Source organism: Lissotriton vulgaris, chromosome 4_1, assembly GCF_964263255.1.
Source record: "Lissotriton vulgaris chromosome 4_1, aLisVul1.2, whole genome shotgun sequence".
NCBI lineage: Eukaryota > Metazoa > Chordata > Amphibia > Caudata > Salamandridae > Lissotriton > Lissotriton vulgaris.
Window position 1 is genome coordinate 1,158,002,681 of NC_141691.1, and position 72,089 is coordinate 1,158,074,769.

Sequence of the window (72,089 nt, forward strand, 5' to 3'; positions counted from 1 at the left end):
TTTAAATAAGTGGGCATTTCCTGTACCATGGGTCTCAGGAAATGGTCCACGAAAGTGGAGAGGGGTTCAAGGGCTGACCCTATCCCGGAAATGATCGGACGCCCCGGGGGAGGTCTTTGCTCCTTGTGAACCTTGGGCAAGGTGTAAAAGTAAGGCATTCTGGGGTGCTCGCTGCAAAGATATTTGGCCTCGGCTGGAGTAATCCAACCTTCAGTGGAGGCTTCTTCCACCATAGTTTTAATGTTCATAGTCAGCTCCTCTGTTGGATCATGATTAACTAGGGCGTATGCTTGTCTCATGTTCAATTGTCTAAGGCACTCAGTTCTGTATACTTGAGTGTCCATTAACACAATCGAACCGCCCTTGTCTGCTGGCTTAATTGTTAGGTCCTTGTTGTCAGTCAGGGATTTCAGTGCTGTATGTAGAGTTTTAGGTAAGTTGTTGTATGCTCTGTGGTTACTCCTAAAAAGTTCATCCATCTCTTTCTCCAGAGCCTGCTCATATGCCAGGACCTGGGGAGGCATCAGATGGCTAGGGGGGGTGAAAGTAGACTTACACTTTAAACCAGTGTTAGTATCTTCTTCCATTTGTGTACTCTTTTCCTTGTCTGCGAAGAAGAAGTGTAGTCTAATCTTTCTGAGGAACTTAGCTAGTTCTAGCCTCGTTTCAAATTCGTCATTGTGGTGGGTAGGTACAAAGCCTAAGCCTTTATTTAAGGCCTCTTCCTCCTGTTGGGTCAGCACATGACTGCTCAGATTGATAACTATACTGGGGCTGCACTGCTCTGCCCTGTCTCCTTGTTCTTGGAGGAGTTGCTCCTCAAAGTCCTCCCTTCTGATGATGTCGATGGGGGGCTGAAATGTACTTGGGGCTGTGGGTTCCCTCTCTTTCTGCCCCGGGACCTCCCCCGGCCAAACCCTAAAAAAGGCTGCCCATTAAAGTTGTTACCTTGAAAGTTGGTTGGGAAACTAGGCATATTGGGACCCATAGGTTGTGGGAACGATCCTGGTTGTTGTGGTGGGAAGAAAGGGTGCATCCCTCCAAACTGCCAGGGATGGGGTGGCCACCACTGTTGTTGTTGGTTGCCCCTCCAATTGTTTCTGAAGTTCCTTTTACCCTGGCCCCTGCCTCGTGGGTAAGAATTATCACTCCCAGTGTCACTACCTGATGAGTTGTCGCCAGAGCTGGATGTACTGTAGGAAGAGCCTTTTCTGCGATTGTTATTTCCAAAGTCTGGGGGAGTGTAGGTGTCACTAGAGTAGGGGTAAATCCTTTCAAACTGGAATTTATCAAGATCCTTCTTGAATTTATCCATCTTAACAGAAAGGGTATGCTCCCTAAAATCTCTGTTATTTTTGTTGGTATCATCTAGGTTCTTAGTAAAGACCTTAGGGGCAATTGTGGTCTTTATCTTAGACTCTAGGACTTGGATTTCTACAAGCATGGTGTCAGCTATGCGCTTGGATGTTTGAATGATCAGAATCAACCAGTCTCTGGTGCACCTCCAAGCAATCAAGGCCCAGTTCTTCAGGAATTCTCTATCATTCAAAAATAGTCTAGGGGTGTTAGTGACTATAAGGCCTGTTGGTGCACAATCATTCCTTAGGTACTGAGCCATAATAATGCCATGAGTGGCTGTCCTTGTCTGGGATTTTTTAAGAATTAACAGTTTGCCCCAGTCATCCTCGCTCACAACAGCTGTAGGCCCTGAAGAATCTGTTAGGTCAGGATGTTCAGCCAATGCTGCTTGAAGATCGGCATCGGAGAAAGCTAGACCATGATTCTCCGCCATATTGGGGGGGGGGCGATGTCTAATAGAACGTGCAAAAGATGATCTAGAGTGGTAAAACGGGCTCGAATCACAACTCTGTGATGACCCAACTCTACGAAAAATCGTAGGGAAAACAAGGTCCGCAGTTGAAAAACTGCACTGAACAACAAACACAAAACGGTAGAGGAGGACCTAGGGGAAGTTTACCGACCTAGCTCTGGGTACAATCCCCAACAGAACCAATATATACCAAAGGTCCCAGAGGGTCTAAGTTAAGTGTGCCCATATACAAGAAACCAAACCAGACTCACCCCTACAACCAAGTAGTGACACAGAGAGCTCCCCATGGGTGAGGACAAGTACCCATCAGTCACCATTCGGATCCGCCCTTCATCATTTGGGAATTTTATCCGTACCACCCGTCGGAGATTTATCGGTACTCTCTTAGGAGGTCAACCCGGTGGTAGGGGGTAGCCTCAGTACAGTGAGAGAACGACAGTGTGGAGTTACCACTTGATGTTAGTAAGTGGTAAACAAGATGGGACTGGGGTGTGTAGTGCAAAAGAGAATGTGAAGGAACAAAAAAACAAAAGGAGTGAATTTAAAATTGGTTAGGGCTAAGCATCCTACAGAGAATTTATTCCAATTGTGCTTACCGTACCAATGTTAAAAGCAATACGCCTGCTCACTGACCATTAATGTGGACAGCCTCAGGGCAGTGTGGTCGACTAGTTTCAGCAATTTAGCGACTCATTTAGTCAATTGCTTTCTTCAGGACCGAAAAAATCAAAAAGCTACTACACCAAGTGAAGGAAAGTAAGTAAATAAAGGAAAGTAACACCCTGATGAACACACAGCAAGTGCAATCAGTCACCTGGATGTTCTGGGTGTCCTTACAGTCTGTATATACTATAGGAAGTGGATAAGAGAAAAAGGTTTACAAGTAGTGAAGGGCCAAATAGTCTAACCATACATATATGCTTTAGACTAAAACATAACAGCATTGTCAACAAGCACTACCTTAGCGCAAACTTAGTAAAAAAACACTAGGAAAGAAGTTTTAAATGCCAAAGGTTAATAAACTCTTACCTAGACATGTAAGGTAAGATGGCCTCACCCCACCTGGCTGTGGCTCAGGGAAAGAATGAAGCACCGCTCTAGGAAACACGTGAAACACACATTAATACATCACTTTGCACGAAATAAAAGACGTCCCTCTGCTTTAAAAAGAACACGGTCAACTAGACCAGTTACAGTGGTTAGATGGTAAGAGAGTACTGCAGGGCACTGTTAATCACCCACTAGCAATCACGCAGACATCCTCCTTACCTCTCCGTCGGTACTCCTGGCCGGCGTCCTGGCCATCTGGGGAGGTACCGACCTTTTGCGAGGAGATGTAATTATACTCGATCGTGATTGTGAGAAATGGTCACGTGGGGTAGCGCACTGGCGAATGAATAACAGCGTTGTAGTGGCGCCAACCGGCATATACATCGCCGATTAAACTATGTAAACAACGGCGCCAAGGGGAGCTCACACTCGTCATCGCGCTGCCATTGGATGCGCGGAGATGTCAAGCGTGAGCCTCGCGTTTCTCTCGCGTATGTGGATTGGGCAGCAGCTCGGCCCGTCACGTGGGTCACGGGCCTATCAGGAAGCCTGTGGGGCGCTCGCGCCTATCAGGAAACTAAGTCAGACGCTCGTTACGGGCCTGCAAGCTGTTGCCACGGGAACGGGGGAGAGAGGGGTAAACAAACAACTGTTAAGGGACACGGAATCAGCGCGTGTTGAGCATGCACGCGATGTACTAATATTACACATTTGCAATGCTGGAAAAAAACAAAAGAGTAAACAGGCTGCTGCAACACAAAGGCAAATGAAAAAAATCATAAACTATAGGCACTGATGTAATCATAGCACACTATGTCATAAACCTCTGAACAAATGCCTATCTCGTCTAGGCTCAACAGTGATAAGATGGCTTGTCTCACTAATGCCTAATCAAATTCAAGTGGACATTGGCGGCCTCAAGAATACAACAGATCACAGAGAGGACCATGGGATGTCATCGTTAAGTCCCTCTTTGTGTGTCTTCAGTTTCAGGACCCATCTCTGTTCTTTTTTCAGCAGATAGTTAGCCACATCTGTGGTATGTGCTGGAATGTATGGCTGTTCTAGGACAGTCCAGAAAAATTCTGTGGCTTGATGTTTAGCTTCCAGGAAATGGGCCGTTAGCTTGGTGGCCTGTCTGGCGCAACGGATCGTGCTCTTATGCTCTGATATCCGTGTGCGGATCTTTCTGGTTGTCATGCCCACGTATCTATAATCGCAAGGGCAGGTGATGAGATAGATCACGTGGTCGCTGTTACAGTTGGTAAACTTAACTTGCTTCCACGGTCTGTTGGTACCTATATCTACTTCCAGTGATTTTTTAGTTTGTGGACAGACCTGGCAATTCCCACAGGGGTGATGCCCCTGAACTGGGGGAAGATTCCACAAAGTGCCCACTGCTCTGGGCATCTCCTCGCGTGGCCTTGTATGAACCAATCTGTCCCTCAAGTTTGGACCCCTCTTGAATGAGACAAGTGGGCGTGGAAGGGTAAGAGGCCCAGAGTTTAGGATCGGCCAGTGCTTTTTGACCGCCTTCTGGATGCCATTAGAAAGGCTACCAAAGGTATGAACAAAGGTGAGACGTTCTAGATCCGGTTTGGGTGGTCTGGGTTCCAGAAGTGCTTCCCGGTTGTTATTCTTAGCCCTTTTCATAGACCTCTTGACAAGTTGAGGAGGGTATTTGCGTGCCACGAGTTGCCTACTGAGGTCTTCAGAATGTTTTTCAAATGCTGTCCTGGTTGAACAGTTCCTTTGTAACCGTAAAAATTGACTAAACGGGAGACTCTCTCTGAGTGCTCGCGGATGGTTACTATCGAACAACAACAGGGAGTTTCTCGCAGTCGGCTTCCTGTATAGCTCTGATTGTAGACCGTGCGGTCCTGCTGTAATAAGGAGATCCAGAAAGGCTAGTTGTGTCCCTCCGATCTCGATGGTAAATTTAAGATGGTTATTCCGGTTGTTGAGCCACCCCAAGAATTCAAGGCAGCTCTCACTCGAGCCTCTCCACACAACAAAAACGTCGTCAATATATCTCTTCCAAGTTCGTAAATGCTGGATATAAGGATTGGTCTGGTTCAGTACATGACTCTGTTCAAAGGAAGGGACGTACAGATTAGCCAGACTGGGAGCGTAAACGCTCCCCATGCTGGTCCCTGAGATTTGAAGGTAAACCTGTTCCTCAAATTTAAAAAAGTTTTGCTTCATGGCCATTGTGGCACAGGCCATAATGAATGAGACAGGAGTAATGCTGTTAAGCTCCCTGGACTCTAGAAGATGGTGTATCACGTCCAGTGTCTCATCCTGTGGGATGGAGGTATAGAGTGCCTCAACATCGAATGAAACTAAGAGGTCAGTCTCTCTGTCAAACTCCAGGTTAGGTAGTAATCTGAGAAGGTCAGTGGTGTCCTTTAAATAAGTGGGCATTTCCTGTACCATGGGTCTCAGGAAATGGTCCACGAAAGTGGAGAGGGGTTCAAGGGCTGACCCTATCCCGGAAATGATCGGACGCCCCGGGGGAGGTCTTTGCTCCTTGTGAACCTTGGGCAAGGTGTAAAAGTAAGGCATTCTGGGGTGCTCGCTGCAAAGATATTTGGCCTCGGCTGGAGTAATCCAACCTTCAGTGGAGGCTTCTTCCACCATAGTTTTAATGTTCATAGTCAGCTCCTCTGTTGGATCATGATTAACTAGGGCGTATGCTTGTCTCATGTTCAATTGTCTAAGGCACTCAGTTCTGTATACTTGAGTGTCCATTAACACAATCGAACCGCCCTTGTCTGCTGGCTTAATTGTTAGGTCCTTGTTGTCAGTCAGGGATTTCAGTGCTGTATGTAGAGTTTTAGGTAAGTTGTTGTATGCTCTGTGGTTACTCCTAAAAAGTTCATCCATCTCTTTCTCCAGAGCCTGCTCATATGCCAGGACCTGGGGAGGCATCAGATGGCTAGGGGGGGTGAAAGTAGACTTACACTTTAAACCAGTGTTAGTATCTTCTTCCATTTGTGTACTCTTTTCCTTGTCTGCGAAGAAGAAGTGTAGTCTAATCTTTCTGAGGAACTTAGCTAGTTCTAGCCTCGTTTCAAATTTGTCATTGTGGTGGGTAGGTACAAAGCCTAAGCCTTTATTTAAGGCCTCTTCCTCCTGTTGGGTCAGCACATGACTGCTCAGATTGATAACTATACTGGGGCTGCACTGCTCTGCCCTGTCTCCTTGTTCTTGGAGGAGTTGCTCCTCAAAGTCCTCCCTTCTGATGATGTCGATGGGGGGCTGAAATGTACTTGGGGCTGTGGGTTCCCTCTCTTTCTGCCCCGGGACCTCCCCCGGCCAAACCCTAAAAAAGGCTGCCCATTAAAGTTGTTACCTTGAAAGTTGGTTGGGAAACTAGGCATATTGGGACCCATAGGTTGTGGGAACGATCCTGGTTGTTGTGGTGGGAAGAAAGGGTGCATCCCTCCAAACTGCCAGGGATGGGGTGGCCACCACTGTTGTTGTTGGTTGCCCCTCCAATTGTTTCTGAAGTTCCTTTTACCCTGGCCCCTGCCTCGTGGGTAAGAATTATCACTCCCAGTGTCACTACCTGATGAGTTGTCGCCAGAGCTGGATGTACTGTAGGAAGAGCCTTTTCTGCGATTGTTATTTCCAAAGTCTGGGGGAGTGTAGGTGTCACTAGAGTAGGGGTAAATCCTTTCAAACTGGAATTTATCAAGATCCTTCTTGAATTTATCCATCTTAACAGAAAGGGTATGCTCCCTAAAATCTCTGTTATTTTTGTTGGTATCATCTAGGTTCTTAGTAAAGACCTTAGGGGCAATTGTGGTCTTTATCTTAGACTCTAGGACTTGGATTTCTACAAGCATGGTGTCAGCTATGCGCTTGGATGTTTGAATGATCAGAATCAACCAGTCTCTGGTGCACCTCCAAGCAATCAAGGCCCAGTTCTTCAGGAATTCTCTATCATTCAAAAATAGTCTAGGGGTGTTAGTGACTATAAGGCCTGTTGGTGCACAATCATTCCTTAGGTACTGAGCCATAATAATGCCATGAGTGGCTGTCCTTGTCTGGGATTTTTTAAGAATTAACAGTTTGCCCCAGTCATCCTCGCTCACAACAGCTGTAGGCCCTGAAGAATCTGTTAGGTCAGGATGTTCAGCCAATGCTGCTTGAAGATCGGCATCGGAGAAAGCTAGACCATGATTCTCCGCCATATTGGGGGGGGGGCGATGTCTAATAGAACGTGCAAAAGATGATCTAGAGTGGTAAAACGGGCTCGAATCACAACTCTGTGATGACCCAACTCTACGAAAAATCGTAGGGAAAACAAGGTCCGCAGTTGAAAAACTGCACTGAACAACAAACACAAAACGGTAGAGGAGGACCTAGGGGAAGTTTACCGACCTAGCTCTGGGTACAATCCCCAACAGAACCAATATATACCAAAGGTCCCAGAGGGTCTAAGTTAAGTGTGCCCATATACAAGAAACCAAACCAGACTCACCCCTACAACCAAGTAGTGACACAGAGAGCTCCCCATGGGTGAGGACAAGTACCCATCAGTCACCATTCGGATCCGCCCTTCATCATTTGGGAATTTTATCCGTACCACCCGTCGGAGATTTATCGGTACTCTCTTAGGAGGTCAACCCGGTGGTAGGGGGTAGCCTCAGTACAGTGAGAGAACGACAGTGTGGAGTTACCACTTGATGTTAGTAAGTGGTAAACAAGATGGGACTGGGGTGTGTAGTGCAAAAGAGAATGTGAAGGAACAAAAAAACAAAAGGAGTGAATTTAAAATTGGTTAGGGCTAAGCATCCTACAGAGAATTTATTCCAATTGTGCTTACCGTACCAATGTTAAAAGCAATACGCCTGCTCACTGACCATTAATGTGGACAGCCTCAGGGCAGTGTGGTCGACTAGTTTCAGCAATTTAGCGACTCATTTAGTCAATTGCTTTCTTCAGGACCGAAAAATATGGGCACACTTAACTTAGACCCTCTGGGACCTTTGGTATATATTGGTTCTGTTGGGGATTGTACCCAGAGCTAGGTCGGTAAACTTCCCCTAGGTCCTCCTCTACCGTTTTGTGTTTGTTGTTCAGTGCAGTTTTTCAACTGCGGACCTTGTTTTCCCTACGATTTTTCGTAGAGTTGGGTCATCACAGAGTTGTGATTCGAGCCCGTTTTACCACTCTAGATCATCTTTTGCACGTTCTATTAGACATCGCCCCCCCCCCAATATGGCGGAGAATCATGGTCTAGCTTTCTCCGATGCCGATCTTCAAGCAGCATTGGCTGAACATCCTGACCTAACAGATTCTTCAGGGCCTACAGCTGTTGTGAGCGAGGATGACTGGGGCAAACTGTTAATTCTTAAAAAATCCCAGACAAGGACAGCCACTCATGGCATTATTATGGCTCAGTACCTAAGGAATGATTGTGCACCAACAGGCCTTATAGTCACTAACACCCCTAGACTATTTTTGAATGATAGAGAATTCCTGAAGAACTGGGCCTTGATTGCTTGGAGGTGCACCAGAGACTGGTTGATTCTGATCATTCAAACATCCAAGCGCATAGCTGACACCATGCTTGTAGAAATCCAAGTCCTAGAGTCTAAGATAAAGACCACAATTGCCCCTAAGGTCTTTACTAAGAACCTAGATGATACCAACAAAAATAACAGAGATTTTAGGGAGCATACCCTTTCTGTTAAGATGGATAAATTCAAGAAGGATCTTGATAAATTCCAGTTTGAAAGGATTTACCCCTACTCTAGTGACACCTACACTCCCCCAGACTTTGGAAATAACAATCGCAGAAAAGGCTCTTCCTACAGTACATCCAGCTCTGGCGACAACTCATCAGGTAGTGACACTGGGAGTGATAATTCTTACCCACGAGGCAGGGGCCAGGGTAAAAGGAACTTCAGAAACAATTGGAGGGGCAACCAACAACAACAGTGGTGGCCACCCCATCCCTGGCAGTTTGGAGGGATGCACCCTTTCTTCCCACCACAACAACCAGGATCGTTCCCACAACCTATGGGTCCCAATATGCCTAGTTTCCCAACCAACTTTCAAGGTAACAACTTTAATGGGCAGCCTTTTTTAGGGTTTGGCCGGGGGAGGTCCCGGGGCAGAAAGAGAGGGAACCCACAGCCCCAAGTACATTTCAGCCCCCCATCGACATCATCAGAAGGGAGGACTTTGAGGAGCAACTCCTCCAAGAACAAGGAGACAGGGCAGAGCAGTGCAGCCCCAGTATAGTTATCAATCTGAGCAGTCATGTGCTGACCCAACAGGAGGAAGAGGCCTTAAATAAAGGCTTAGGCTTTGTACCTACCCACCACAATGACAAATTTGAAACGAGGCTAGAACTAGCTAAGTTCCTCAGAAAGATTAGACTACACTTCTTCTTCGCAGACAAGGAAAAGAGTACACAAATGGAAGAAGATACTAACACTGGTTTAAAGTGTAAGTCTACTTTCACCCCCCCTAGCCATCTGATGCCTCCCCAGGTCCTGGCATATGAGCAGGCTCTGGAGAAAGAGATGGATGAACTTTTTAGGAGTAACCACAGAGCATACAACAACTTACCTAAAACTCTACATACAGCACTGAAATCCCTGACTGACAACAAGGACCTAACAATTAAGCCAGCAGACAAGGGCGGTTCGATTGTGTTAATGGACACTCAAGTATACAGAACTGAGTGCCTTAGACAATTGAACATGAGACAAGCATACGCCCTAGTTAATCATGATCCAACAGAGGAGCTGACTATGAACATTAAAACTATGGTGGAAGAAGCCTCCACTGAAGGTTGGATTACTCCAGCCGAGGCCAAATATCTTTGCAGCGAGCACCCCAGAATGCCTTACTTTTACACCTTGCCCAAGGTTCACAAGGAGCAAAGACCTCCCCCGGGGCGTCCGATCATTTCCGGGATAGGGTCAGCCCTTGAACCCCTCTCCACTTTCGTGGACCATTTCCTGAGACCCATGGTACAGGAAATGCCCACTTATTTAAAGGACACCACTGACCTTCTCAGATTACTACCTAACCTGGAGTTTGACAGAGAGACTGACCTCTTAGTTTCATTCGATGTTGAGGCACTCTATACCTCCATCCCACAGGATGAGACACTGGACGTGATACACCATCTTCTAGAGTCCAGGGAGCTTAACAGCATTACTCCTGTCTCATTCATTATGGCCTGTGCCACAATGGCCATGAAGCAAAACTTTTTTTAATTTGAGGAACAGGTTTACCTTCAAATCTCAGGGACCAGCATGGGGAGCGTTTACGCTCCCAGTCTGGCTAATCTGTACGTCCATTCCTTTGAACAGAGTCATGTACTGAACCAGACCAATCCTTATATCCAGCATTTACGAACTTGGAAGAGATATATTGACGACGTTTTCATTGTGTGGAGAGGCTCGAGTGAGAGCTGCCTTGAATTCTTGGGGTGGCTCAACAACCGGAATAACCATCTTAAATTTACCATCGAGATCGGAGGGACACAACTAGCCTTTCTGGATCTCCTTATTACAGCAGGACCGCACGGTCTACAATCAGAGCTATACAGGAAGCCGACTGCGAGAAACTCCCTGTTGTTGTTCGATAGTAACCATCCGCGAGCACTCAGAGAGAGTCTCCCGTTTAGTCAATTTTTACGGTTACAAAGGAACTGTTCAACCAGGACAGCATTTGAAAAACATTCTGAAGACCTCAGTAGGCAACTCGTGGCACGCAAATACCCTCCTCAACTTGTCAAGAGGTCTATGAAAAGGGCTAAGAATAACAACCGGGAAGCACTTCTGGAACCCAGACCACCCAAACCGGATCTAGAACGTCTCACCTTTGTTCATACCTTTGGTAGCCTTTCTAATGGCATCCAGAAGGCGGTCAAAAAGCACTGGCCGATCCTAAACTCTGGGCCTCTTACCCTTCCACGCCCACTTGTCTCATTCAAGAGGGGTCCAAACTTGAGGGACAGATTGGTTCATACAAGGCCACGCGAGGAGATGCCCAGAGCAGTGGGCACTTTGTGGAATCTTCCCCCAGTTCAGGGGCATCACCCCTGTGGGAATTGCCAGGTCTGTCCACAAACTAAAAAATCACTGGAAGTAGATATAGGTACCAACAGACCGTGGAAGCAAGTTAAGTTTACCAACTGTAACAGCGACCACGTGATCTATCTCATCACCTGCCCTTGCGATTATAGATACGTGGGCATGACAACCAGAAAGATCCGCACACGGATATCAGAGCATAAGAGCACGATCCGTTGCGCCAGACAGGCCACCAAGCTAACGGCCCATTTCCTGGAAGCTAAACATCAAGCCACAGAATTTTTCTGGACTGTCCTAGAACAGCCATTCATTCCAGCACATACCACAGATGTGGCTAACTATCTGCTGAAAAAAGAACAGAGATGGGTCCTGAAACTGAAGACACACAAAGAGGGACTTAACGATGACATCCCATGGTCCTCTCTGTGATCTGTTGTATTCTTGAGGCCGCCAATGTCCACTTGAATTTGATTAGGCATTAGTGAGACAAGCCATCTTATCACTGTTGAGCCTAGACGAGATAGGCATTTGTTCAGAGGTTTATGACATAGTGTGCTATGATTACATCAGTGCCTATAGTTTATGATTTTTTTCATTTGCCTTTGTGTTGCAGCAGCCTGTTTACTCTTTTGTTTTTTTCCAGCATTGCAAATGTGTAATATTAGTACATCGCGTGCATGCTCAACACGCGCTGATTCCGTGTCCCTTAACAGTTGTTTGTTTACCCCTCTCTCCCCCGTTCCCGTGGCAACAGCTTGCAGGCCCGTAACGAGCGTCTGACTTAGTTTCCTGATAGGCGCGAGCGCCCCACAGGCTTCCTGATAGGCCCGTGACCCACGTGACGGGCCGAGCTGCTGCCCAATCCACATACGCGAGAGAAACGCGAGGCTCACGCTTGACATCTCCGCGCATCCAATGGCAGCGCGATGACGAGTGTGAGCTCCCCTTGGCGCCGTTGTTTACATAGTTTAATCGGCGATGTATATGCCGGTTGGCGCCACTACAACGCTGTTATTCATTCGCCAGTGCGCTACCCCACGTGACCATTTCTCACAATCACGATCGAGTATAATTACATCTCCTCGCAAAAGGTCGGTACCTCCCCAGATGGCCAGGACGCCGGCCAGGAGTACCGACGGAGAGGTAAGGAGGATGTCTGCGTGATTGCTAGTGGGTGATTAACAGTGCCCTGCAGTACTCTCTTACCATCTAACCACTGTAACTGGTCTAGTTGACCGTGTTCTTTTTAAAGCAGAGGGACGTCTTTTATTTCGTGCAAAGTGATGTATTAATGTGTGTTTCACGTGTTTCCTAGAGCGGTGCTTCATTCTTTCCCTGAGCCACAGCCAGGTGGGGTGAGGCCATCTTACCTTACATGTCTAGGTAAGAGTTTATTAACCTTTGGCATTTAAAACTTCTTTCCTAGTGTTTTTTTACTAAGTTTGCGCTAAGGTAGTGCTTGTTGACAATGCTGTTATGTTTTAGTCTAAAGCATATATGTATGGTTAGACTATTTGGCCCTTCACTACTTGTAAACCTTTTTCTCTTATCCACTTCCTATAGTATATACAGACTGTAAGGACACCCAGAACATCCAGGTGACTGATTGCACTTGCTGTGTGTTCATCAGGGTGTTACTTTCCTTTATTTACTTACTTTCCTTCACTTGGTGTAGTAGCTTTTTGATTTTTTCGGTCCTGAAGAAAGCAATTGACTAAATGAGTCGCTAAATTGCTGAAACTAGTCGACCACACTGCCCTGAGGCTGTCCACATTAATGGTCAGTGAGCAGGCGTATTGCTTTTAACATTGGTACGGTAAGCACAATTGGAATAAATTCTCTGTAGGATGCTTAGCCCTAACCAATTTTAAATTCACTCCTTTTGTTTTTTTGTTCCTTCACATTCTCTTTTGCACTACACACCCCAGTCCCATCTTGTTTACCACTTACTAACATCAAGTGGTAACTCCACACTGTCGTTCTCTCACTGTACTGAGGCTACCCCCTACCACCGGGTTGACCTCCTAAGAGAGTACCGATAAATCTCCGACGGGTGGTACGGATAAAATTCCCAAATGATGAAGGGCGGATCCGAATGGTGACTGATGGGTACTTGTCCTCACCCATGGGGAGCTCTCTGTGTCACTACTTGGTTGTAGGGGTGAGTCTGGTTTGGTTTCTTGTATATGGGCACACTTAACTTAGACCCTCTGGGACCTTTGGTATATATTGGTTCTGTTGGGGATTGTACCCAGAGCTAGGTCGGTAAACTTCCCCTAGGTCCTCCTCTACCGTTTTGTGTTTGTTGACCTCTGCTCTAACCATTGAGCCACACTTCTCCACCACTTGTGCTAACCCTTATGTAATGCCAATAGCACTGGTGAACATAAAGTGTCAGCACTATCTGCAGGTGACGTTCCCACATTTGCATTGGGGATTGCCCCATGCAAATGGGGAAATTCCTTTGCCTCTGTGCCTGCCCCACATTACAGACACGGGTTCAGAGGCAAAAAAGCCTCCAGTGGGCGCACTGAGTGAGCCTCCTGATGGCAGCCCAGACATCCCCTTGCAAGACAGTGCAGTCACTGGCTGCACCCACGAGCAAAGGGATCTCTAACACCCTTCAGAAGTGCAGGAGGGTGCCGCCTGCAGAGAGAAAACACGGAGCGTCTGTAAAGCATCTGTTCTGGTTTTCACCAGAATGCGCTGCCCCCAGGGCAGCACGAGTTTGCTGCTGCCCTGAGCGCTGCGCGTTCATGGTAATTAAGCACGTTTTCACTGATTGTGCCCTGCGCAAATAATGTAAATGTGCTTTTACAATGATACCGCCCCAAATGTGCAAATTCTCTGTATTGCCTAGAATATTCTTCCACAAGGAAAAGGTATTTGTAAAGATGTACAAACATTTTATTTTACATAGAAAACATGTATCTATATAAAACAATCCTTGTCTTGAAGCCTTCGAAAAAGCAATGTTGAGTGCATTTTGCACAACAATTGAAACTATTATTTCCGATTTATTTAATTATTTAAAATGCTGATAAATAAAGAAATGCTGACCGTAATGTAAAGATGGAAACTGCTTGACAATTGTAACAACAAAGGTATGGTTTTGTGATCCACTCTTCATGTTCATACCACTCTATTAAAACTGATTTTGGAAAACTCTCTACATTTCCTGTAAGGTATGATTTACAGATGTCTAAAACTTGCACATGCTTCTACACTTTTAGGTAATGCATAGGCACGCAAAACTGTAACAAACCTTCACTGGTGAATTATTGTAGAACTTCGTGCTGAAGTTTACTCTTGAATTATATATGCACAGAACATGTTTATTGATTCTGCCTCACACCCAGTGTGAGCAAAACTATTTGTCTTAGGTTTAAACACCCAACTAAGCACCTCTCACCACAAATACTCCATTCTCAAAAACCACCAATGTTGCTATATGTGAACAGGGCTGAACCAAATATATATATTCTTTGGGCTCAGACATCCAGAATTCGCTGACAATAGCCAATTAGTTTGCCAGTAAAATATAGCTATATAATCCTTCCCGGAACAGGATTGCTGCCATTGGCTGAGTCCCTATTTGCCCTGTTATTTTTCCCTCTATGTAAAAAAAATAATGTAAAAACATAAATTGACACCGAGCAGCATCATGAGTCGAAAATGTGCTTTTCAATTCTTTTGTTCAAAACATTTGTATTGAATATTATCAATATAAAGAACACATGCATACATTAAATAGTACTAAATGAATGAGAGTAACACATATCAATTAATCAATTATTCTAAACAGTCCAAAATTGATATAACAAACAATGACTGTACTGTTCAAACTAAACAAAATAAAACAAGTATAAACGGCTTCTAGATAACTTTGTATTGAAAAGATACAATTGTAATCTTAGTTTATAGCGTGTAAACTATTAAAGGGTTTAGTAAGTAGAATCAGCAACATACTTATCAAGAGTTCTACACAGTGTTTATAACGAAAATGTAGAAAATGTAGAAAATTATGATTCTGTTTCTGGTACTTGGCACTTTAATGGATTTGATTATCTAAATAACGTATTTCAAAGTCAGAGATCATTTTTAGATGTGTAATATGAATACTATTGACCGCCTCCAAATAAAATGACCCAAGTGCACCATGTATGAATGGATAAGAAATGCATGTTGTTCCAGTTGAAAGTAATTGACTTGATAGCTGAGAAGATAAAAGCATCAAATAATGTCATATCAGGCAAAATAAGTGGTTGTATAAGAGCATTTGATTTACAAATAATAACCTTGATAGACATTTGTTTAAGTATGTAAAAATCTTGTTAAGAATAATTCCCAAATCCGACCAACTGTTAAAATGCTGGGGGAATCATAAGCAGAGTTCACAGATAATTGTATTCAATTTAAAAATTATTTTGAGTAAGAGAGGCTGGTAATCATTCAGGAGTGTTACATGAGTAAATATTTTTTCCATTGTTCTGTTGCTAATTGAATGTTTAGTTCTTTATTCTATGTTTGTATAAACCTAGTTAGAATATATCGATATTGTAAATGGTAATTTTTTAATACTCTTCAGAGCTACATGCCCATAGTAATAATAGATATCATTGCACATTTCCACAACCAAACGTTTGGTGGATGGAAGACAGTTATTATAGGCATTAAGGATAGACGCATGCTGCAACTCTAAAAAATATTATAAACATATCACCTTTAAAAATATCATGAATGAATATTCAACCACTGACGAAATCTTGATGGATGTATTCTTTATTTCCTTCTACCAATAATAATGGAATTGCTCTTGCAGCTTTTTTAGGAAAAATGGGGATGTCCCAGGACTTGTAAGTTAATCTTACTAGGTTTAGTTTGGTGAGGTTGCAATGATATTTATCATAATCTAATTTTTAAGGAAATGTTATATTGAAACGATTTAGCAATACATTCTCGAAATATATTCTGAAGTTTTGACTTTGAACATTTTCCGGTACATTAAATATGGGTAGATTATATTGTCAGTTTATGATGTTGCAATCTAAAAGTGATTTGTTTCATAGGATACATCTCACAGATAATGGGGCGAGACTTTCAACTACTGCTTTAGTATCTCCTATTTTAATCTCGTATTTACAGAGTAGATATATTGCTTTGAATATGTTTAATGTCTGAGCATCTTATGTCAGTATTTTATTGTATAGCTTGAATGTCTTCATGGGTCTTGCTCAATCATGTATTTTGTGCATCTCCAGCTTTGGACTTCAATGTGGTGCAGAAAGTGCTTGTTTTCTTTTGTTTGGGTATGACTCAGTAGGCTTTGTCTCCTTGTTTGACTATGTACCTGCACTGCAACAATAATTACTGAACTGACAGTCCCAATTATAGTAGTAAATTCTAACTTGTAGAGAAATATTCTTTTCAGTGTCAACACTGTGGAAAATAGGGAGCAGATTTACAAGACATTTGCCTCATTTTTGCGTCACTTTTCCCATGTTAAAAGTGATGCAAAAGTGGGGCATGGGGCTTGTAAATCTGCCCCTAGGTCTACAGTCCATGAAGATGTTTTTCTAATGTGAAGCAGTTATTTGGGCTGGAAGTATCGTGGTTACATTTAGTAAGCGATTAAATTACCTCAGAACTGGCTTTATTAGCCCATTAACCCAGTATATACAGTGCAGTGAATTCAACAGCAAAGGTATTCCACACTAAAAACACTTTCAAGAAAAAGAGGCAAAGACTTTGATTGAAAGAACTACCCCTAAAGCAATTTTGAGTCACCTATAACTGCAGGGCAAATTATAAGCTGAGTGTGTATGAATGAGCACCGAGACAGCAGCTGTTAATGATGAAGTTATTGGCCACTGACCTATGATGATTATGAGCATTAGTCAGACTAACATACAACATAGTAAATGTTGCACAGTGCACTATACAGGATTGCAGAGCATTTCCATGGCCCTCACAACACTAGAATAGAGCCCGGAGCTACTGGGAAGCTGGTGAGTGAAAGACAAGGTGTAGGAAATGTGCCTTTTATGCATGATCATCCCAGATTTTTTTTACCCATTTGCTGGATCCTGTTTTGCTAGTTTTAGATCTCTGTATACTTTACCCCCACTAACCAGTTGTATTTTTTTTTATGTTCTTATTGTATTGGTAATGGTCATATAAAATGTGATACCTTTCATATTAATATTATGTCTAATTTGAAACACATAGCAGGGGAAAATATTGCCCGAAAAGCAGCGGAACAGCAGATTCACAAAAGTAGGGAGCAGTACAACAAGAATAATCTGAATACAATACCCTAGATCAACATTCAATAAAAGCTGCCCAGATATATTGAAAGTGCTATACCACGTAATCCCCTTAAGCTTGGACATAGCTGCCTCAAGCTCATTCACTTGGCAAAAAATGGCCCAATATTTAGCAATGCTAGGTGGTGTGGTACTAATCCATGCCTTCACTGCATATAGACAAGCAACAATAACGGCAATAGCAGTGATGAACTTTATTCGGTAACCAAGTACCATCAAAGTGCACATGTGCAAAAGCATTACAAGTGATATAGCATAACACCATTTTAAAACATTTCACAGCACAATTCATTAGAACAAAAACAGCACTATTCAAATTTTCCTTTTTTTTAGCTATCACTTGTGTGCAAAATGGAGGCAGAGATTAAGCAGAAATGTGTGCAAATTGAGCAATAAATACATAAAGAACACTTAAGAATCATCTACCAGTTATAAATATTGGTAAAATAAAGCAGACATTTAAAAGGTTTAGCCTAGTCACTTGGGGAGACAGTCAGTAATCTACCAAGTGTGTGCCATACTGCCCCTAAAAATGTGCTCATAGCAATGGGTATTACTGAAGTTGTGTCACCCGGTACTCTAAGGGCCACTATATAATTTGACAATTTCAGATTTTTGTTTACGGGAATAATCCATTTCCGGCACGGACCATGGTAATTCGGACAAAAGAATAATGTATCTGCCTTATTTTCATCTGCTAAGCCACGTGCCAGACAGATACTAGTGCTGGAGGACTTGCACCAATGACTCGTCACTGATCTCAGTGGCAGAGTGCCAAGTGGAAAACGGATATAAAGACTCTTGGCTAGAGGGGAGAAGATGAAATCTAAAAAATGACTTGTTCTGAGAAAACGGCTTAAATTTCTAAAATTCTGTTTGTTAGTTTGCCAATTGAATTGTTATTTAAATGAATATCTCTGATATGGGTCCAATAATTAGATTTTAAGAAGTTAAAGTCGGTCTCACACATTTTTTCCGAATTAATCCATAGCCTTGTCAATCCCAATTTATTAAACCAATCTGAGACAAACTTGACCCAATGTATTGATTTGGCACCCCTTATACACAACAATTCAGCAAGGGAATCTCTGAATTTCTTAAGCTCAGGAGTGACCCATAATCGAATCCAGTAGACAAGTGCTCTAAGGGCAGCCAAATCTGCAATTCTTTTAAGCCCAAAATCGTGGAACCAGGGAATTATTGGTGTGTTACTTAGGACAGAGACCAGCCTTCTGGCAAATCTATTTTGTGCAGCAGTAAGTTAAGAAACATCAGTGCATCCCCAGGTCCAGGCTCCATATAGGGCTGCCCTTATGATTTGCCGCGATAAACTTCCAGGTCGGGCGATACTGCACGGGAACGTGTTTGCCTACGAAGCTTACTGATAGCATTTGCTCTGTGCTCTAGTTGTAATGAACTTTTCTTTAGATGGTCATTTCACTTCATACTCCCCATTACCTTAACTCCTAAGTAATCAAAGCTCCTGATCCTCTCAAGTACTTCTCCCCCAGCCTGTATGATTGAATTTTGTGCCGCTCCCCTGCCGAATACCATATACTTGGTTTTGTTAGCATTGAGCTCGACAAGAGCTGGAGACCCATTGGGGTTGTAGAAATGAGAAGGGAGTTGTCTGCAATAAAATAATCAGTACCTTATTACCATTTTGTAAAGGGTAGTCATTTATACAGTTTTTCAAGACAGCAACCACATCATTTATGTAGAGGGTAAAGAGCGTTGGAGCAAGGACACACCCCAGGCATACACCCCGTTGTATGGGGATATGCTTAGTTAAGGTAACTGGACATAATATCGACTACATAATATCGAATGGACAAAATATTGAGGTAAAAATATTGACATTAACAAAATATCGACTTTAGGAATATCGTTGGACAAAATATCGACTCAAAAAAAGACAAAAAAATATCGTTTACAAAAATATTGACTCAAAAATATCGACCAAACAAAATATCGAGAAATAGTCTAAGTAAAAAATATCGAGAATAAGTTGAAAAAAAGTAAAAAAAAATAATATACATTTATTATTAAAAATATAATTTGTAGTTAATGTTTAGGAGCGGGTTGTGGGTTTATAGGGGAATAGGGTGGGAAGTAATTTAATAATAATTAATTAATTAATATATGTTTGTTAATTTTTTTTAACTATATTTTAACTGGTAATTAATTAATATTAATTAGTTAATTATTTTATTACTTTTTTGCATATTTGTTTAATTAATTAATTGGTAATTAATTAATATTAATTAGTTAATTATTTTAAATTTTTTTGCATATTTGTTTAATTAATCAATTGGTAATTAATTAATATTATTAGTTATTTATTTTATTATTTTTTTGCATATTTGATTAATTAATTAATTGGCAAGTAATTAATATTAATTAGTTAATTATTTTAATATTTTTTTGCATATTTGTTTAATTAATTAATTGGTAATTAATTAATTTAATTAAGTTAATTATATTAATTGCAGTAATTTTATTATAATGTATAATTTTTTGACAATGTTAATTAATTAATTTGAAATAAACAATATTAATTAATAAATTCTTTTAATTACTGCTAATGTGCTAATAAGTTTTCTTTTTGCTTATTGTTAATTATTATTTAATTGTTAATTAAATAGTAATCTTTAATGTTGTGTAAAAGAGTATTTTTAGGGTTCAGGCTCATTTTTAACATCTTTGTTAAAGGGATATTTTTTTGGGTTCAGGGTCAGTTTTCAGTTTGTGGGTTAAGGGGTATTTTAAAGAGTTCAGGGTCAGTTTTCTGTTCTTGGTTAAAGGTGTATTTTTAGGGATCAGGGTCAGTTTTCTGTTTGTGGGTAAAGGGGTTTTTAAAGGGTTCAGGGTCAGTTTTCAGTTTGTGGGTAAAGGGGTATTTAGAGGGTCCAGGGTCAGTTTTCAGTTCTTGGGTGAAGGGGTATTTTTTGGGTTGAGGGTCAGTTTTCAGTTTGTGGGTTAAGGTTTTTTTTAAGTGTTCAGGGTCAGATTGCAGTTCTTGGGTAAAGGTGTATTTTTTGGGATCAGGGTCAGTTTTCAGTTTGTGGGTAAATGGGTATTTATAGGGTTCAGGGTCAGTTTTCAGTTTGTGGGTTAAGGGTTTTTTTAAGGGTTCTGGGTCAGTTTTCAGTTCTTGGGTAAAGGTGTATTTTTTGGGATCAGGGTCAGTTTTCAGTTTGTGGGTAAACGGGTATTTATAGGGTTCAGGGTCAGTTTTCAGTTTGTGGGTTAAGGGGTTTTTTAAGGGTTCAGGGTCAGTTTTCAGTTCTTGGGTAAAGGTGTATTTTTTGGGATCAGGGTCAGTTTTCAGTTTGTGAGTAAAGGGGGTTTTAAAGGGTTCAGGGTCAGTTTTCAGTTTGTGGGTAAAGGGGTATTTAGAGGGTTCAGGGTCAGTTTTCAGTTCTTGTGTGAAGGGGTATTTTTTGGGTTGAAGGTCAGTTTTCAGTTTGTGGGTTAAGGGTTTTTTTAAGTGTTCAGGGTCAGATTGCAGTTCTTGGGTAAAGGTGTATTTTTTGGGATCAGGGTCAGTTGTCAGTTTGTGGGTAAATGGGTATTTATAGGGTTCAGGGTCAGTTTTCAGTTTGTGGGTTAAGAGGTTTTTTAAGGGTTCTGGGTCAGTTTTCAGTTCTTGGGTAAAGGTGTATTTTTTGGGATCAGGGTCAGTTTTCAGTTTGTGGGTAAAGGGGTATTTAGAGGGTTCAGGGTCAGTTTTCAGTTTGTGGGTTAAGGGTTTTTTTAAGGGTTCAGGGTCAGTTGTCAGTTTGTGGGTAAATGGGTATTTATAGGGTTCAGGGTCAGTTTTCAGTTTGTGGGTTAAGAGGTTTTTTAAGGGTTCTGGGTCAGTTTTCAGTTCTTGGGTAAAGGTGTATTTTTTGGGATCAGGGTCAGTTTTCAGTTTGTGGGTAAAGGGGTATTTAGAGGGTTCAGGGTCAGTTTTCAGTTTGTGGGTTAAGGGTTTTTTTAAGGGTTCAGGGTCAGTTTTCAGTTCTTGGGTAAAGGTGTATTTTTTGGGATCAGGGTTAGTTTTCAGTTTGTGGGTAAAGGGGTATTTATAGGGTTCAGGGTCAGTTTTCAGTTTGTGGGTAAAGGGGTTTTTTAAGGGTTCAGGGTCAGTTTTCAGTTCTTGGGTAAAGGTGTATTTTTTGGGATCAGGGTCAGTTTTCAGTTTGTGGGTAAAGGGGTATTTATAGGGTTCAGGGTCAGTTTTCAGTTTGTGGGTAAAGGGGTATTTATAGGGTTCAGGGTCAGTTTTCAGTTTGTGGGTAAAGGGGTATTTGTAGGGTTCAGGGTCAGTTTTCAGTTTGTGGATAAAGGGGTATTTGTAGGGTTCTGGGTAAGATTTCTGTTCTTGGGTAAAGGGGTATGCTTTGTGGTTTAGGGTCAGTTTTTACTTTTTGGGTTAAGTGGTATTTTTATGGTTCGTGGTCAGTTTTCAGTTTTTGGGTAAAGGGGTATTTTTTGGGTTCAGGGTCAGTTTTGGGTTTTTGGGTGAAGGGGTATTTTTAGTGTTCAGGGACAGTTTTGGGTTTTTGGGGTACAGGTGTACAGGGTAAAAAAAATTATATACTTTAAAGCTATTACAGGCAAATACAAATAAATATAACATTACATTATTAAGTTTTAAATTTATCTAAAAAATATATGTATTAGCACCTTCCCAGAAAATAGCTAGACTGGAGTTGGAATAGTAATTATTAATTGGTTAGTGTCCAGCACAATCACTGATATTAGTTACACTGGAGTTGGATTAGTAATTAATCATTGGTCAGTGTCCACCACATTTACTGATATTAGCTTGACTGGAGTAGGAATAGTAAATAATTATTGGTCAGTGTCCTGCACCTTCAATGATATTAGCTTCACTGGAGTAGCAATAGGACATATTAAATTGGTCAATGTCCAGCACATTTGCATACATTTTTACATTACTGTCTTATAATATTACTAAATAAAGCAACATGGATGTTTGAAAAAACTTTATTAACCATTTTTGAAATTTTAATTGTGTACTACAATACAATCACAAAAAAAATAACATAACTGTATTTTGACTTTTATTATTCGCAGAATAATACATTAACTTTTATATACATGTTGTCAATTATAAACAAAAATTCGATCACATTATTTCTGTTAATATACAATATTCCTTTCATTAACTTTGAGTTACAAGTATTTATATTTAAATAAATAAAACAAACATTTGTTAAATTTTCTAATATTAATATTTAATATTCTTAATATTAAATATTAATATTAGTAAATATATATATACAACATTTATAATTTTATCAAGTAACATGACTATTATTACATTTGTTCAAGAAATTGAAATACAAAATAATATATTTGTTGATACATATTTCAGACAATGTTGTTTTTAAATGAAACATATAAATATATTATGTTGTAAACTTTATCACAGTATAGGGGAACAATATGTTTAATAATAATATCTGGTATTGCCAAAATATTATTTTAGCAATTATATACTTTTGTTATAGTTAGAAATTATTATAAAACATTTTGGAATAATTAATAAAAATAATAACACATTTATTTATTATTATTATTATTATTAATTAATAAACATAATAATTCTTTTATTATTTTCAGAAAAACATACATTCTGAGATAAAAAATAAACATTATTTCTGGGCATTGTTTATATATTAAATGGTTATAATTTTGATATTAATAACAATAAATAAGTTATATTATTTATTATTATTAATCATTACCATAAACAATTATAATGTTTACTTAAAAAGAAACACAAACTTATTCATATAAATGTACACAATAAAAAAATCTTTACATCTTTTATTCAAAGTATTACATAATTTTTTAATATTATTAATATATAATAATTATTATATATTAATTTATATTAAATATATTTCTATTTCTTAAATACGTTCAATTATAATGAGAATAGTGTACTAATTTTAAAAATTATAAATGTGTATGTATTATATCTTTTTTACTATAACATTGTATTGCCTATGATACTTTTACACAAATGGTTTAAGGGGACTACTTTTTTACCGCGTAAGCTTATTGCGCTCCATTCTGGACTGGAGAAGCTCGCGGTTGGGAGTTGCTTCGCGTGGAGAGAGGTAAGGTTATTTTTACATACAAATTATAAGTAAGTGGTCATGTTTGAGGGTATAATCGAACTTTCTAGTGTTTTTTGGTGTATGTATGAATTGTTTAAGTAGCGTTTTGGTGAAATGTCTTCGTTACAGATGCGTAGTGAATGTTTTAGTTCTACTGTTATTTTAAGTGTTCGGAAATGTCTTCTTACATGGTAAATGTTAATTGTGAGTGTATTTACAAAATTTTGGGCCTATTTGTGGGTGGGTTTCGTTATGTCTGTTATTTTACAGGTTCCGGTTCCTCGCATGGAAACTACATGGAAGGAAGGGTGTTTTTTTCCGGTGAAACTAATGTTTGACTTATTATGGATATATTTTCACATTTATCTCCTATTTTTCGTGTTTGCCAGGAGCGGTTTTTACACATTTCCGACATTTTTCGGGTTTTTGGAGGGTTTCGAATTGGATTGATACGTTGATATGCTTGACCGTTTTTTAAAAGTTGTGTGTATATCACTTTAAATACTAAAGTGTGTACACTACTGTTTTCGGGATTTCCTGGAGCGTTTTTTAAATGTTTTTACTTTATTTTCGGGTTTTTGAGGGTGTCCCATATTGGAATTGTCCTATATTGGATTGGATTGTATGGATTGCATTTTGCTTGATTGCGTCTTTCTCATCTACAAAAATTGTAAGTATTTAAATTACAATTTTTATTGGGTGGGAAATGTCGATTTTTATGTAATGTGTATGTGTGCTGTAATTATAAACAATGCATATTTGTTAAGAAATAATTTTCGTAATTTTAATAAGTTTGTTTAACAAATATGTATTATTTATAATTGATTACAAATGTTTATGAAATGTAATTTTAGCATTATTGTAAGAAGACATTAGTATATTTTGTGGACATTTTTATAGTAGACTTTTAGCTATTATTGACAGGTATTCTAATCCTCTAGTTGTAGGGTATAGTGTGACTCGACTTTGCAGTAGTCGGAACATTTGTTGAGTTTGTTTAGTGAGTTTTGGACCTATTTGGGATACAGATTGTTCCATTCTTAGTTCCTGATAGCTTTGTTCTTTTTTCAAAGCTTCTAGAAGGTGATGGAATGTGGGTTTGCCTCTGCTTGTGGTTGCTTGGAAAGCATTATGCCACCCTTCTACACTGTTGTTTGTTTTAGCCTCTTGGTTTAAAGTACTAAGATAGACATTCCACCAAGGGATTTGGAATTTGGGTTGGCGTCGATGTCCAGATCTGTGCAACCTTCCCACCCAAGTATCTTCGAAATAGTCCAGTAATGGTGTTAGTTTATCTTCATTCCTCTTGTATTATGTGCTGTCTATTAATAAATTGTAGTGTTCGGCTACATCTGTAACAGGGACGTAGGCCAGGGCTATCAATTTTTTCACTTGATAGGCAAAGGTGCTATCTGTTGAGTATAGTATACTTAAAGTTGATTTTTGGAGATGCCTCCATATGCTCTGATTAGAATGATAATAGCAACCCTGGATTGCTGTGTGGGGAAATGTTCTCAAAATGCTATTAATCATAGCTTATTCGAAATCAATAATTATTTTTTCGGGAAAATAATTATTGATTTCAGTTTTGAGAACATTTAATATTTCTGTATAAGTGTTTTGCTGTTTGTTGGGTAGCAAACAGTAAATGAAAGGTATGTTAGAGTTATGGTATAAACCGTGGATGGAATACAGTTGATAAAAAGGTTTTGGGCATGGTTTAAATGTTCCATCGATCATCCATTGGGGACACTGTTGAATTTTTCTTAAATTACTTGCAGTTGCAAACATAATGATTCTGTTTGTACTGCTTTCATTGTCAAAAAGGAGAAATTTGTCTTTATTGTGTGTGATGGCCATTTCTGGTGAAATAATAATTTCCTCAAAAGTAGTTGGGTTGGGTTGGGTTGTGCTAGTGAGTCTTTTAGTGCGTGCTATTGTGCGTTTCAGGGAGTCAATAGGGGGTAGTTGACCTGAGCATGGGCTGGGACTTTTACCAGTTCTTCTTTAAGGATTTGTGTTGTTGGTTTATCCCTTTGTGTGCTAGCAGTTTTAATACTTTCTAAAGCATCTCTTATTTCAATTTCTGTGACATTTGGGGGATGATTGTGTTCCCTGGTAAATAACACATTAGTTTCCTCAGTAGTAGCCCTCCCATAACATTTGTTGGAGTAATATTTGGTACACTTCCAAAAAACTTTTCTACCACTTTGTCTTTCCTGATTATACACATAACCCATGTAACATAATAGTAATTTATTTTTCTGTGACATAACAAATTCTGCACCTTAAGTCATTTTGATTTACTTGTTCTAGGAAAGAGTAGAAAGAAACAAAATCAAAACACATATATTTCACTTTGTGGTGCTAACATCATTGATGATGTATTTATACTTACTGTTACTCAAAGTAGTAATCACAAATGCAGAACTGTATTTTGAAGGATTTTCTTGTATGTATTTCTTTATTTACTGTTGGTAGGAACATATAGAAATGGCAAGTTAATGTTTACACATAACAAACGTTTATCCTACAAAAAAGCAGTTGTCAATTTTGCTTACTTGTAAATTTGATATAAACATTACATATACTTACTTGTTTAAATAGTAGACTTGTAGTAATTGGTGGAGTACATCAAGGTAGTAAAGTTCAGATCTGTAGAGAAGATAGAAGAAATTAATGAAAATTATTATAATTCATTTTTTTAAACCTTGGGAAATGGGAAATATTTAAAAGTATACTAACTTCTAAATAAGTCCTTTTCTTTGCTGTAGGCAGAATAGCTGTATGATGTATTCAGAATATCTGTAGAGGAAATACAAAATATATAACATGTTGTTAAGAACATAGTTTGCGTTATTTTCGGCAGTTTTAGTCAAATTGCAAGTATACTTACATTTTTTACAAGGTTAGTCTTGTCTTTTGGTATAGTTTGTGTTGGATGTTTTTATAGGATCTGTGGAATAGATGCATGATGTATTCAGAATATCTGTAGAGGAAATTCAAAATATATAACATGGTGTTAAGAATATAGTTAGCGTTTTTTTCAGCAGTTTTAGACAAGTTACAAGTATACTTACATTTTGTACAAGGGTAGTCTTGTTTTTTGTATAGTTGATGTAGGATGTTTTATATGATCTGTAGGGAAGATGTAATATGCAAGATATGTTGCTTAGAAATTTGCAATTATAAAATTGGGTGTTTAATAACAAAAACATCTATACTTACATGTTTAATTAGTGTAGTTTTATCCTTTTTTGTGTAGAAATAGGAACATCTTAGTATATCTGTAAATATAATGTTTAAAACAAAGAAATACTGTTGTGAAATAGTGTTTAAAACAGCAGTTGTTGTATAACAGAGCATTAATATATACTTACAATCTGATTTTCCATGTGAAGAAATATGACCATGTAATAGGAATTGTTTTAGAGTAGTTTCTATCAGAAATGTAGGAAGAGATTAAAATAAAATAAGTGCAAGAGTTAGGAGAATTAAGTAAAATAGTACATTTCTAATTTAGATTTCTAAATAATGCAGTGTTACTTACTTGAATAATTAGCTAATGAGCTGGATCTTTAAAGATGTTTCTTCAGGAACAAAATCTTCAGAGTGTTGGAATCTACTTTCCATAGAGTTAGCAGCAACAAATGGTAGAATGCATGTATCCCTTTTATAGTATGTGTATTTTGTGTGCTTTGATTTGATTGGTTGTAGGATGTAATGAAGCATTGTATAGGCTAGTTTGAATTTTTTTTGTTAATTGGTGTGTTTGCTGATGTGAGAATGGTGGTATGTGGTGATTGCCGCATTAAAGCAGGTTAGTTGTTAAATGAAATAGATTTTTTAAATTAAAATAAGTAATGAAAAAGTTTGTTAAAAGCAAAGAATATTCAGAAAATGATATAATGCATGTAATAGAATGTATAGCAAATGTTGATAAATAGGAATTTTATAAAAGTAACAGGTATTATATGTAAAATGTATTTTGTATATAGCAATGACTTTTATTGATGATTAATATGGTATTTTAGACATGAAAGTGTACAAAAATGAACTCGATATTTTTTTTTCACGATATTTTAGTAGTCTATATTTTTTTTGTCGATATTTTTGTAGTGTTAGGGCTAATTTCATGTACAACGATATATTTGTAGTCGATATTTATTAAAGCGATATTTATGTACTCGATATTGTACATACTCGATATTTTTAACTCAATATTTTTGTTATTTGTGTTATAAGTATAGAAAGTCGATATTTTTGTCGTCGATAATTTGTCAACGATATTTTTGCAAGTCGATAATGTGACCGTCGATAATATTTCAGTGATCCCTTAGTTAACTCTCCTGCATGCCCACACCATACCTGGGAAAAGTTGTTGCTATGTAGCTGGGACATGAGATGGATTAAGTTTCCTGGGACCCATATAGCTTTTAAAATAGGCCACAGATCTGTACTGGAGATGAGATCAAAGGCGGCTCTGAGATCATCAAATGCCACATAAATATTCAGCTGCCGTAGTAGAGTATATTTCCAGTGTAGTGTGGTAAATCTGAAAATGTGTTCTACAGTGCTCATCTTCGAGCAAAACCCTGCATGGAGATTTGACATAATAATATTTCTTTCAATCCAGTGATGTAATTTATCAAGGATTTATTTAGCAAAAATCTTCAGAGCATTGTCGATTAGGCTAATTGGCCTATAATACGATGGTACTCATGCATTGCCCTTCTTATAGATGGTGACAATCTCGTCCCCTGTCTAAGAGTCGGATATCTCGCCACCTTTCACTATAGCATTGCAAAGGAAATTAAAGTAAAGTGACCAAATCTGGGGTTCCGATTTACAGAGGTCCTCTGGGATTTTCTCAGGTCCTGGTTCCTTAGCTGTTTTTAGCACAGAGATGGCATTCATGGTATCTTCTAGGCTAAAAGAGACAGCTGGGCTATCAAGTTGTAAAGTATTCCGGCAGGACGAGGCCCTAGATGACATTGTAATACTATAGGCGCTCAGTGGGATGTCTTCCTTAGGTTCATAGAGATCAGAGAAATGGGACACCAACCTGTCAGATGATATAAAATGTTATTGGTTCTTAGTATTCTCCACTCTGGTTTGTCGCACTGTGCACCAGAATAAGCTGTATCATTTGTTTTTACTGCACTCAGCATTTTCTCCCAGATTCTATCGTCCCATTGCTTTTTTGACACTTTTAAAGAGGTTTGATGTGTGCGCCTCAGTAGGGCTATTTGGCCCCTATCGCCTTCCAGGACAGCATACCTTAGTAGTTGTTTAGCTTGCTTATAAGGGGAATCAAACCAGGTAGTTTTTACCCTGACACTGGTTTCTTGCTATCCATGTCTTTATAAAAACCTGTTGAAGCTCTTTAAAGAGTATATAGTGTATGCTAAGAATTGGAATTTCTTGTTCATTCACACCTTCATAATTATCCAGTGAGTTGACATAAAGCCCATATATCTGTAATAACAATCTTTCATTTGTAATAATTTTGGGCCAGGAGACATAGCGCCTACAGTTAGAAAGTACAGGATCAAGTACCTCTTTGTAGCATATATTCACTACTCCTGCCAATGGAGCTACACCCAATGAAACCACCAGGGAGTCGTGGTCACTGTAACTTTGCCTATCTACTTTCATATCATTCAAAAGTGGACAGAGTCTCACATCTAAAAATCAAAATCAATAACAGTCACATGATTACTTCTTCTGAAGGTAGGGAATAGATCAGGGTCAGATTAGTGTGACCGTTACATGCCCTCAACCCTTTACCCAATGCCATGGCAATCGCAATAATAATAGATAGTCTAGGGCTAATATTTGACCTGTACATTACCATAATTAATCCTGGGCAGGAACTCTGCTCCGTTGGCGGAGCTTGCAGATTTTTGCATAGTCCGCGTTCCACAAGAACGTGAAGTTCATGCAAAACATTTGTCTCTGCAGCAGAGCGGAGTTCAGCTCCAGACCTTCCCACCTCCACCCCTCCTCAATAAATATTTTTTTTAAATAAAAGTGAAAATTAAGGTCAATTAAACACACCTTTATCGTGGCTTGTCCAGGCTGCCCTCCTCCTCCTCACCGTGGTCCTGTAGAATCCCCTACATCAGACGTACGTCATGGTACGACTGCGCATGTGTACGCAGTCCTACACGACACAGATCTGAGGTAAATTTGGTGCAGCCAGGACAATTCCAGTAGCCATCCCATCAGTTTTAAAATGTAAAATAATATAAGTCTTAGTTAAATTCAACCTATACCCAGAGATGGCTCTGAACCATTCAGCCTTTATTGAAATCTGATCAATTGCTCGGACAGAGTCCAAAAAATAGATGGCCACTTCTTCTGCATAAGCGCTACTTTTAATCTCTATCACCTTACATGCTACCAGATGAAAATAATGGTTCCTAATAAGTGATCTTGGATAAATCTCAATATATAAAGGAAACAGCAAGTGAGATAAAGGGCAGGCTTGACGTGTACCTTTTGGATTCGCAAAACAAAATGGCGGCAGGATGGGTTTGTTGTGAGTGGCTGCTGAACCTGCTGCTCCAGCTCTGTGAGCTTGCTGAATGGCTTTTGGAGCTCTCCCCCCAACTGGTTTCAGAATAAGATTCAGATGAGGTTGCTCTGCTCCCAGGTTCCATAAAGCATGGCATTGAGTCTCTGCAATATCTGTTCACTACTGCTGGTTGAGCACCCAGTATAGCGCCAACAAAGACCAGTCTGTATTGTGGTGGTGGCGGCAGATGCAGGCTCATACAATGGCCCCTGCCCATACTAGGAGTTCCAGCTCCCATCGGCTGCAGAGCAGCATTCTGCCTCACAGATTGAGTGTTCCATTCTGAAGCTGCTATTGACTACTTCAGTAGATGTGTCAATTCTGAGGGATGAATCAGGTGCGCTCATTCTGTCTACCCTGACAACGTCTCAGAGGGAGAAGGCACATCCAGAGGCAATTAGAGGTTGTTGGATGTAGCTGCCTGGCTCTGATTGTCAAGCCGGTTCGTCTGGATACTCTGTTTCACTCCCTGGAGTAGTTGTCTGAACTACTGCCGTCTGAGCAAAGGGTAAAACTGAAATGACCTCAATACTGCCTGGAGGGTCACAGCTTTTGCTTTAGCAATTGTAAGCTCTAAAAGTTCAAAGGATTTCGGTGGGGGAGCATCCGCATTGTATATAAAGCTATAGTTGAAATAGATGAACTTATAAGTCTCAATGAAACACCGGAAGAGTCACTATTCTCAGGCCAGAGCTGATGATACCTTATTGCAACAACCCTTGTCTCAAATAATTGGAAAATTGACTATACTTACTTCTCAGAACTTGGAGTTGCAAAAGAGAGTTGCAGATTCCGAGGCAGTGTGAACAGTAACTGAAAAGGCTGTTAGGGAACATGAGATTAGAATTTCGCTGGTGCAGGCCAAGCTGAAAGACTTGGAGAATCAAAAGGGACAGAATAAGCTGACAGTGTTGGGGATTCCTGAGGCAAAAGAAGGAGATGACCTGTGCAAAACTTTCATAGTGCATTTCTCAGCTTGTTAAATTGGGATATGGACAGCCATATGCAAAGGGGACTTTGGCTACCATTCACTTGCAACGTAGTTAATGCTAAGGTGAACAACTCCAGACCAAGAACCATTCTGGTTTACATTGAAAACTTCTTACTGAGCCAGGCTATATACTAGGGATGGGCGTAGTTCGCGGAGTAGCGCTACGCAAAATGCACTTCGCACTACCCCAGCTACGCGTAGTTCTGTGTAGTACCCTGTTCGCACTGTGCAAAATGCTGTTTTCAATAATTGCACAGTGCGGACAAGCATCCAGCACTGTGCAATCATTGAAAACGGCATCTTGCACAGTGCGAGGTGTAGTTTTCTGCCACTCGAGTACATTTTTACTCGAGCAGCAGTTTTCTCAATGCGAACTGGTTGTTTCTCATCGCGAGGGGTCGCGAGCATACGCAACCACTCGCCATGAGAAACCTGACCTCTCCGCGTTGAGAATCTCCCCGGGAAGGTATATTTTCCATGCTCGCGATTGGCAACTTGATGTTCCTGATCGCGAACGAGGAAAAAGTCTCGCCTGGATGTCATTTTGCTTGCTCGCGGTCGCCAACTTGATGTTAAGGACCGCAAGCAAGCAAAAAAATTACCACTGCACTACGCTTGTTTGCACTGTGCTATGTGCAGTTTGCATAGTGCGAAATAGCGCAAACTTCGCAAACTACGCGAGCATAGCGTAGTGCTTTGCCCAGGGTTACTGTATACTTGAAAGCATGACCCTCTGCACCAGCTGTTGTTACCTCAATTTTGTTTCATGTGCTCTCTGGATTTTGTAAGACCACAATGCATCAAAGGTGGACGCTCCGGCAAATGATTGATCCTCATAAAGCAGTCTGGGCACACATTTTTCTTTGCAGGAACTGGATAATTTGAAAATAGTGCAAGCAGACAGATGGATGTTTGTGCTAATGAGGATGAAGCTGCTGGGGTTCTTAAGCAATGGCGAGAAGATGATTTTTAAGCTTGGTATTATACCTAGTATCAGCATTTGAATGATATCACATTATCAAGAAGGGGAGTCTATTTGTGTGGCTAATTGTCTCCCTACTTTCCATTAATGTGCTGAAATGTGCCTGGGTTGAACTGTTCTTTAAAGAGACACTTGGTCAGGAAACAGATCTGCATTTATAAATCTTAGATACTCGGCATTACAGGAACACTTGCATACAAAGCTAAGACAATTGGGGTATGATCTCATTGATTGCACAAGTCAACAAGGGCTGTACGAGTGGTAGTTATTTTAAGTGCTCACTCTTTCATTAGGACTAACCCAGGGCGTAGTTCGCGTATTAGCTCTACACGTAGCTACATGAAGTGCACTTTGCACTATACGAGCTATGCGTAGCTACGCTAATTGTGTAGTGCACTGTGCAAAATGCTGTTCGCACTGATCGCACAGTGCCAGATGCAAAACGCATGTTGCACTGTGCAAACGGTCATTTTCTGCCACTAGAGTAGATTTCGACTCCAGCTGCAGCTTTCTCAATGCGAACTGGTAGTTTCTCATCGCGAGCAGTCGTGAGCATACGCGACCACTCGCAATGAGAAACCTGACCTCCCCGCGTTGAAAATCTCGCCGGGAGGTTTATTTTCCACACTTGTGATCGGCAACTTGGAGTTGCTAATTGCTTACAAGGAAAAAGTCTCGCCGGGATGTCATTTTGCTCGTCGCGGTGGCCAACTTGACCTTGAGGACCGCGATCAAGCAAAAAATGACCACTACGCTACGGGTGTTTGCACTGTGCTAGGTGCAATTTACGTAGTGTGAAGTAGCGCAATTTTCACAAACTTTGAAAGCATAGCGTAGTACTTCACTCAGGGTTAATTAGGACTCGAGCACTTACATACCGAGGCAGATTTGAATTAAAACCTGAGTGAGCAAGATATATATTTGGAGATAATACAAAATCAATCTATACTTAGGGAGACAGTTGCAGCCACAAATAGGTCTAAATGAACCTTCAGTATGAGTTTGGGAATAAAATTGGGTATTAGCACATCAGGTTGCAAAAAAAAGAAAGAGGAACTCAATAAAATGCAGTAGGCACAAGGGCAAGCCTCCGGCACAACAACAATCCTCAGCTGCATTTTCCTCTTTCTATGTATGATACAGAATGCAGCACACTTAGAAAGAGGAAAAAACAAGGGAAAATAAAGATATCTCTCTTTGCTACACCTCACCTAGGGAGGCATAGCATGTTGATGCATTCCCACATCTACCACTGATGGTAAATCTGAGAATGCACTAAACGTCATGGGTCGATGTGTATGAATACCCACGCTACAATCATGGACCGCCTCCCTGGGCCTGTGTAATGCAAGGCAGAGATTTGTGCTGCCTTTCATTACTCCAGAATTATCAAACCATGCAAGCCAAGACAAGGTGACCTTCCAAGGCTTGATAACATTCACTTAGGTTTTTTGTCACCCCCCAGGTGACGCAAAACCTTGATAACTCTGGCCCCAAGTATTTAGCATCATCACAAAAACAAAGAGTTTATCCCAGGTAGATATACAGACTGCTATTTTAACACAGACATATCAGTTTTCAATGTGGCAAATGTTACCTGTGCTAGGGTCAAGATGATATTGCTAGATGCTGTAAAAACGTTCAATAGGGCTTCTTGGGTATTTCTCTGGTCTACTAGGTCTAACATGGGAATCGCTTGAAGATTGCTGTACATATTTAAAGGTTTTTGCAAAACTCCTACAGCTAGGCTGGTACTGGATGGTCATAGCTCTTCCCTAACCCTGCTAACCAGTTGTAAACTGCCTGTGCCCCCATTTCTTTAGAAATAAATGAATTTTCTATAGCTCATTGACACATGTAACTTGCCTGTAAATCCCTGGTATAGAGTGCAGAAAGTGCCCACACGGCCTAGAATGTAAATGCCATTTGTGGACTGCCGCACTTTTTGTGCCATCCAATAGTGGCAGGGCAAACATGATTTATAGCCTACCAAGTTTAGTTACACGGCTGCAGTGTAAAGCCTGAAATATGACCTGTCAGAATAAACCTTTTTGACAGGTAATGACTTTTCTTTTAAGTATGAGCAAATCGCGCCTGTGAAGGCCTTCTTTCCAAAAAGGCAGGCGGCAATGTATCTAAAAGTGAGACCAGTAGAAAATGGGTGTCACAATGTTGATATAGCGACAAAGCCCTTAAAAGCTATTTTGACTGTAATCAGGTTCTGGCTAGCCCAAGGAAAACAATGGGAAACATGATTAAATATTAGTTCTGTTGTCTCTGAATTGGGACCAGCTAGATATATGACCAAATCTTTCTTTAATATTTATTTAAAGCCCGACTCAATCGTGATGAAAGATTTTCTTTAATAAGGTTAAGAGAAAGCAACTTATAGAAAGTTACCATATCACTGCCTGAAACCCATGTTTCCTAATCTGCATTAACTCTCCAGAAGAGGCCTAGAGAGTGATTAACTCTGATGGGGTGTGAAAACTGCTACAAGAGTAGAGACAATGATTTAGGTGTTGCGAGGTGTAGTGTCTTCCCCTTGCCCAAAGACCGGTTGGATGTACCCAGTAACTTAATTTACTTCGACTGGTAACACATCTCGGGGAGATGGCCGCTGAGAACCATGCCTCTGCGTAGTCTTAGGTGACCACACATCTCTCCCCGGGAATGGCAGCATGGCGTTTTTGCAGTTTGGAGGTACCACACCGCGGCTCAAAGTGGGTCAGTGCGGAGCCCTGATTCCAGGCAGCAGTTGGGGGCGTGTACTCTGAATATCCCCATGTGCTCTTTGTGAAGCAACCCCAAGCTGACCAGTAACTGAGCCGACCGAGCTTAGCGGAAAGGCAGCGGGAGGCAGCGCTAGTGCTTTGCAGATTGGAGCTGAGCTGAGCAGGTTGGAGTGGGAAAAGGCTGAAAGGGAGAGTGAGAGCGACATTGTTCTCGAGGAGGAGAGGAGGCAAGATCAGGAGGTGAGCAGAGCTGGTCCTGAGACCTCTGGTTTTGGTGAGTGCAGCGTAAAAAAATTGGAAACACTGCATAAACAACTGAACAAAGTGAATAACTAAGAGGTAGATTTGTTTTCTTTACCCATGAAATCATCCTCCTGCAATTTTTGAGCCAGCAATTAATTTCATAAAAAAGGAGAGAAAAGAGGGGTGGGAAATCTTCAAAAGGGAGTGTGAAAAATTTGCTACTGCTGCTTATGTGCTGAATTTTAGGTAGAGTCAAAGATGGGAAGACACAACAAGCACATTAATCCTGTCACTAAAATCAAATCTGCTGCAGGTTTAAAGCACAAAACTCGCTTGGCGCAGGCAAAAACGCTCACTTCAAAGGTCAGGGGTGGAAATTTGGCTAACCGTCCCGGCCTCAGTCCAACCTACGCAATTGAATATTGACACTCCTGAGAAAAATCTGAATGATGATCTAACAGCAGGAAATAGCAAGGAGGAGGGAAAGGGCTTGAAAGAATTCCCACTATTTATGAAAAAGGCATTTCAGGTGGCCTCTCCCCAACTCAATACCCTACCACCTCGAATGCAGATGGCAGACGGAAGAGAAGATACCCTTAACAGCTCATGTCAAGCCTCACCCCCACCTAGATTTACATCTGCATCTATTTCACCACCGGCAACTGCTCAGGCTGCTCCCTTATCTATCTTTACAGATCAAGAACTAAACCAAAGTGGTATGACCCTGGTTACATCTCACTCCTCTCGGGATTTGCCACCACTCTATACCCAGCTTGTGCAGAATCAGACTCTGTCATTAAATGTACCAGGACCGCAATCAGGGGTCTAGAAACAGCAACAGATCCCATTACAATTGTCAGATGGCATTAAGGCAAGACCACTGGGCCAGCCCCAAGCGGGTCTGAAAGGGACAAAGATTCAATAACTTCTGGTCTCAGAATCCATAGAGACCTCAATGGATGCTTCGTCTGATGCAGCCTTACAAAGCAGATGAATATCAAGATCTTGTTAAACCTGATTCTTGAGAAAATAAGAGACATGAAGAGGTCTCAGGAAAATGGGATAGCCTCTCTCCATCAGTGCCTTGGAAAAATAGAATAAGCATTGTCTTGCCTTCCAGTAAAAATTCAAGAAGCAAGGTCAAGGATCACACAGTTAGAAGATCAAATGAGATCCTTGCTCTCGAAAGTTAACAAAGCCACCAAGGGCAAGGCTTTTTTAGAGAAAAAACTTGAAGAGATTGAAAAACACTTGCGCCGCTCGAATTTGCGATTAGTGGGGGTCCCTGAGAGAAGTGAGGGCACCCAGGTGCTGCAATGGGTGGAATACTTTATTAAGCAAAAATTATTGCCTGAGTATAGCGGGGATTTTACAATCACATGGGCGCGCACAATTCCATCCCATCCATTCCCAAACTATAACATTCCATGCACCATCTTAGTTAACTTCGCAGAATATCGTATTAAGGAAAGCATTCTAGCTAAGGCCATACAACAAAGACAATTCCAGATTAATGAAACTTTGAATTTCCGATTTTTTTCTGATATGTCATCAGCTGCGACTGGAAGGCGCAAAGAGTTTGTCGAACTGCTCTTTCTCTTCAAAGCTCAAGGTTGCACTGGTGTCTATAGCCCAGCAATCCAAGCTGTGTGTTCTTGTGAGGGGGAAATTCCACTTGTTCTCTTATGTAGAAGATGGTCAGAGCCTTCTCAAGGAGATCCCAGACTCAAAGGGAAATGATAGTCTGTATAATGTTTTCTCCATCGCATTTAAGTTCATCTAAGTTCTCTATTGTGGGGGGTAGGTGGGTTATCGAGGGTGCAGGTCCATGGCACCCCAAAGAGAAGTCAGGGGGAGGTGGTTAGTGTGGTGGTCCACATCTCTATAGGGGTGGCATGTGGAATGAGGGGGTGGCTTTATAAGAGGGTGTAGCAGTAAAATGAGCAGGGATAGTCGGGGAAAGACCATCAGGATAGCGGGATTGTTCGTCTATTTTATTGAAACTCTGTAAAAATTACAAATAAGTGCTGTATTATTTCAGTCAATGTTAATGGGATACTAAACAAAAGTATGGAGGACTAATTAGGTGGCTAGTTTCCTTCTCGCCCCAGGTATTATTTCTTCAAGAAACTCATTCAAAAACCAACTTCCTAAAGTTATTTCTCCCAAGACCTTTTTCTCATGCCTTTTTTGCTTCCGCTGGGTTGGCAAAAAGAGGAGTAGCTGTCTATTTTTGTAGCGGTCTTCCATGGGAATTCGGTCAAATCCAGGGAGACCCCTTCAGAAGGTGGAACTGGATTGAGGCCAAACTAAACAGCAAGGTAATCAATTTTGTAAACTACTATGGCTCAATAGTAGACAATATCACAGCTATACTCTAGATCAGTGAGCTGCTCAGGGGGGGCACCTGGAAAGACAATTTTATTAGAGATTTTTAAAAATACACTTCTAATAAAAATGAGAATGAATTGAAACCCAAAACCAAAAAAGACTTAGATGCGTTAAGACAGGAACATCTCCTGCTAGACCCCTGACACCATTCAAATCCAACTGAATATAAATCTATATGGTATTATCACTAATTTCAAATGGCCTCCCGTATTGGGATTTTTCTAATATCACGATCTCAGAAGTATAGCGGCATTGAAATAGGGGCAAATGCATTTTCAAATAACTCCCTCGTAAAACTTGAGTTGGTTGAGGGAGGCAGGAGGATACGATCCAGGTGGCAGATGGATCATCTTCTCTTGCAGGATCCTCAGTGGGCTACTGATATAAAGAATTGGATATTAGACGATTTTAAGATAAATTAAAACACAGCAGAGACTTTCTCTGTCTGGGGTGGGTTCAAAGCAGGCATACGTAGGCAGATGATCGCTTTTCAGCCGCTCAGTCTAAAATACAGCCAGATAAGATTGTTAAACTCCAGCAGGCAGTGGATATTGCTATGTGCTTGAGAAACGCCCTGTCTCAGGTGACAGGGGATGCCGAAGTTCAGTTTGAAAGGGCGAAGCAGGCACCAAAGGAATTTTTTAGAATTGAAGAAATAAACAGTTCTAAAACATACCAACAACAAGTGTATGAGGTGAGTCAAATGGTTGGTAAAAGGATAGCTGGGGCAATAGAAACAAAACAGGAAGCAGGCCTGATTTCTGAAATTATTGATCTTAGACCCGAGGCATTATAACAAATAAAGACGGCATAGCCCAAGTCCTTATGGAATATCATTCACAGCAAAATGCCACTAGATACAAGGTAGGACAGGACCAAATCCATAAATATTTTGAGGAGATAAATCTTCCCACTTTGCCAGACCCTCTGGCGGACCAAATCCAGCTTGATATATCTTAAATAGAAATTTTAAATGTGGTGAAATCAATTGCATGGGCTAAAGCTTGTGGAGCTGATGGGCTACCAATCAAATTTTATGAAACTTTTTCTAAGGAATTGACTCCTTTCCTGGCGAACTGTTCAACACTATTAAATTGGGAGGCTGTGTTCCCCCTAGTTTTAAAGAATCTATAAAGGTTTTGTAAAGAAGGGGAAAAATCATAAAGATGTCAATTCTTATAGACCGATCAGTCTCCTCAATGCTGATTTTAAAATGTTAATGAAAGTCTGGGCTCAACACTTCACCCCTATAGCCCAGGCATTATTTCATAGTGATCAGTCCTTGTTTGTTGCAGTCAGGTCTATGTTCTCCAATTCAGGCCCTCGATTATTCGACGAACAATAACATTCCAACTCTTATTACGATGGTTGACACAGAAAAGGCATTCAACCTGGTCAATTGGGACGCCCTTTTTTTTGGATTAGAAAAAATTGGTATCCCCGTTCAAATCACAAAAATGTTGAGAAACATCTACCAGGGTGCCCAAGCCCGGGTGGTAGTAAATACCAATAAAATAGGGGCAGTCAATATAAATCGTGGAACCAGACAAGGCTACCCGATGTCCCCCATTTTGTTCACCTTCTTCATCGAGCCCCTGGCTATTAGAATTTGCGGAAATCTGGAAATTAAAGCTCTAATAAAAGGGATGGCGAAATTAAAACTTTTCGCAGAAGATATAATTCTGTATCTGCGCCCCAATAAGCAGAATTTGGTTCAGGCTTTAGAAGAATTCAGACAATTTGAACTAATAGGGGGGTACAAAATAAATCAAAATAAAACTGAGATTTTAATGCTGAATGTTGATTGTAATTTTTTTCCCTTCAATTTAAAATCCCAGGCCCTGAAAGCAGAACCAATTAGATATCTGGGCATTTATGTCACCAATCACTATGACCAACTTTTCAGTTTGAATTATTCAATGATGCGGAATAAAATTAAAGGCCTCCTCGATAAGTGGTCTCTCCTACCTTTAACTCTAATAGGTTCCATATCGCTGATAAAAATGTCTATTCTTCCCCAACTAATATTTCTCTTTATAAACGTTTCCTTGAAGATCATCTCCAACTACTTTAAAGAGATAGAGTCAATGTTCAGGAAATTTGTCTGGAATAGGAAGGCTTCTAGGGTTAAGCTACCTATACTACAGTTGGAAACTAATCAGGGGGGGTTACGCCCTACCTAGAATTCGAACGTACTATGAGGCAGCGTGCTTGAATCTCACAGCGCGTCTTCTGGAACCAAATGGTTTACTAAACAATTTCTTTTTTGATAGAATGATCCAGGAGTCTGGCTCGCAAATTCCAATATTCTTAAAAACCTCCAAATTACTGATGACCCAATATAAGACGATTTTTTAATTTTCTGACAGAGTACAGTCCTTTTTTAAAGAAGCCGGTTTCTTCAGGATTTACCTATTTGAAGCTAGAAGAGTGCAAAACCTTTGGTCTTCAAGTACACTCTTGTCAGCTTGAAAGATGGAAGGACTGTGGTTTTGAGGAATTAGTTCACTTTTTAATTTCTAGAAAAGTAATTACCCGGCAGGAGGTTCAAAATAGATATGGCAACCAAAATAAGCCTGGGTTTTTGGAGTATCTGCACATTGTAGACTTTATAAATAAATACAATCTACTGTCATGCTGTGCTCCAACAATCCGGGAAAATGATCTATATAAAGCTGAACTAAAGGAGGTTGGAAATTGGTATTCTCTGGCAGTCCATAGCCCAGTTAGGAATCAGGGCCCTAAGAGCAGCCAACTTTAAAAGGATGGCTTTTCTATCTTGGTGGTTGGCATACTACACTCCTAAAACTCTTAATAAACGCTACCCGGAAGTACAAAACAAATGGTTCCAAAGCTTGGCTGAAGGCAAGGGTGATTGTCTCCACACATTTTTCACGTACCCAAAACTCAAACTATTCTGGTGCAAGATATTCTCATCAATAAGCCAGGCATAAAAGAAGAGGCTTGATCCAGAGGCAGAGGTAGCTCTCTTTGACATTTCTAAAGTAAGGTCTGATTTGACCAAAGCCAAAGAGGCCTGAATGGCGATTTGTTCTTTAGTGGCTCGTTCGCTAATTCTCCAAAATTGGAGGTCTGAAGATGCATCTTCGTACTCTAAATGGTTGAATAAAATGCGAAGGACCATGAGGTTTGAGGAAGCTTATGCTAAGAGGGTTAGTTGCAACAAAACATTTGTAATTTGTTTGGACGCTTTCTGAAGATTGTGAAACTATGATAAAAATTTAAAATATTCATGAGATGTATGTAATGACGTGTTAGCGAGCATTTTAGCACTTCATACTTTTTTCTGCCTCATAATAAAGGAAAGGCACAATGGCACTTTAATACTACAGTTCTTTTTATAGATACAATGTTTACATTACTTATATTGGGCTTTACATGGTTATTTCTTTCTATTAGCTTCCTATAATCAAGGGTACAAGTGATCATAATTCAATTATTCTAGGTAATCTTTAAGATATGTAAACTATGATAGCACGTTAAACTTGCAATATTCTAGCAGGTAGCACGTTAACACTTTAGAAATTTCAATAGTAAGATCAGGTTCTTAAAGATTGTATGATCTAGCTAGATTTTTGTTGTCTTTTTAAATATTTGGTGGCTAGGTGTTGCTATTTAATCCTATAGGTTCCATTCCAAAAAAGAATAAGAATGTGTTTATTGTATAATGTTGGTTTTTACTCTTGATGACTAAATATATTACTTTGTATGTATTACCACCTTGCTCTGCTAAATAAAAACAAAAACAAAAAAAAAACTTAATTTACTTCAGAAGGTCCTACCTTGTCACAAGAAAAGTTTAGGTGACACCTAGATAGTTCCCATATTTTGTCCTATCAGTCAGGCAGGCCCTCACTAGACGAAAGATGACCCCAATTTTGGTTTGAAGGGACCACAGAGAGGGAACTGCTCCATCCTTCAGCACATCTCTGAGTGGACTATGCACTATAGGAGAAGGGTTCCCCGTCATGGATTTTAGGAGTGGGGGGCATAGTGGGATGGTTTGGAGTGGGGCAAAGAGGAATTTTCGTAAAAACGGAAAGGCTTACAACTAGGAACATTTAACTCATTGGATTGGGAGGCACATGGAGTTACCCTCACCCATTAGCCAGTGCCATGCATAAATGTAACACCACATGGCACCCTGTTCAGAACAGTTTCTGGGACTGCAGAAAAGCAGAAGACTGGATTTTTGTTCCATGGCCTGAGAGGAGCCTGATCAGTACAAACTGGGTCTGACCTGGAATCTGCTGTTGGCCTTTCTTAGAGTGAGAATTGAACAACCTCATGTGGTTTTCCTGAGGTCCTGGGACCCTTAGTTGTTTTCAACTGGACTTCTCCTACTACCATTAAAAACCTGGGAACTTGAAAAACTTTGGACTTCCAGACCTTCAGAGGACTGGGACAAATCACCCCAGCCTATCTGATCATCCAAGGTCCAAATAGGAGACTTTCCTCCAAGAACCAGCTCATTGACAAGGGCATCCCACAAGGATCCTTCTTACGCCCTACATTTTTAAATGTGTATGTGTCTCCCTTAGCCAAGATATCAAAACCTATGGCTTTGAAACAAGGATCTTTCTTACGCCCTACATTTTTAAATGTGTATGTGTCTCCCTTAGCCAAGATATCAAAACCTATGGCTTTGAAACAGTGTCATACGTGGATGACACACAATTACTAATCACTCTAGGACCCGATCCCACTGACACTAAACAAAGATTTAAACATTGCATGACTGCCATAAACGATGGATGACAAACAACCATATTCCACTCATTGTGAGCAAAATAGAAATTATGGTCTTTGGTGATGCACAGAAACTAAAGACCAATGGCTGGTGGCCTCCCTCTCTGGGATCTTACCCCCAACCCAAAACGGCAGCCCGCAACCTTGGAGTGATAATAGATAACAAACTCTCCATGTCAGACCATATTAATTAGATAGTCTGCACTAGCTATGGTCAAAAAGATCTTTAAGTGGATTCCTTTATCCTCCCACATATCCCTAGTACAGGGACAAATCATTAGTCGCTTGGACTACGGAAACTCACTGCTGGCATCCACAAACGAAGAACATCTAGATAATCTCCAATTCCTGCAGAATACTGCGGCCAGGCTCATCCTAAACCTCTCTCCGCTCACCCTCAGTGTCCAGTCTGAAGATCCTCCACTGGCTCACCATCAGAAAGTGGATTAATTTGAAACTCTGCTGTCTGGTACACAAAACCCTCAATAACTAAGGACCACAAAATCTAGCTAAAAAACTGAGAAAACAACAACCAGTAAGAACCCTTCACTCCACCAGCTAACAACTCCTAATGGTAACTAAGGTCTGCATAGTCAGGAACGGTGGTAGATCCTTTTCCAGAATTGCTCCTGAAATATTGAACACATTGCCTTTACAGCTCCGATTGGAAATCGATCACAAGAAATTCCACAGATCCCTTGAAACCTGGCTTTTCTAGCACTGTCGCTCCTGTTCTTCTGGTTTTTGAATATTAACTAGCGCAATGAGACCTACGGAAGACATACGCACTTAATAAATACCAACTACAAATACAAGCCGCAACCTTGCAGGGGTTAAGAAAAAAGGTTTCTCCCACTTGGAGCTTCGCCACTGCAACAAATCTAATTCAGTGGACCCTTGGTAAGAATGTGTCAGGCCTTGTGGAACTCATTGACAAATACAGGCACAGTCCTGCTCAGCTGGAAAATTCTGAGTTCCCCCCTAAAAAAGACCAAAGGGCTGATTATGAGTTTGGCAGTCCATGTGACTGCCAAACTCATGGTAGCAGTGCTGTGGAAGTCGGGGACCAACGCACCAGCAGACGGACCACCATATTATGAGTACGGTGTTTGGACTTTCAGAGAACCGCTGCAACTGCCAGGGATCTATGATCGCTGGCTATGGTGCGGTGGTCTAGGGAAGCAATATGCTTGGCGGTGCCACTGCAGCACCGCCAAGCATATTGTGAGTTTCCCAATGCCAAACTTTTCATGGCAGTGAGCCTGCCATGAAAATACTGGCAGTAGGGAAACAAACCCCGTGTTCATGGTGATACATGTTCTGTGCATGCACCCTCTTTCTTGCACAGAATGGGCTTTACAGGCCATGCCATGCAGGAAAGGCCTTTGATGCTCCCATTGAAGTCCTTTTCTTATAGGCACTGCCAAATGAACGGCCTTGCTGTCCAGACAGACCACGAGAAAATTTGTAATCTGAAGGGTGGGCGGCAATGGGCTTTAGCAGTGTGGGAGCGGTGAGGTAGCGTGGCGGCCCATTCCCATATGGGCAAATTTATAATCAGGCCCTAAGTCCAAAGGAGAAAAAATCTTGTCTGGAAAAGAATCCAACTGGTGAAAGGACTTCTTTGGCAATACAATTTAAGTTGCTCTTGCTTGGAGTTTTTCAGCCAAAATCTACACTTTCAGCTGTACCTCATCCAATGACCATACACCCTCATGAAGTCGTCATTAGCTACAACCTGCTGCCTTGTTCCACTGAATGATTTTGACTTCCAGGAAAAAGACTAAGGGCATATTTATGAGACAAGTTGCATCGCACTTGCACCACACAACGTGTTGCAAGTGCTATGCAAGTCCAAAATTAGATTTCTGATGCCATGAAGGCCACCTTGTGTGTCCCTGAGTAGCTCCATTAAGCTGGAGTAATGCAACGCAGCACAAATCTCTGCATTGTGTTACTCTGCCCTAGAAAGCATTTTGTTGGCTTGCGTGGGTGTTCCCACGCAACTCCCATAGTTTTCATGCATTTCCAGACTTACCAAAAGTGGTAGACCAGGGAATGTGCCAAAAAGATACACCTTCCCAGGAGCGGCATAACGAGGAGAAATATCTTTATTTTTCCTTGTTACTTCCTATTTCTATATTTGCTGCATTCTGCAGCACACATAGAAAGAGGAATACATAGAAAGAGGAATATTAAAAAAAGGATTGTTTTGTGCAGAAAGGTGTCCATTCCTACACAAAAACAATCCTGCATTTAACACAGGCACCCTTGCACTATGGTGCAAGGGTGCTAAGGGTACTTGTGTTGGTGCTGGGCTGCTAAAACTGTGCCAGCGTGCGGACAAAGGCAGGAAAAAAATGTATTCTTTTGAGGTAACTTGCTGAGCTGCACTGCATGACTATAAATATGCCCCTACGTCTCAGTGTAAAACCTCCGACAGGGCCCAAACCATGTTGGTGCATATGACTGGCCACACCAAAGGTGATAAAAGCTAGGAAGAATGCTTTCAATGTGCCTTACTAATGGCAATCGCTTGAGGTAGCATTAAAGCCCATCATTCTTTTGATCTCCATGCCTTCCCAGTTTGGAAACAGCCAAATGAGTATCAGAATTGACGCTACTCCAATAGAAACAGTACTGCTGGAACTTCCAGACAAATCCTCCTTGAGTCGGACTGCAAGCAACCCAATATCTGTTTTGCCTCGATTGGGACTTATCAGTCAAATGTAGGTTGGTTTGAGTGGGTCTGTGAGCACAGGCTCATACCTGGTCATACCCTTCCCTCTTAGGTTGGTACATCAAAAGGTGATGGGAGGACAGCTAGCAATTTTATCTAACCAATGGCGATTGCTTGGGTCACATTCCAAACCATTGTTCTTTTGCTCACCATGCAATATTTGAAACAGGCAATGAGAGAGTGAAATGATGGGGAAACCTAGTTGTGTTCTCCCTGAGATAAGCACAAATAGACAACGAAGTTAAGAATATAAAGTCGGTCCCATAGGAAATCAAAAGTTTTTGGAGTAGACGCCCTTTCACACTAAGTATCATGGCATGCTATGCTTCATCATCAGCACCTATCCACACCTTGGTAGGGCTAGAACCACCACAGCGGACTCAACCAAGATTGAGAGTTCATTGATAAATTGCTACTGGGTTTAAAGCAGGGATCCGGGAAGGTAAAAATGTCTTAAGCTATATTCAAGGAAATGTCCTTTATTGTTTGAGTATCAAAGACATATTTAAAAACTGTGTTGGTTGTATTTGAACAGCAGTTGTTCAAATACCCTTATGGAACCAACATGTTTCGGCCTACATCTAATGCTCATTCGTGTCTGAGGCCTTCGTCAGGGCTGTGACCATCCCTGCCTATCTACTCATTCATACCATGCTTAAAAATGAGTATGATGCAGCAACAAATGATGGACGGAATGATGATTAAATCAAACATTCACCAGCAGTCAAGAGATCTGTGTTAAATCTATTGTTCTTTTGCTCACTACACCACCCCAGTTTGGACCCAGTCATATGCAAATCAGTTTTGACCTGCTTCTTATGGGAACAGTCCAACCCGAACTGCCAAGCCAGGTCCTCCTTGGACCGGAAACAAGCATCCAGGGGCTGGTTTTGGGGTATTACCCCTCATCAGCCAGGCTAGTTTGAATCCAGTTACACAGCAAGCAAGGGATCCCCGTCTATGCATACCCATCCCAATTATGGCTAAATGTGCTACAGCAAAAAAGTATGCATGGAATGCTGAATCAATTAAGCATTCACCCCCAGGCAAGAGATCTGGGTTAAATCCATTGTTCCTCTGCTCATGCATAAAAATGAGGCCTAAGGCTCCCACCAAATGTAGGTCCCTTCTTAGAGATAACTTATGTTCAATGATAGCAAATGAGAACTATTAGATCATAGATTATGGTACATGTGAGAAAAAAACTAAACTGAACACTAATGTTCAAAAGATTAATAAATCTAAGCAACCCTCATTTAACTGACAAAACGGTTCCTCCAATGGACAACTAATTGATGATATGAACACTCCCATAGGAAATCGTAGTGCACTGATGTGAGGCTTGGTAACCCACTGCAAATACACCCTCCAATCGTTAGCATGCATGCTTGTCTTTAGTCATGCAAGTATTCAATCATCCGCTTACTCTAATTTTGGGTTGCTCAAAAATCATAAAAGTCAAGAGGGATGCAATCCCCCTTAGCCACACACTTACAGTGAAATATACTAAATAAAGTATCCATTATTTTACCACGGTAGAGTGCCTTGTATGACTTTATGGGGAAAGAAAGGCACATTGGCCATATTATCAGAAAGGGCAATACATTTTTGCTGCTTTTATTGGCAGGAAATGGGCTTGATAATATGCCCTTGTGAATTAGAAGCCCAGCTTCTGGTGTTAACCTGAGCTTCTATGGGAATTCACAAGGGAATATTATCAAGCCCTTTATCGTCGCTTTAGCAGCAGTTTCCTGCCGATATAAGCGCCGATAATGTATCGCCCTTTGTTGATAATATTGCCCATTATTCCTTGACAATCAGTGATGAATGTAATAGTTTCTTCACATGTACGTATATTGAACTAGTGCTGATTGCAGGTTATGAATAAATTGGTTCTATAAAGTAATCATTACTTCTTTATGGCGATGTGGCTTCTACTTCTTTCTAAACAAAACTGAATGCACTTCCCAAGTCATAATTTATATGTTTGAAGGTAGTTTTACATATGAATATAATCTCATGATGCTAATTGCAGATCGTAATTTATGTGATGTTTTCAACCCTCATATGTGTACATTCATTAGGTAAGGGATACATGCATGCAAAGCCTATACAGATCGATTCTATTTTAAAATAATATGAAAATAATGTACTAGACCCCCAGGCTCATTTGTTCAGTCTTAAGCGATTGGGATCTTTTGATAAAAAGAGACATTTGTTGTGTCATAAATACCTGACTGTAAAGTCACAAGTTTGTTCCCTTTTGTACAACCGTTCAACACACTTCTATACCTCTTATGATTCATACACACATGCATTTACCAAATCACATGTACCTACAATTCATGCAACCATCCTAAGTAAGTCAAGTGCCACAGTAATTTACATATAGTTTCCAATTTTTTATTTCAAACGTTTTTTATTGGTTGTTTCCAAATAAAACAGTACATACAATACTCATCACACATATTATTCAATAAATAATTCGGTAAAAAAAACGTGTCTACACATCACATGAAATATGAGTATAGAAATCTTTAACTTAAAAAAAATATATATAGTATTGATGTGACCCACTTCGTGGCACTACAAGGGGAATCGCATAAAAAGAAGAGAAAAAGAACTTGACTATCGCATCTGTCTTTCAGTTTTGCTAATTTGTTCAAATCAACAATCCGGAGACACGATTATTATCAACCCTCATCTGCAGTACCCATGTGTCTTCAAAGTTTAGCCCAAAAAATAGGCGTCGATGTGTTTCTGTGGTTGGTTACAAATCTGAACCACTTTCTTCAGGACAACAGATGTCTCTCGTGTAAACGTAGCTAACGATAACAACTGAGCGAAAGCTAAGAGTCGTTCATAGAATGCAAATTCAGTTATTGTCAAGATCCAGTGAATTTGCGTTTCCGGTCGCAGTCAAGGGTAATTTCCCACAGATCTTTAAAAACCTCCTTTTGGCCTCTTTATCTTGGCAGTTCTCCATCCTTATCAGATTTATGAGTCTTTAAAGTGTATTCACTGAGTCTTCAAGGAATCTTGGCAGCTATGTCCTGTGTACAAGGGGGGGCTTTTTGTAATCCTTAGTGGCTCCCAGTGCCGTTGGTGTGTCATGCCGCATATATACATCTGCACGTCCACTTCAAGTAAATCATAAATAGGTGAGCCAGCCCCCGACCCCTTTACTTCATCAAGGTGCCAATTCCAGCATCTCGCACCTTGCATCTTCCCACTTGACCACCACTGAACAAAGCATGTTTGTGCGGTCAGAATTTTTAGGCCGGAAGGAAACGCCAGCTGATTGATGCGGCATGATGATGCCTCACACGTGATCATGTAATGCATCTAATGGGCTGATGGGAAATGAAATCTTTCACCTAACGGATTTTTTATGAGGCGTCGCATGTGATCACGTGGGTCAATTAAGTGTTCTAATGGGAAATTAAGTCTTTAGCCTTAGCGGGACCATGAGCATGACAATTACACCGTGTGCCAGATAGTGCAGGACGTGATGATGAATCAGAACATGGTCACGTTTTGCATCTAAATGGGCTGGGTAAAAACTGAGTTTATGTGTACAAACACGCAGTGTGCAAGGTCATTGAGAATATAAGTTTCCCTCTCCAGTTCATTGTAGTCAGTGATCCAGTAAAACTGATGATATATTAGGAACCAAGTAATATTAAATGATGTTAAAAAATACTGCTCGTGATTTGATTGATTGATTTTAGATTTATAAAGTACAGCAGTCATCATGCCAAGGCATCAAGGCAGTAGAGACCAGCCGTCCATACCCAGGAAAATAGAAAGAGACAGAAACTCCAGCTAGATGCTAGACCGTTAAAAGCCTGGTATTAAGAGCTTTTCTGAAGGGGAGCAGAAGGGGGGGGGGGATCTGAGAGCAAGGGGTAGGAAATGCCAGAGCTTGCTTGCTGCCACCGAGAATGCTCTATCCCCCCACTTCTTCTTCTTGGTTCTTGGTACAACCAGTTGCATTTGGAGCGATGAACACAATGGTCTGCTGGGAGAATGACAATTGAACATAGTCTTCAACCTTGACAGGTAGGAAGCATGCAGCGATTTATTAACCATACAAAGTGATTTGAAGCTAATGCGTTGTTCAATGTGGAACCAATGCAGGAACTCCAGACCCTTCCTGGCAGATTATTTCCTGGTAATGTCCAGAATGAGTCTTGCCAATGGGTTCTGCCGTACCAGGAGTTTGTACTGCATACTCTTGTTGGCGGCCAAGTATAATGCATTACAGTTATCATTACATTACAAGGCCAGGGCTACCTGTATCTGAGCTGGTCGTTGCTTTTATTTAACATCCTTATGAGCCAGGAGCATGTAGAGATGGTGCGATTCATTTGGATATTAAAGCTAAGTTCAATATCCATCAGGGCTCTAAGGTTCTTAGCCTTTTTGCTCGGGGTAGAACAGCATCCCGAGGATTGAGGCAGCAGCTACTATTCCAATTGGATGACCCTGATCCAAATATCATCACTTCGGTTTTATCCCCATTAAGTTTCAAAAAGTTAGCAGATATCAATTCTGCCACTCTAGTCATGCATCCAAAAATGTTTTCTTACAATGAGCAAAGCGCTTTAGGGATAGTGACCATGGATGATAATTCACACAGCTGATAAGTCCAATGTGATAGACTGATGAGTGAACTGTTGTGGCCCATGTTGGTTATTTACTTGAAACATGTTAAACTCAGTTTTTTAATACCTCAAAGCTACTTAATGTATGAATGACTTTCATAAATTCAGTACTCGTTCTTGTGGCTGCCAATTCTTAGGTAATGAACTCATCAGCAAATCCATTATTACACCAAGATCATTTGCAGATGATATTTACAAGGAATCCATGTTAATGGTCATGTCACTAGGTATTTTATTAAAACAAACAGATGTGTACTCACTCCTCCATAAGGTGTAAAACATCCACCATGTCTACTGAGTCATACATATATCTAATCCATTAGATGTCTATCTATCTGCCCCCCCCCCCCATCTAACTGGGGCCATGGGATGTCATAATTCAGTCCTTTTTGAGTACTCATCAGCCAATAAATTCATGCTTGCTCGTGGTTGAACAGCCTCTTTTTAGAAATGTATGTAGGAAAATTGCCAATTACATACCATGTGAAATCATTCTCTTAATGTTTCATTTAAAAAATGAAGCATTCATTTAGTGATTGTTTTCTTATACCTAAAGCTGCTCCTATGTTTGTTGCTCCAGATCATCCTTGTCAAGAACATATGCTTTAAGCCATATGGGCAAATTAGTATGTAGATGACATTTGTGAGTTTGAAATTTGAATGTCGTATCAAGGACCATGGTGTTTTTAACCCTAGGTCAAGTTCCTTTCTTTGTCTAGTAAGAGGGCAGATATATCAATGACCGTAGGGATGATGTCCTACCACTGAGGGCAGGTCTCAGAGGAACTGTATGGTGGTTTTGTTTGTGCTAAGTGGCATAGGTCTTGTGTCTACTAATACATCTCTTAGTATTTTCCCATTTGAAGGAAAACATAGGTTTCTGAAAATCCAGGAGGCGAGATGTGAGTATCCCACAGTGTTTGGTAATTATTCTCTTCATTTGGTTTGAATCTACACACTATATGTAGTCACGCAAATGAGACGTTCAGGGTCAGATTGTTTAAAGGTTTGTAGAAGAGATTGCCTGGGATTGTTGCGGGCTCTTTTATTCTATTTCTTTATAAGCTTGATGTGATAACTTTTTGCCTCAAGTTTTTTAGTCACTAACTCTGCATGATTCTCATAATCACTTTTTTCAGTGCATTCCCCCTTAGTCACAAAAACTGACCTACGGGCAGGTTATCTTTCAGTAACTTTGGGTGGGAACTGTCTTATCTTAGTAAATTGTTACAGTCAGTGGATTTATAATATACCTCAGTTCGTAGGTTAGTGCATTGTGCCAGTATTTTTATGGAAGGAATTGAGTTGCTGTCAGTTTTTATTCTGGAACTCAAGAACTCATCTCTTGTGTTAATCCATTCGGCAAATTCCAGGCTTGTGACTCAATACCTTTCCAGATGATAAAAATGGCATCAATAAATCGCTTCCAAACTTTTACGATGATGAACCATGCCACAATATATATAGTGGGCGAGGAGTCTACTTCAAAATCTTTGGATTTCTTATAGGACCAACCTCATGAACTTAATTTAGTTGCCTATTTGTGATTTGCACCATGAGATAACGCCATGCGACCCAGGCTCCATTGTGGTCAGCCTCAAATTGTATCTAGGTCCAAGTCTACAAAGACTATTGGCTACCATTGGCACATTGCACTTTTTGACACTATTTTCACATTTGAAGTTACAATTTTACGTATCCGGTTCCGCCCTTTGGATTTTTGTAGGATTGTTATCATTTTATTCATTACATTTTACTTTTGTTTTCTAATTCAGTTTGAGATTTCTATTTCTTGCTATTTTATTTTATTACTATTTTAGTACAGCAACAATACTTTACACATTTTCCAAAGTTAAGCCTGGCTGCTCTGTGCCAAAGCTACCAGGAGTTAAACTCAGGTTAATATAGTGACTTTGAAGGTTCAATCTGGCTAAAATTGAGATTATTCCTTGAGGTGGACAGTCTCCCACCGCAAATAATAATCAAGTTTCATACAAATGGCAGGAGAGGATAAAACTAAACAATGAAAGACACATTCATATGGGCGGACAAAGCGTCTCAGTCGCAGTTTCCAGAGGAAAGTGGTTTCAAGTGGAGCATAATGAAAAGCAGAACTTGTATTCTGTATAAAGGAGTGAGTAACATACATTTCTAAGGAAATATACACTAAGGCTGTTATTTACAGGGATTTGGCATATGGCAGCGCAGAAAGCCATCGTGCTGCTCAGCCCTACGCCAAAGTTAAAGGGCAGGAATGCACCGCATGTATGCCATATGGTGCATTCCAGTCCTTTCTCCCTACACTGGCACTGTTTTGACTGCCTAGCGCCAACGCATGCAGCCTTTCACCATGGTGCAAGGGTGCCTGTGTTGTCGCAGGACTACTTTTGTACAGGAAAGGACACCTTCCTGCACAGAAACAATGCTAAGAGGCATTTTCTTCTTTCTATGTGTGCTGCAGAATGCTTCTAAATAAGCTCCTTATTGAGAAGCACACTCGTTCTCTCTTCCTCAAATGATTGGTCCATAATACACATGTAGACTATATTGTAAGGAGGCCAATGCTTAAAGCTTAAAAAGAAGCATTTAAAACAAGTTTTTAAAGAAAGTGCAACAAAGCTTTAAGTAACATAAGTTACAGGACTAAAGAAGTAGGTTATAAGAACCAAGAGGATTGCAGTGTTACTATATCAAGTGCAATTCCATAGGATGGTTATTCGGCAAGAAGTTCGATCAGCTTCTTTCATATTGTATTAGGAATACATAAACTCTATGCAAAAAAGCTGTTATATGCAGTTAAACAAAGGGAAGCATAATACAAGGATAGTGGCATTTGCGATGCCAAGAATATATCCTTAGATAAATATTTTAAGGAATGGTGAAAGGGAGAGAAAAATACTTACTGGCTCAGTCATGCCGCAGAATGAATTGGTAGAAATGTGCCTTGTGGTAGCTTCCTCCAGCTTAAGCTTCTGACACACTTGAAAATCTTCACTTGTAGCGGTTCCTGCCAGTAAGGACTGTGAGACCCTCACAGCGCCTTGATACCCTCACGGTTGAGTAGCCACGGTTTACAAACCCTGATTGATCGATTGAAGGAGGGAGAAGCTATTTGGGAAAACATTTTTGACCTGGAGAAGTCTATGATGGACTGGAAGCAGAAGGGTCAACAGAAAGGGTGCCATCTGTCCTAGCTGGAAAAGAGTGGCCTAAAACACTCCAAATAACTCTTTGCCAATACAAATACTCTGTCTCATTTGAGGCATATGGACTTGCTTAAATGCTTTGGATAACATATTTCTCTATGAAATACAGGGCAAGTGATTACAATGTAAGAGATACCTAAAATCAGTTATGTATTTGGCATGTTACTACTGCAAGTACACAAAAGAGAAAATAGGTAAATTATTAGCAGATACAATGACAGGTGATCTGGTCCATTTTAACAAACCAATTTAACTGCCTTTCGTCCCTTATTTAACAAATAGCATCAGTGTTTATTAAATAAGAACACAAATATAAATTGCCAAGCATGGAATTAAAAAAAACAAAGCGCATTGGTGGGTAACAAGGATTAATATATGCTTAAGAAGATGATAAATGGAAACATCCGATACTACAAGCAAACGTCTGGAAAATAGCTGATCATGTACTACAAATAAATACGTATTTACCTTTAGGTGACTCTGTCTGACACAGCGAGTTTCAGCCATCATATTGAGGAGTTAGAAAAACAATGTATAAGATGCACCGAGGACCCAGGTATAACGTTTTGAAGTTCCACAGAATCGGTGTAAGCTTATTCAAGCATGATTGTGGACAATATACAATTGAAACATTATCTAGAAAAGGGCACCAGGAAGAATGAAGATATTTGATTAGTTTCAGTTCAATTTAATTAGCGATGAGGGTGCATTACTAGTCTAAAGGTCATACTTAATTCTGGTCTCAAAGGCTTTGAAAATAAAATGAGAATGTTAACTACTACTAGCAAATTAGGGAACCCCAACACATGTACATATTCATAATTAGAACATAGGAAAGGCTAGATTTAATCTGGCACCGTTTAAGAATATTCAATAATTATGTAGACAGTCCAACAAAGCAGGCTCACAAGCTAAGTCGTTGTGCTAGAATTGTGCTATATAAAATGTGACCTGGTATAGACCTTGACATGCAGATACACGAGATTGGAGGCTTCTTGGATGCCAGCTCGCTAATCCTAAACACAAACTGGGTTCCAGGACACTTTCTTGCCCCATGAAGTGCATGCATGGTTCTCTGGGCAGCTCCCTGTAAAAAGTATTGATTTACAACGTGGTGCCCTCTTTTGAAGATGCTCTTCTAATACCGTGCATCTCTAAGGTTCTACATGCTTTCTTTTCCCTTGTATATTACCGCTTTAGAGGAATTCTATTAATTCCTTCCCACATACATTACTTTTGTCCACACCTATAGCCTTCCTTCTGATGTCTGGCAGTCTACATTTCACCAGAGAGTGTAGGAACCTCTATTCATCATCTCCTCATAATTAAAGGCTCATATACTGCCTCTCTGACTTTTCCTCCCAGGCTCTTGTTATAGCGGAGTCCTGATGATGATCCTAGTATTTCAAAGGATCGAAACGCCTTCAAATTCTAAGGTTGACCTTCATCATTAAAATGTATTTGTGCTTTTTGGGCTGTGGCTTTACACATTTGTGATCTATTTCTGTACATTACATGTGTGGATCACAAGCAGCTTGTGCACCAAGCATGTTTGTTCACCTCACTGCATTTTGCGTTGTATTGATGATTCATATGTATTGATTTGTATGATGGAATATTTAATGCAGGCAAATAATTTTCGTGAGTGCATTGCTGATTGAAAATTAAATACCTAATAATCTAGGTCAACTATGGTAATTGAGATGTCTTCCCCTCCTACTGTTATGGTCTCCACGGGACCGTCCAGCTTCTGCACTGTATTCGAGTTTTGCACTATTTCTATGTCTAAATCAGAAAAGGTGAACTTTGATTGGAAGTCTTGTTCCCTTGCTGACCACTGTCCTCCTTCAATTTTGACTTCAGCAGTTAAGATCATATACCCAGTGTTTAACCGGATCTTTTATTACCCCCTTGGCCATAGCTATGGTTCTTCTAGTTGGAAACAGGTGAACGTTATTCAGTTTCTATAAAAGGCTGATCCAACCTCGATGTCTAATTTCTGACATAGTTCCCTATTGACTGAAGCCTCTCAGATACAGGAGAAGTTTATTAACTTCCTGCTTTCATGCTATGTCGAGCAATTCAAACTGCTCCACCCTTCTAAGTCGGGTTATTGTCCCTGCTGTAGTACTGAAATGGATTTGTTGGAGATGTTTGATTACATCAAATAAATATTGGATCAGGGGAGCAATGCCTCCCTGATAGTGTTATATCTCTCAGCGATGTTTGATACCATCTCACAGCCTGTGCTTCTAAAGCGTTTCATGAGCATTGGGATCGGAGGACTGGATGTGGGCAGGATCTAGTCCTTCCTGGCATACAAAAGCCAAGCTATGTGGATAGCTCCATCACCTGGGGGTACCGTAGGGCTTATCTTTGACCGCAACTCTCTTAAATATCAATATGGCACCCTTAGCCCACATGATGGAGTCCCTTGGTATGAAGATTGGTTTGTATGCAAATGATACACAGCTGCTTCGGTCAGTAGTAAACAGAAAGGAAACTGTGATACAGGGCTTTCTTAAGACCCGTTTAAGATCCATATTAATTGGATGCATGCCACCAATCTCCAAAGCTATTTAGAAAATACCAAAATCCTGCTTTTCAGAACTTTCCAGTCCAGGTGGTGAGAGAATTGTTGGCCGGACACCTTGCCACCCCATTCTCCTCCAACCACAGTGATGCAGAATTTGTGAATGAAATTAGATCATCATCTTTCCTTTAAGTTTCAGGTGGAGGCAGTGGTAAGCTCTTGTTTTGAATTGTACTTAGTAGTGACAAAACAATCTGTTTTTGATTCCTCTGCAATCCCGAAAAACAACCACTGAAACCCTTATTACAACCAGACTGGACTAAGCAAACCTCATGTATCTGGGTCCTGCTGTGTGCCTGGTCATCCAATTGCAGGTGGCACAAAACGCTGTGATGCTCTTGCTTCATAAAATGTAGTGATGTGCTTCCATACCTCACCTCCTAATAGCTGTGCATTGATTGCTATTAAAAAGGAATACAGTTTAAAGCTTTGGTCTTAGTGCATCAGGCTTTCTATGGATCAGGCCCTCAGTATTTGTCTGACGGATTTTACCACTACTGAACAGCTAGATTGCTTCATTCCTTGGACTCACTACTGGTCGTCATTTCAAAGATCAAATGTGTTACTTATTGCGGCTCTTCCTTTTAGTTCTTAGAATTAAAAGATTTGAATCAACTTCTTCTCAACCTACGCAGGACCAATAATGAATTGGAATATAGGAAACTATTAAAAACTTGAAATTTTGCATGAATCAAATGTACTGAATTTTCAATCCTGCCATTGTCTATTCAGCACGAGGACACTCTATAGAATTGCTGCATGCTGCAGAAGTATTTCTCATTCATTCATTCATTAGTGACTGCTGTTCTTGGTATATACTAGTTCAGATAATTGCAGATTGTCCGAATTTATACAAGTTCTGAGAGAGAAATTGGAGTGCAACATGGGAAAAAGGTAGTAGAATTTCACATCCATTGAATACAATACTGATAAGCAATTCATCAAGCACGTAGAGTATTTTTAAGTATTTTTGGCACATAGTTCAATCAGTTACATGAGAGTATGGAAACAATGTGCATTTATGAAATGTGGGCATGATCATGATCCTACTCAGTATGTTCGAAGTGAGGCAATGATTAAGACAGTTCCCATGAAATAATTATATATATATATATATATATATTTACAGAAAAAACCATAGGTTTTAGCCTATATATAGTTAGGGATTAGCATTTAAAAAACCTTAATTTACTCGCACAAAACCATAGAAATTCGCATATATAGTTAGATGCAATAACTATATATCGCGCACCCGCAACCCACTGCTGATGATGTCACATATTACATCATTCATGACATGGTCAGTGACATCACTGATGACATCACTGATGACATCTCAAATGACATCACTGATGACATCACTGATGACAACATCCAGTGACTGTATGTTTCTGTAAAGTTAAAATATGTCTTACATATTGAAGAATGAGTGGATGTATAAGTGTTTGGATGAAGGATTTAGTAGGTGCATGACTGACTGTATGAGAGAATGATTAAATGTGTCTCACTGAGTGCATGGGTTAGTGACTAAACTGTCTTAATTTGTGCATCATTATTACTGTAGTTCTGTAAACTGCTGCATGTGTTGATCAGTAGCTATATGAGTAACTATATGGGTTATTGATTGGTTGCCCAAATATTTGTATGGGAGAGTGAGTGTGTGTGTGGGGGTGGCTGGGAGGTGTGTGACTCTGTGCATAGATGTGTGAGCAGTTGATACAGTAGATGTATGGGTTCAAAAGTGCATGTGAAAACAGCTGTATGGGCGGTTGACTATCAGCATGAGTGCATTGATGAGTAATTGGATTTCTCAGTGCTACATGTCAAAGTAAGTACATATGTAAAACACAGTACATGTAAGAGTTGACATATATAAATAACTGTGCATAAGAGCCAGTGAATGTGTGAGTGGCTGTATGGATCATTGTGAACTTGTATCAGGGATTGTATAAGAGAGTAAATATGTGTTAGTATATGTTTGATTAAGTAAGGTGTGTATAACTGTATAGTTGAGGAAATGGAGGTGTGATTGATTCTTTGCATGACTGACTAGGTGTGTGAGTAACTCCATGGATGAGTGACAGTCTGTGAGAGTCTGTTTACACTGATTGTATCTAAGGTTATATTAGAGTCTGAAGAGGTTGATCGTATTATCACATGAATGATATCATCAGTGATGTGATCAGTAATGACAAATGAGATGTTATCAGTGATTTTATCAGTGATGTCATTTGAGATGTCATCAGTGATGTCATCAGTGATGTCACTGACCATGTCATGAATGATGTCATTTGAGATGTCATCAGTGATGTCATCAGTGATGTCACTGACCATGTCATGAATGATGTAATATGTGACATCATCAGCAGTGGGTTGCGGGTGCGCGATATATAGTTATTGCATCTAACTATATATGCGAATTTCTATGGTTTTGTGCGAGTAAATTAAGGTTTTGTAAATGCTAATCGATAACTATATATAGGCTAAAACCTATGGTTTTTTCTGTGAATTTCAATGGTTTTTTAATAGCAAATATGTATAGCTGTAACATATATTTTTATTCTAATTCACAAATATTTTTTATACATATTTGTATTATATTTTTTTAATTCAATTTATATTATAGTTTAAATAATTTTTTCTTGTTTCGTTGCCGGTCCGCGAATCGGTAAACGTTCCGTTAGTGCAAATACCGCGTTAGAAAGGCACATCGTGACGCGTCCCATAAACGCAACATATCGCGTTACTACGTAATGCCCCTTATGACGTGCTGCGTTAGCGCACCCGGAAGCGTTCTGGAACGCGAACAAAGGCACGAAACGTAAAGCCCCGAAATCGATCCAAGGTGCGGTGCGGAACGCGGAACGTAAGCATAACAGGTCATGCGACTAGTTAATAAAACTTTTCATTGGTTGATTTTACTTTTAGTTTCCTAATGATGGAACGCTTGATCATATGACGTAAAACAAACACTTTTCATTGGTTTAGAACATTTTGTTTTCTCAAATGATGAAAGTCCCACCTTTTTTCCTCACTCCGACTTTCATTTTTATGAGAGAAAGACCTGTTTTTGTTTGCTAAGACATGGCATTTCTATTAGCTGCAGCTGGTGGATCTCCACCACCTCCACCACCACCAAAGAAGAGAGGACAGACTAGCCAGGTCATCTTCGACCAGGAAGAAGAAGAAGAGGAAGACGAGGAACAGGAGCAAGGGACAAGTGGCTTTCTGAAAGAAATGCCAAGAACGTCCCGTGTGAAAGTGAATTTTATCTGGCAATTTTTTTCTTTTCCTTCTCATGAAAAGAAAGTTAATGCTAGGTACGTTACCTGCCTCATCTGCAAAAAAACACTCTCGAGAGGGACTGAAAAAAAATATAGCTTTGGTAATCATACCATGCATCGGCACATGGAGACTTGGCACCCTCTTAATTATTCCAAAGCGCAATTTCGAGATTTGGTGGAAAACCCCCGACCGGCAAAAACATCCACCAATGACTTTACAATAAGTGAGTCAGAGGCAAGGGAAACGGTTCCAAATCTGCAAAAGAACTTTGGGCAGATGAGATTGACTTGTGTACAGTGTGGAAAATTAATTTCATGCGGAGAAATTAGTATTACTTTAATAAATAGATCATTTGAAAATCATCAATGTCCAAAATGTCCTAGAAAGTAATTTTTTTTTTGTTGTTCTTGTTGAGCCCTTTGAAGTAAATCATTTTTGTTTCTCCTTCCTCAAAAAAAAAATAAAAAAATATAAAACATCAAAAATAATAAAAAAAAGTTCTTTTCAGAACTACCTTCCCTTTTCCCAAAAAATTGCTAGAATGTTTAGCACTCTAGCATCCTCTATTTCTATTGATACGCTTCCCGATTAGCGTCCGAGTACGTGAACCGGGAGCGAAGTAAAAAAATATTTTTTTTTAAAAAGACGAATTAATAAACAGAGAGTAATGTGAAAACAAAGAAAAATAGAGTGAGTAACACACAGTTACTGTAGAAAGAGGAACTGATAAAAGAAGTGAAAAGAGTAGTATAAATAAGTAATAGAAAAAGAAATGAAGGAAGTACCAAAGACAGGAATCTAAGGGTTACAAAAAAGAAGCAGAGGAACTAATAAAAGTTAAATCTGATAGACATGTAACGTAAAAAGTACTAAACGCTTACCTTATAATTGTCATTACCGTACTGTATTGTCATTTTCATACTTTTTATCTGTGTAAGAAAGAACAAAAAAATTGAAATTAATACAAGATGGTAAAAAAAGAGTGAGCATAAGACAAAATGAATGTTAAATGTGGTATACTAGTAAAGCGTACAGCTGACCCAGCAAAGAAGCGTCCCGGCGCTGTATTTTGCTGGGGAACCCATCCTGGCTTTCCATGTGAGATAAACCCTCCTGAGCATCCCCAAGGTGATGCCAGGCATCCCCAGCGCTGATGGGGCTGTTAGTTGAGATTAAGCAAGCTATTACCCAAAGTTGCTGAGTGGGACCCATGGTTGGAGTAGGCACCGAAGCAAAAATTATTGAGTCCGCTGACCAAGGCCCAGGCCGACCTCTGCTTCTGGGTCTACCGCCTCTAATCAGTGAGCCACACCAATCCATATACATATTACAAAATCACAATTCAAAGTAGAAAATTAATTAAACGTATTTAATGGTTTCTTTTTGCTGTTATCAGAAAAAATCAAATTTCACTGAAAACAGTGAGTTGAAGGTATTCATCATATAACAGCGGGGAAAAAAAACACAATCAAAATGATTGTGTTTAAAAAACCCAAATAATATAAATAAGCAGAAATAGGAACTTCTCCAAAGTAACTTACTTTCTATGACGTCAAAGGATATCCTATGAACAGCTTATACTCAGTTGTGCTGTTACTATTTTCTGCCCGCCACTTTCTGAAAGATAAACTCAATTGTTTTAAGAAAACTGAGACATACAAAGCAATTTGAAACAGCACACTAAGTTACAGCAACACCTAGAATCATTGTAGTCCAATTACCTACCCTAAATTCTGACTTCAAAAATCAAGTTAAAAGGCAACATTGCTTCATACTCAATTAGTAATGTTTGCTGAAAGAATAGCCATTTTTAAAATTTTAAATAAGCTGTGTAATATCCAGATGTTGTCAAAGGACCAGCATATTATGTAATAACTGCAGTTGCAAATGTTCTTCCTGAAATCGATGACTGTGTAGCAAAAACATTTTTAATTAGACTGGACAACTTATTTTCTTCTAGTTTATGTAGTTGAAATTGTAAAATGATGTTTCATCCATAAGTTTTCAAAAATAATGTGGACAGCATTGCAGACTTACATTTCCTCTACTCCTTTTTTTGATCTGCTGCTTGACTTTGCTTTTAAAGACAAATAGTTTTCGCTCTGTACTACAATTATCCACAAGGCCATATATAGTAGGACGAATTAGAACCTCTGTAAATTCCTCTAAACAAATCCCAAGCTTCCTTTCCTAAAATTTTGGTTGTAAGAATTTTGAAGGTGGAAAGGCAATCTTTTTTTAAAAGTTAAAACAGAATCATTGCAGAATGACCATCCGTTTCCAGATTTTAAATAAGCTGTGTAATGTCCTGAATTAGTTGAAGGACCGTTATGATATATAATTGCAGTAGTTTTAAAAGTCCTTCCTGATATTGACAACTGCGAAGCCACAAAATTATTAATTAAAGTTGTCAATTTAGTTCCATCAGGCCTACATCGTTGGAACATTAAAATGACATACTGGCCATAACTTCGTAAAATTAACGTGGACAGCATTCCAGACTTACATTGGCTGCACTCCATGTTTTGATCGGCTGCATTTACTAGCTTATTGAAGGATACTGATTTACTGTCAGGCAAAGTTAAATATATAAATCTTTCTGAGTCTACACTAGTAGTACTTGATAGCCTACAGTTCTCGCAGTCATGCTGCCATTGATAAGAAAGGCCAAATAGATAATCTACATCTACACCCTCATCTTGCAATACATCAAGCATATACATTAAAAACTCCTGACAATCCTGCTGAATATTTTCAGAGAATTCTGTTTGACCTGAACATTCGTCTAACAGAAAACGAATTTCAGACACACTTTCTACTCTCGTTTTATCAGCACTACATTTCTCTAACACAGAATTCAACATACAGCATAAACTTTGTTCCGAATTGATCACAATCTGTTCTTTGAAAGTCTCTAGGGAAAAGAGAACATTAACAACTACATTAGCATAGCAGTTGACACCAGAACTATTTTCAAATTTAAAACCAACAACATTTTCAACAGAATTCATTTTATTCCTGCTTCCACTTTTGGGTTCATCGACTTTTGCTCTTTTTGCTACAACCTCCCTACTATTACTGATATTTATTCGTTTCCGGCCTACCACACGTTTCTCAATCAAAGGACATTGAGGCAAATGTGGCGCATACTCTCTTCTTAACCTATTGTAGTCCTTAACACAATCTACATCTGCACAAATGTTTGTGACATCACAGTCAATCAAGTACAAACCCGATAAAGTTTTGACTCGTGACAATGCTACATAAGCCATACCCTCTTTGAATACAGAACTGCCAATATTCACTAAAGCAGTGTCTACACTTAAACCTTGCGATTTATGAATTGTCACCGCATATGCCAAGCAAACAGGAAACTGCTTACGGCGAACATATAAGTCTTTAACAAGCAAAAACCTAGCAGAGCAACGACCAATTAGCTGTACTTCCTCAATGCCATCAAATTTAATTTTTAAAAATTCAATTCCATCTCTATTTCTGTATTTCTCAAAATCAACTGTGGTAAATACAATAACCTGGACATTTTTCTATACATTAATATCAATAAGGATAGCTCATAAAATGAGAGGCAGAGTCCGTGGTATCAGAGTCAAAAGGGCTTTAATTTGAATGACTCGAGTCAATGAGAATCGGGTTCCATCACCACTAAGGTTCAGGAAGGGATATCTAACGTTTTATTAACATCACACATTATATATAGTAAAACCACATAATTGCAATGAATACAGTAGGCGGAACACTCCAGGCGGAGCAAGTGAAAAGAGAGAGATAAGAACACATGGGCGTGAAAGAAGGCGTGTAAGGAGGCGTACACGTGGGTGTTCACTTGATGAGTCATAGGAGTGTCACAGGTGGGTGGATGCATAGAGGAGGTCTGCAGGGTTAGCAGAAACCTTTACCCTGCATGTGCGCGCAACTGATCATGACGTGAAATTGACGTATAACTGGGGAGAGCTAGGGGTTGACTTTAGCACTAGTAGAGGATTCTGGAGTCTGGGATGTCAGAACGACCTGCACTTTTGGCATATCTGATATCTTGTGTTTGGAGGATGTATTGTCTGAAGTAAAGGTCTCTTGAGTAAAGGCTGTACATCACTAAACGCTAGTGTGTGCATATATTTCTTCGTGCATTACGTGGGGGCCATGGGCCTACTATGGCAACGGATTCAGTAAATCACTTGCATGGAGACAGGAAGGCTAGGCCCTATGCTCTGCAGGCGGGAAATGTTTACCTATTTCACTAGACTGGAATGTGTTTTTGCGGAGGCTGAACAGATAACTGTAGGCAAAATACCGTCTTTGGCAGGCAGGCCAGGCCGGGCACCTCTCGGCTGGGTAGGGAGTGAGGGAGAGGTCAGGGATGCATACCTAAACTGCAGATTTTAGAGACAGAAGAGGCTCGGAGCCTGAATTCAGGGCCTGGCTCGGCTGGGCCACAAAAACGTGTGCTTCTCGATGTTTAAACGTGTACCATGTATATGCATTGGCAACGTAGGCCTCAGTGCAGAATTAACGTGTCATTCATGGAAAACCTACTAACTGACGTGCTAACGTTAGACGGAAATGCAGGGGCATTATTATGACAGGCACGGGAAGGGAATTACATGATAACATGGACATACATGGAGCATGGGTACGTGGATAGGGTGCGAGGGGGGGGACACACTGACCACATAAAATTTCTGTTTCCTCATTCCCTCCTTGTCCCCTACTGCGCCCTCTATGATACATCTATTTTCATGAGACCATCTATTTGTTCATATAGCATCATTTGCTCGTCTTTCTTCATTCGAGTACGGGAACGGGAACGTGGACGGGGAATACAAGCAGTGGCACACAAGCAGCAAATCGCTGGGCCACATTGCAGACAGAGACAGCAACTGAATACTATGAGCAGTATTATTCCTAGGAAGGACAACACTTTCCATCCCCAGGCTGTTATCACACCCCAGAGCCAACCGGACCAAGTCCAGGTGCCTGGATTCTGGTGTATCTGGTGAGCTATCTTATGGAGCCTTGTTATCGCTGCATACACTGACGGTGCGTTATTAGGAATATACACACAACAACTGGAGCCTATCACTCTACAAGCTCCGCCCCTATCGGCCAGGATGACGTCAAGAACAAGGCGGTTAATAATAATAATAATAAGCATTTATTAAGCGCCTGGCTGCACAAAACTGTGTGTCCCCGCGCTGACTGCAAATGCAAACCATCTAGAGGAAAAGGACGGGCGAACTGGGATTAGTTTTTGTGAAATAGGTGAAAGAATTCTGAAGAACAACAAGTCTCATAGCAGACTGCTCCTCGGTCAAGTTACCTAAAGCGGAAGTAGTCTCATTCACTACTGCTTCAAGAGTTCTTGTTAATTTGCGTATTAATTTACTGTTTTGGACAGGACCTACGAAGAAAAAGAATCCTTTATTGAAATCTGTATATTGTTCCCATGTTGTCTCAGTCTGATCGACAATTGGGGATTCGATCTCCCTCTTGTGTCTGACATGTACTAGTTGTGAATCTCGATGATAATGGGATGGGGCTAGAAAAACAGGCGGCAGTAGGAACGCAATATAACACGTTCCACCCCAGTCTAAGGGCAGACGTACATAAGCTGTCTGACCACAAATGAAATAGGAATGGCGGGAAGCTTTGAAAGTAGACTTTCCTTTATCACTGAATTTGACCACAGTATTACAATCACTGTGTCCAAGGTGTACTGAACCATTCTTTCTAACGCATAATTCACTTTTTACTGGTAGGACTGTAATAAACGGTGAATCTGTAGTGGATCGGACTGGACGTTCAAAATCATGAGGTTAAGAGAAAAATTACCCAATTCGTACACTTCATTTTCTAGATCGGTCCCTGTCCTTTGGGGTAGACCGTCATCATCTGGGAAACATGCTTTATTCATAACTGTATTCAGGTCTCCCCATATCCAATCACCCTGGGAAACTGTGGATTTACTGTCTAGTGATGACATTAAAGCAAACCATGCTCCGCACGAACCATTGTGTGAGAACGGATAAGGAAAGAGGGGCAGAGCTCCCTTCACTTTCTGATAAGGTGGGAGTCGGCCACATACCCAGCAATTTGTTACATTGCTAGTCTGGTGAGAATGATGTAACATACGAATAAAAGTATTGTTGCGCAGTGCTAGTCGATAGGATAGTTTGTGAGGTGGCAGGTCACTGAATGTGTGCTCTACAGTGTCATTGAAAGAAGAAGAATGTATATGTGAACCAAGAGGAGGAAAGAAAACATGTAGCGTCAAGCTTATACATATAATCGATATACTTAGAAAACCCGCGGATGTGCACAGAATGGGTCCGTCACGGCTGTAGAAGGGGTCAGGGGGCTGCGCTTACATCGCCGGCACGTGGGGAAAGGGACTTGTCCCTATTCGGGCGCCAGAATGTGGTAAATACAATTACCTGGACATTTTTCTATACATTAATATCAATAAGGATAGCTCATAAAATGAGAGGCAGAGTCCGTGGTATCAGAGTCAAAAGGGCTTTAATTTGAATGACTCGAGTCAATGAGAATCGGGTTCCATCACCACTAAGGTTCAGGAAGGGATATCTAACGTTTTATTAACTTCACACATTATATATAGTAAAACCACATAATTGCAATGAATACAGTAGGCGGAACACTCCAGGCGGAGCAAGTGAAAAGAGAGAGATAAGAACACATGGGCGTGAAAGAAGGCGTGTTAGGAGGCGTACACGTGGGTGTTCACTTGATGAGTCATAGGAGTGTCACAGGTGGGTGGATGCATAGAGGAGGTCTGCAGGGTTAGCAGAAACCTTTACCCTGCATGTGCGCGCAACTGATCATGACGTGAAATTGACGTATAACTGGGGAGAGCTGGGGGTTGACTTTAGCACTAGTAGAGGATTCTGGAGTCTGGGATGTCAGAACGACCTGCACTTTTGGCATATCTGATATCTTGTGTTTGGAGGATGTATTGTCTGAAGTAAAGGTCTCTCGAGTAAAGGCTGTACATCACTAAACGCTAGTGTGTGCATATATTTCTTCGTGCATTACGTGGGGGCCATGGGCCTACTATGGCAACGGATTCAGTAAATCACTTGCATGGAGACAGGAAGGCTAGGCCCTATGCTCTGCAGGCGGGAAATGTTCACCTATTTCACTAGACTGGAATGTGTTTTTGCGGAGGCTGAATAGATAACTGTAGGCAAAATACCGTCTTTGGCAGGCAGGCCAGGCCGGGCACCTCTCGGCTGGGTAGGGAGTGAGGGAGAGGTCAGGGATGCATACCTAAACTGCAGCTTTTAGAGACAGAAGAGGCTTGGAGCCTGAATTCAGGGCCTGGCTCGGCTGGGCCACAAAAACGTGTGCTTCTCGATGTTTAAACGTGTACCATGTATATGCATTGGCAACGTAGGCCTCAGTGCAGAATTAACGTGTCATTCATGGAAAACCTACTAACTGACGTGCTAACGTTAGACGGAAATGCAGGGGCATTATTATGACAGGCACGGGAAGGGAATTACATGATAACATGGACATACATGGAGCATGGGTACGTGGATAGGGTGCGAGGGGGGGACACACTGACCACATAAAATTTCTGTTTCCTCACAACAACATTACCCATTGATCCATTTACCAGACCTCTTTCAACATGTAAATTCCTTCTCAAAATGATTCCGCAATTTAAACACACATTCAAAGTCTTTTCAAAACCCGCAGTTTTAGATATAGTCTTCTCTAATGAATCCAATTTAGATTTCAAATTCTCTGACAAAATAATTGTTGCTCCCATATGCTCTATTTTGTCAATAGCTTCAAGTTTTACAATCTCTTGTTTTTCTAAATTCAACATTTTGTTGTTGAAGATGGAACATTCTGCAAGAGTTGGCATCAAACATATTCCAGATTTCTTCACAGTAATTTTCTGAAAAATATCCTCTGGCAAAACGTCTTCTTCTGGATATAAATTTGACAGTAAGCGTGCATGTAAAGCTTGTTTACCACGCTCAGTCACTCTCCCGATTCTAATATCTTGTAGAATATTCTTGTAATCTTCGTCCTTCGCCTGACGCATATTTTCACGCAGCTCAGCATAACTGAAGTTTAACCATATGTTAACGTTGCCAATGCTCCCTAGGCACTTCTTGGTATCTTCATGTGTAAGCAGTTTAAACACTGGTTGTCCTTTCACTGGTGTCAGCTGCAGAAGATCACCAAAAACAATGATGTGTTTGCCACCGAATAACACATCATACTCTGTTATAAGAACTTCCTGCATTCTTAAATGCACAAAAGCAAGCATGAGATTGGAAACCATGCTTACTTCGTCAATGATAAGAAGTTTCATCTTCTTCAAAACTCGAGATACTTCACAACAAGCATCTCCAGATAACTTGTGGTATTGTAATTTGTTATCATGCTCCACTGGCAGCATCAGTAACCGATGCAAAGTCATCCCTTTAATGTTATGAGCTGCCAGTCCAGTTGGAGCGGTCACAACACAAGACAGTGATGAATCAGTCCTTTTCTGCATATAACATGAAATTGCTTTAATAAGGAAACTTTTTCCAGTTCCTGCTTCTCCACTCACGTATAGTCGGACAGGCTTCAACGACGTACATGAGCACTCTTTCTTCTCATGACTTAATACATGCTCAATTTGGTTGGTAACTTCGACATATATTTTCCTCTGCTCAACGTTAAGTTGTCTTTCCAATTCTTCTAAGTTAACCACATCCTTCTGAGCATGTCCCATGGCTCTTTCCACTTCAAACATGGCAGTAGCAGCTTCATTTTCAATAACTGGTTCTCCTAGTGGATCCTGACTCAATGAAACAGAACTCTGACTGTCCTGAGAACTGTCTCTAGCAATCTTGGCTGCAATTGTTGCTTCCTGCTCAATTTCTGCATTCAACATTTGTAGATATTGTGGAAAAACAGGACATTCTATGGACTCCTTGGCTGCATTGAAAGAGTCTTCGTAACAGAGGAAATCTCCAAGCAGTTCCTCTTCTGCACGCCAAGGCTTGAAAAGTTGCAAAAGAGCTAAATAGAAAAAGTCTTTTTTTTTGGGAGATTCGCAATCCAATTTTCGATGATTTATCAATTGACATTTTTTTTGCTTGACCAGACATCCCTCACTTCCAATTACAGCATACACACCTTTATCAATATCTTCTTTGATGTTCTTCTTGAAAACGTAATTTTGAAGAACTTCATACAGACAAGCATTCTCCAGGTGACTGCTTCTATTTGGATAATATGTATCCAACATGTTGCTCTTCAAAATATCTGTACTGTTTGGCTCCTTCTCCGCCAAATACTCAATTTCCCGTACAGGTTTCAGAACTCGATTACGCGTTGCAGCAAGACCAAGACTCGCCCAAATGATACTCCTAGATTTGGCATAGAGACTTGCTAGATAACCAGTCAGAACATTCATAAGCTCCAATTTCTCGATGCAACAACATCTTCAGACTGAAACTGTACAACTTCTTACTGAGGCTCTTTTCATGGGAAATATCCTCCCACATATCCTTCAGTTCTGTCTTTTCTTTTTTAGTGATGTAAGACGTCACATACCGAGCAACAGCCATACAGTTGTCAGCCACAAACTGTATATCCATGTTAGCATTCCACATGGACAAAATCACTGGGTTGTAGTCATTGATATACTTGGACTATTCGTTTCTTTTCAAATTGTATCTGTTTTTGGGTGATTTCCTCGTCACATTATGTCGCAGCGATGACATCAAATTGTTAACTCTTCCTTTTGATAACACCGACCGTGGAAATGCAAAACGACATTTGGTGTAGTATTTGTCCTTGTTTCTGAATTTTCGACGACAGTACTTTCCACAACGATTGCTTTGAAACCGTAAAACTTGTTCTCTTAGACTTTTGTCTTCATTTGTCTTTGGAACAGCACATGTAGCATACTGTTCTATGAATCTCATCACTAAGTCATCCGGATCTGTTCCAAATTTGGGTGCATCTTTGATCCATAGTAGCATATGTATATGAGGAGCACCTCTTGCTTGATACTCCTTTCTCCAAAAAAAATCCAATACCTCTCCAAGAGGTGGATTTTTCTTGTTCGTGATGAAAGACATCATAGCTTCAAATCTATGATTGAAGTACCTGCAAACATTCACAGGATCCAAAGAGCACAGTTCTCCGGGTGTCTTAAATTCAATATTTTCAATGTTTCCATTTACCTCTCGTAGAAATTCAAGTAAGTCTTCCCAGCCATACTCAGCACAGCTCAGAGTGAGGAACCATGTGGGAGTTCCTAAGTACCTCAGCATACATTTTAAGTCGCCATGACGGCGGTACCAATACTCATTAGTACCACTCTGACAAGCCATGAGATTAATCAGGTGAGAATCCAAAATACTGTCTTGCACATTGACTTTATCCATAAAGTCCCTTGCCGAGATATTTCGCAGTTGTATACCACTTTTCAAGATGTGGTTCACTGCAGAAGACAATCCAGAGAGATCACTTTCAAACAATAGATGAAATAAATAGGGAATGCATTGTCGAAACCTAGGATCTTCTGTATACAATCGTAAAGTCCGGTATTCTGAAGCAGGAATTTGAACAGGTCGCTCATCATAACGTCCTCCTCGACCTGTGGGAAATAACTGTGGGAAACACCGAGCTTCCAAACTTTCCTCCCAAACACTAATAGGACTCCCTTTGGCTTGTTTCATTTGAAACAACTCAATAGCATTCCCCATGACTTCCTTGGAATGCAAAGGATGAACACTATAATGTTCATATATTTCTTCCTTTTTAGAGGCTTCTATTTTCTCAATTTGACCAGGACACAAATCGCTGTCCTGTTCTTCACTTACTTCCTCTTCTGCAACACATACATTCTTGTAGTACTTATTATTTTTTATCAAATACAATGTTGCCTTTTTAACTTTCCTAACATCCACTAAATCTTGCCAGATTTTCTTACTCTTTGTCGGAACACCATTAACTATGATAACCAGAGGTTCCTCTTCCACTTTCTCTACTCCAATTGTATTAATGTTTTTCTTCAAATCCAAAGGTAAATAAACAACCCTTCCCTTTAATCCTCTCTGTAAATCTGATGGAGGCAACTTCCCTGTCTTTGGCTCCATTCGTACAATAGCCTGGAAGGGATGGACACTTTGAATCAAAATAGATTCATAAGTATTTAAATCCTTCAATTCATAAGGAATGTCATCTAAATCCAGATTATTATAAACCGCTCTAGCAGGCATCTGATTTTGGTTTAATTTGTTATAGCAATAAGTACACATACGTTGGTCTGCTCCCAAATCAAAACAATTTTCTACCATCAAGTATGTGGCAAAATCCTTCCATTCACTATTGTTTTCCATATCACTCTTTGCATATATATCCACTAACTTAGTCTGATTCTTATAATAAGTCCATCGACAACACACACAAGTGAAATTAGGCCTCTCACTTGATTTCACCATAAACGTGGAAATTTCCTTGTGAAACCTATCTGTACTGAAAATCTGTTCACTGTCTTCCACATTACCATCTTCTAGTGGTTCAATATCAACATTGTTCTCTTTACCAGCAAAATAACAGAACTCAATTTCTTGACAAATATTCTTCACATCTACTTCAGAACCATGCAAAAGAGCTTTGCTTAATTTTTTAAGCATAATTGCTGGACTCTTAGCATAATACAACATTCTAACTAATTTCCTCACTTTATTATGATGCACTGCAAGCATCCTGAAATGATGAAATACACTCTGGCATACTCTCCTAGAAAGACAAGCCAGTGAATGACCACGCAAACCTGTCACTTGTCTCACTCTGCAAGGATCTAATTCTTGCAACAACTTTATTTTTTGCTTTACACTTTTCTTATGAAATGTCCGTATAAAATCACAAAGCAATTTGATAGAATCCTTACGCACACTGCAAATAGAACTGCACTTCCAGGTGTACACTGGTCCCTTAGGACGTCTCCCTAAAACCTCATCACTTAGCGCCTCTTCTGCATCTGCAGACACAAGTATTTCTTTTTCAACCGGATGACCATCTTTTACCTCATATGCTCGACCACTGCTGTCAACTGCATGCACCAAAACATTGTCCTGAAAATAACTCTCCTCATTAAAAAATGCCTCACTATTTGAACTATGCATCCATTCTCCTGAGAAAACTTCACAAAAATTACTCCTATTAACGTCTCTCTTCCATCTACTATTAGATTTGAAAACATAGATTACCTTGTTTAGTTTCCTAATTCTATTAATTACCAAAATAAATAACTTTCGCTTGATTTCGAAAGCCTGATCAATAATTTTCTCTACATTTTTCTTTTTCTTATAAAATGACACTTTCTGTTGACCTTTTTTAAATTGTTTTACCAAATTGACAATTACCCTGTAACGGAACATTCGCTTACGAATGTCCCTGAAAATATTTGCCCTTCTACTGCCATGCGCAGAGTTATCTCTTGCTCTAGCACAAACTTTTTTCACTGGCCTTTCCTTTCCATTTAAATTGGCTCTCTTTTTCTGGACTAAAACTTGTTCTGTAGTTATACTTTTGTTTCTACAAATGTTTTTAAGGAATGATTTCGTTCTCTTACCCGGTGTTCTCTTTGTCCGTTGAGGTAATATTAATGTAGAGGACTGCTGCAAAATATTAGGAAACTGCTGTCTTTGGCGTTTTGTAGCCTTTCGAATTCTATCCTTAGACGGCATTGTCTAATTCCCAAATAATCGGCAGTTGAATCTGTGGTGAAATATAATAAAAAATGTTATTAACCACTATTACCAAACAGTAAATCAATAACAGTAAGAACTAGATTCGACAATGCTATAAAAAAAAAAAAAGTATGCACAAGGGTGCAGGGGGTATCGCTTTGACACCCTCTGACACCCTCAAAACAGGCACAGGTGCCATGTGGCAAGCAAACCAGCCCTAAGGGCAGGTCTGCCTTTCACATGACATAGGTGTGCGAGCACACATGTGCATGTACACAGGAATCGGTATTTTACCATGGATTTGTATTCCATGGTAAAATACCGATTCTGAAAGCCATGTGCCAATGGAAAATTGGCTACCCACATTTCAATCTTGCATTTTCGGTAAAATTACCGAATCTGTAAAATTACCGATTCGGTAAAATTACCGAATCGGTAAAATTACCGAATCGGTAAAATCACCGAAAACGCAACATTTAAGGGCCCCTACATGTCAATGCCCATTTACCGGTCGGTAACGGCCGAATTCGGCTGTTACCGATCGGTAAATGGCTATTTTCAGCCACCTACATCTGGCCCCTACATTCATGGGGAACAGACTTAAAATGCCCTAATACACATGAAAACGTTTTTTTAAGGAACTTGCACTTTTTTTTCAATAACTTTTAACATGGCTATTTAACTCAAACAATCAAAATTAAAATTTGCCAGGCACACATGGGGGCGTATTTACAAGGG